The 71501-nt window shown below is 46.3% G+C and overlaps 4 protein-coding genes and 2 non-coding genes across 7 annotated transcripts; 3 read left to right on the forward strand and 3 right to left on the reverse strand.

The window, feature by feature from the left end:
* Positions 1–21327: 21327 nt before the first annotated feature.
* LOC123141558 (transcription factor TCP7-like) lies at positions 21328–22184 on the forward strand. Its single transcript, XM_044560666.1, has one exon. The coding sequence runs from the start codon at positions 21420–21422 to the stop codon at positions 22038–22040; it is 621 nt and encodes a 206-aa protein (XP_044416601.1). The 5' UTR covers positions 21328–21419; the 3' UTR covers positions 22041–22184.
* Positions 22185–27137: 4953 nt separating this feature from the next.
* TRNAF-GAA (transfer RNA phenylalanine (anticodon GAA)) lies at positions 27138–27210 on the forward strand. Its single transcript has one exon. It is a non-coding gene; the product is annotated as a tRNA-Phe (tRNA).
* Positions 27211–27319: 109 nt separating this feature from the next.
* Positions 27320–28647, forward strand: LOC123141559 (protein BOLA1, chloroplastic). The gene is made up of 2 exons (XM_044560668.1): positions 27320–27362; positions 28162–28647. The coding sequence occupies exon 2, from the start codon at positions 28189–28191 to the stop codon at positions 28495–28497; it is 309 nt and encodes a 102-aa protein (XP_044416603.1). The 5' UTR covers positions 27320–27362; positions 28162–28188; the 3' UTR covers positions 28498–28647.
* Positions 28648–29604: 957 nt separating this feature from the next.
* TRNAT-UGU (transfer RNA threonine (anticodon UGU)) lies at positions 29605–29676 on the reverse strand. Its single transcript has one exon. It is a non-coding gene; the product is annotated as a tRNA-Thr (tRNA).
* A 214-nt stretch (positions 29677–29890) lies between these two features.
* LOC123144914 (DEAD-box ATP-dependent RNA helicase 47A) lies at positions 29891–32450 on the reverse strand. Of its 2 annotated transcripts, none has more exons than XM_044564174.1 (2): positions 32176–32450; positions 29891–32034 (listed from the first exon to the last, which is right to left on the reverse strand). In XM_044564174.1, exon 2 carries the CDS (start codon positions 31925–31927, stop codon positions 30122–30124), a length of 1806 nt encoding a protein of 601 aa, XP_044420109.1. In that variant the 5' UTR covers positions 31928–32034; positions 32176–32450; the 3' UTR covers positions 29891–30121. The 2 variants fall into 2 exon arrangements, with proteins under 2 accessions (XP_044420109.1, XP_044420110.1); XM_044564175.1 differs by having other exon boundaries at positions 29891–32089.
* Positions 32451–35809: 3359 nt separating this feature from the next.
* LOC123144915 (F-box/LRR-repeat protein 2) lies at positions 35810–38351 on the reverse strand. The gene is made up of 2 exons (XM_044564176.1): positions 37937–38351; positions 35810–36906 (listed from the first exon to the last, which is right to left on the reverse strand). Exons 1-2 carry the CDS (start codon positions 38283–38285, stop codon positions 36002–36004), a joined length of 1254 nt encoding a protein of 417 aa, XP_044420111.1. The 5' UTR covers positions 38286–38351; the 3' UTR covers positions 35810–36001.
* Positions 38352–71501: the final 33150 nt, after the last annotated feature.

The following is a 71501-nucleotide window of genomic DNA, read 5'->3' on the forward strand; positions in this document are numbered from 1 at the left end:
ATTGATGGAAATGTGGATCTAGATCTCCTCTCTCCTTTCACCCCAAAACTAGGAAGAATCCATGGAGGGATTGAGAGATAGCAAGCTCGAAGAAGGTCAACAATGGGGGAAGAACACGAGCTGAAAGGATTAGGTTCATTGGGGAAGAAGACCCCCTTTTATAGGTGGGAAAAAATCCAACCGTTATGCTCACAGCCCGCACAGAGCGGTACTACCGCTAGGGCGGTGGACTCCCTTTGAAAAACAGCAACGAGGAGGCAAAAGGCCGGTAGAACCGTTGGAGCGGTACTACCGCTCGTCCTCACGGTACTACCTCTAGGGGTAGCAGTACTACCGCTAAGGGTAGCGGTACTACTGCTTGCGAGCGGTACTAAGAAAATACATCCGTGGCTACTTCTGCTGAGTTTCAGTCAATGCAAAATACCGGCACGGTACTACAGCTCACAGGGAGCGGTACTAAAAAATTACATCCCCTCCAAGCGGTAGTACCGCTGCAGCTTTTTTGAAGGACACCAAAACTGACACAGCTTCTGCAAACGGACTCCGAATTCAACGAAACCAAGTTTGTTGGAAAGCTAGAGAAAAGGGCTAACACAATCTTGATAGAAATAACAATAAGAAGGAGATTATAAAAGGCCCATAAGAAAATGGTGAGAACCCTTCCTCGAATAAGACCGGTAAAACCTCCAACACTCAAAACGCAATAGAAGAAGCATGTGAACTCCGTTTTCGATGAACTCAAGCTTGTCAAGAAGATGACCATAAGCTCCAAATCTCACAAGGAGAAAACCAAACAAGAACCAAGAAATATGATGCAAGGATGCAATGGTTTGAGCTCTCTATGAATGATACGATCAAGCTACGCGTCGAGAGCCCCCCTTGATAGTACGGCAATCGATCCTATAATTCGGTCTCCCAACTACCACCATGAGACCGGCAAAATAGAAAACCTATCAAGGGCAAACCTTCTTGCACATGGTCCACTTGAGCTAGATGATGACGATCTTGACTCCCTCAAGTTGGACCACCTTTCTTGATTGCGTTGGCATGATGAAGACTAGTTGATTACTCCCCCATACTCCACTATGGGTGGGCCATCTTTCCGCACATCTTCACAAGTCCATTGTCACCACCATGGACAGCAAGCTTCAAGCACTTGATCTCTTTGTGATGCTCCACTTGAACCTGCACACGGCAATCTTGATGACGATCACCACTTGATGTCATCCTCTCCATGGGTTGTATGATGTCTTCCTCTTGACGCAAGCCCACGGACACATACCTAACCCTACATAGAACTCTCACATAGATCATGCGTTAGTACACAAAGCGTAATGGACAATGCTTACCATACCATGGGATCACTTGATCCCTCTCGGTACATCTTCTATGCTTTGTGAGTTGATCAACTTGATTCACTCTTGACTTAGTCTTGATCAACCTTGAATCTTTCCAGCTCTCCTTCATTTGGAGGATGTGTTGAAGATAAAAATGAACGGTCACACAATCTTCTTCTTCAGGACATGCTTGCAATAAGCTCAACACTCACATGACCAATCTTTGGATAATTCCTTAATAGCACCTTGGTCAACTCATAAACTCCTTGAAACCAACACATGGACTTCAATAAATACCTATGGACAAATCCTTCAAATATAACTCAATGCAACCATTAGTCCATAGAGAATGTCATCAATTACCAAAACCCCACATGAGGGCACCGCATGTCCTTTCACTAGCGTCCTCCGCATTGGCGGCGATCTTCACCTTCTTTTCCCCGAGCACGACATTCCTCTCTTCGATCATGGTTCTCCTCTCTTCGAGTTTGAGCTTCTTGTCCATCGACTCCATCAATAATTTGAACCTCTCCACCTTCTTCTCCTCCTTGATCTTCGACCGCTTAACGCATGCCTCCTCCTTCTTCGCCAAGATATTCTCGAACCTCTCCGTCAGCTTGGCCGCTGCACCTTCTTGCTTCGCCCTTTCCTCCTCCCACTTCTTCCCCCATAAATTTCTTCTAACCTTCTTCGACGGTTCTTGGGTTGGGCCGATAGGGTCATCGGTTTCTTCCTCGTTGGCTTGGCGGCGGTTTTGGCTATGAAAAGGTTCCACTTCGGTTGCCCATTATTTCAACCAACAATGCATGACTGTGAAGTTTTTCTTCTCCAACTTATGTACACGAAACAAGCACGAGAACGCTACAAAACAATGCATATCCGGTTAGTGAGTAACAAAACAAATGCATGTCCGGCTGGTGATCAACAAAACTATGCATATCCAGCAAGTGAGCAGCAAAAGAAGGCATGTCCGGCTAGTGATCAACTTACTTGCTCGGTGATTTGTGCACCGCTAGGCCATTTGCGATGAGATGCTTCAAGTGCCCGCAATACTTGGACACGGCCACTTGGATAGTGTATCATAGATGGTAGAGGGACTTTCATTCACGGTTGCGGATGACCGCGTCGGAGTAGGACGCGAAATGTTTGTGTTCATGAAACCATATATGAATGTTGTTCCAAGAGGTTGTGCCCTTTTGCTCCGTGCCATGGAGAGGATCAAGGCTAGTGGCCAATCATGCATCGCACAACAACTCGTCCTCCCGCATGTCGAAGCTTTCTCCTCTACCCTTCTTCTTCGGATCGCCGACTGTATCAGCCGGATCATCGTCCTCGCTGTCCTTCCCCTCCTCCTCATTCTCCTTCCCCTCCGGCTACTGCTCTTCGGAGACCCGGTGCTGTTGTTGATGTGTGTCCACGCCCGTCTGATTGTAGGACTGTCGCGTGGCTGTCTGGGTATAGTACTGCTGCTGATGGTAGTTGCTAGGTGGGATCCGAGCCTTCCACTGTCCCGTCCTCATAGCCCTCTCCTCCTTCTTCGCCTCTGTCGTGGATGATGTCGAGCATCTCCCTGTCCCGGTCGTCATACGCCGGCTCCCCCGCTCTAGGCATTGCAACGAACATCATGCGGGCACCCATCTGCTCCCCGCCCGCCGCCCGCGCCCGGGCGAGCTGTGGCGAAGAAAGCTCAGAGAAGAGCGGCGTCGCGTTAACATTGATGATATAAGGCACCCTACCGGCAGGGGTTTCGAGCTGCTTGGCGGCGTAGTAGTACGGAGGCTTGTAATCCTCCGGCCACGACACCGTCTGTACTGTGGGCGCGCCCGTCTGGCGACGTCCGCCACGTCTGTCGCGACCACCGCGATCGCCACACCCAACACCACCACTAGGCCCACTGGCGGCCAACGGCTTCTTGAGCCTCTCCTCCTTTGCGGCCTTCGTTTTGATGCGGCGAGTTTGCCGCGTAGCCAAGCTGATCTTCCGAGCTAGCGTGATGCTCTGATCCTTTGGCACCGCCGCCGCCTCCATCTCCGACAGGTTCTCTGACGGTTCCATGCGTCACTGGCGGAAGGAATAAGAGGGTGGGAGAAAAGAGCGGGAATTGGGCGGAGAGCGGCAAGGGATGGAAGAAAAGAGTGGGGGATTTTGACGCGGAAACAGTGCAGGATGTTACAAAAGTGTGGGTTCCGTCTTTTTTTGGTGGGCCAGAGGCAGAGAGCAACGTTTCACGTGTTCGGACTCCCGCAAAACCCCATGCTCTGTTACAGTTTGTTCGGATCGTTCAGCGGACCCATACAGACTTAAGTTAGATGGCTTTCATGGTCCGGACGAATGCGAGCGGCCTACGGGTCACAGTTGAAGATGCCCTGAGGTGCTTAATTGGTTTGTCATTCTTCGCCGTCACCTTTTGTTGGCGAGCGTGAGTGATTGAGAGGGGAAAGACAGCGAAATCCAGGATCTTGGGGGCAGTACGTTCACTGTGCCTCCACAGTTACCCCGCCAAGATAAGATATTTAAGCTCCTGGCAAATCGATCGGTCTCGTCTGCGATGTGATGTGTTACTCATACTCTACCTCTACCAAGGTAGGCTCGTGCTGCTAATTGTAAAAGACCCGCAGATTCCAAGCAAAGTGATGAGACTAGAGCTACACGACCCAGATTCCCATGTGCGGTGCTCCCCTTGTAGGTGCATGTGCTTCTGCGTCCTTTGCTCCCCCCGCGCTCTAGCGTAGCTCTAGCTCGATTCGGTTTCTACCACCTCTCTTCCTCGTGCTCGCAAGTCTCGCCATGTGTTTTACATGAGCAAGTTCTGTCATGAAACTTACAGAGCGCGGTACATGAAAGTGTGCGAGACTACAGATCAATAACCGGTAGACCATAGTCGGTTGCTTGTGTAGCATCAAATTCGAACCACGCGTAACGATCAAACGTCTCTTAACTGAAACAATAATTGGTTCCATCGGCATGCAGGTGCAGCTCATGGGCAGGTTTCATATCGTGTTAGAACATCTACGGTCGGGCGCCTCAAACTCGCTTCATACGCCCGGGCGAACCGTCCGGTTATAATTTTTTGTTCCAGACAATCTCCTCAAATAGCCCTCAAACGTCCAGGTTGGCAGGCACCCCTCATATCCGGCCCAAATATGAGACGAATATGTGAGCGTTCGGGCGCATCCGGGCACGCCCGCATGCTGGGCCCAACCCACGCTGGCCTATCCGAGCCCACATAAATTCCTCCCCGTCCGCTCGCCAGATCAAATCCTGGCCACTTCACTCCCCTCCCCTACGCCACCCAAACTTGTCTCCGGCTCCCTCCGGCCATCTCCGGCATGACGGGCAACGGATCCGAATCCTTCACCTCCAGACCTGTCGATCCCGAACTCATCCCACGCGGCCCCGAGGGGGGATGGCCGTCCGGCTTGCGCTCCGCCGCGTCCGGGAGGAGCGCCGTGCATGGTTGTGTTCGGACTCCTTCCGTCGGGAATCCATTACGTCTGCCCAAATGGCGCACGGATCCGGCTCTAGGCCAGCCGTAGCTGCCTCGCCGGAGGCCGTGCGGTCCGCCCGGCGTTCAAACGCGCTGGCGGACGCGCAACCCCTCCGTTGGCGCGCCGAGCATCGGGACGCCCCATGGGCGCGCGGATCCGGAGCATCTGAAAAAGTAAGGACCACACACTGATGTACACAACCATACTTATTAATACATAAGTATCAACATTCGTTACACGTGTGGATCGCTTTTACTCTCTCGTAGTCTAGGTTTTTAGGTTGTTCGTCGTCTTTGCTTCGGCGGCGACGATGACAATGTTGGATAAAGATTTTTCGGATCCTTCCCTGATGAGGCCATCGGTCCTATGGTTGGGGATGGATTTGGAAACCAGTCTGTTCAAGCAAGGATGGCGTGGCGGCGACGGCATCCTCATGGTGGACCTGTGTCCTCGGGCTCCGCCGTTGCAACGGCGTTTGCTCCAGCGTCGGCGCGGAGCTTGGGAGGTAGTCCAGGAGCGGATGCAGATTGTGTTCTGCATCGATGACATCTGGAAGACGGAGCATGTGCTGGGCTCATGGTTCGTGGATGGCAGATATGGTGTCCTCCTTCGGCGTTTTAGTCGTGGTGGGGTGCCAGACCTGGAGTTCGATGGCGTGTCCAGGGTGTTGCCCCAGTCTGATTCGTTCAACGATAAGGGCTTCACTTTTGGTGAGCCACCTTGGAGGTCCGCAAAGCTGCATATCAGCGATGGAGTCGCGTCGAGCTCGGGTGAGGAGGTGGTTCGTCATTCTTTTCTTCGGTGGTTGTTGTGGTGGTGCCGGAGGCAGGTGACGGACGTTGGCATTAAGCTCAAAGATGTTCTACTATCTTTTCAGTTTTGTCATGTCAGTCTTTACGTGACTTGTACTTTGTTATTTATGATATGAATGAGACACGTATTATACCATGCAAAAAATGCAAAAAAAATATAAAAAGTCACAACTAGCAAAAAAATATTATCTGCAAGCTGCAGCTATTGGTGTATGATCCATCTTGATCGATTACTGGCTTTGTTGAATACCTATGTTGATGATGAGTGCTTTTCGTCTGCAAGAGAAGTTTACTTCATTCGAATTTGATAGAAATGGACGCATAGTGATATACTTGTTGTGTTGAGGGCATGTAGGCATTGGTCGACAATATATCTGTAAAATGAAAAAAAGTAGCTCATTATTTCAACGTTATAGCTTGCCATAGCATATTTGGGAGGGTCACGTTACGTTTTACCTAATTTGCTTGCTATGATGCTATTCGCGCTATAGCACGTTGTTTTGACGTTAAAGGAAATAAAGTTGTAGTGTTTTAGCGTGTACTTCCTTCGTCTAGAAAAACTTGTCCAAAGCTTGTTTCTTAGTGCTAGATACATTTATTTAAAAGACAAATTTTTTCGAACGAAGGAAGTACCACACAACAACCCATCAGGCATCGCCGCATCGCATCGGTCCAACTCACACTCAGTCTCTCTTAGACGCAAACCCAACGCATACACCCTAACCTAGCCAACTCGTCACAAATTTCCCATCAGCTCGCGACCGAGGGCAGAGATGATGGGGTCGTTCGTGACTAGTGAGCCAAGGCAGTGGCGGCAGTTCGTGAGCTGCAACAGCTTCTTTACATCCCCCTCCAAGTAGCTGTGTCGGTCACGCCTCCAACTCCAGCAAGACAGCGCTGAAGTCAACCACACCACCGGCGCCGGTAAGTCAGGCACTGAATTTTCTCTGTTTAATTAGGGGTATTCTCTTTTCTTGCAAATTATGAGTGTACTTGCCCTGAACCTAGCTCTCGTATGCTTCTCTGTTTAATTTGGAGTGCCCCCTCTCCTTGCAAAATATGGAAGGCCTTAACTTTTTTTATTTGATATTTTTATGCCTCAATTTTCAAATATAGTACGCTATAACTTGTATAGCATTTGGTGGAGGGCGGCACTAAATCTTGTAGCACACTTTTTTTGCCGATGGAGCTGGCCTTTGCTGCAGCATGATACACATTATGTGTTCCGTTATGCATTTCTTCCTCCGTTATTTTCATGTTTTTGCTCTTCACAATTGTTCTTATTGTTTATCGGTCTACCAAAAGAATTTGGGCTTGTGAAGATCTAGTCTTATCCACACCCTTTCGGTCCATCAAAGAACAAAAGCATGAACATATATAGACTCGTGAGCAACAAATTAACAAGTACCAACCGTCCACTATAATACATTAGTTTACATTTCCAACAACTGAGCTTCTTTGCAAACATGTGCTTTATACCCTTCCACTTTATTTGTAGGTTTACGATAGTGAATTGGTATCCCGGAATAGGTGAACGGGAACTTATTACCAATCTCACAACCGAACACTTGTTTATACTGATTTTCTTCCTCTTTGGCGCACCAAAGGTAGAATATTCGGCTTTTGTGGAAGTTTATTTTAAGCCCGAACAATTACTCGTAAAGGCGTAGGACAGTTTTCATATTAACTGTCTTACTCATGTCCAATCCTTTCATGGTCTGGAACTAGTGCCTCGTATAATCATTCACTCGTCCCCACAACGTCAGCCTGAACAAAGGAACGAACATGTTGTCGCCAAGCAGGGTCAAAACCATTCATTTTTAGAACTTATTGTAAGAAAGGCCACTTAAGTTTACCATAGCCTTTTTCAAAGTTCACTTTAAAGATAACTCCACCGAGTTTCATCAAGTGAAGCTCATGGACCGTTGCATCCAGGACAACCACCTCCTCCAGGATATGACGTCCATGCATGAAAGCAGACCGAGTAGGATGAACAATGGCCATTGGTCTATTTGTACCCAGTTTGGTAGTTTTTTTTGAAAGATTACAATGAGTAAACACATAGGACGGAATTATTCAATCTGCACAACCTCTTCCTTCTTAGAAAGTAGAGTAGAGTGGTCATCTTGAAGTTGAGCTTAAACAACTGGAGTTCAGCAATGCATAAGTCCCAAAATATTGGCATCAAATCTCCCTTATGTTGGAAACGTAGCATGCAATTTAAAAAAAAAAATCTTACGCTCACGCAAGATCTATCTAGGAGATGCATAGCAACGAGGGGGAGAGTGTGTCTACGTACCTTCGTAGACCGAAAGCGAAAGCGTTTTCACAACGCGGTTGATGTAGTCGAACTTCTTCTAGATCCGACCGATCAAGCACCGAATGTACGGCACCTCCGAGTTCTGCACACGTTCAGCTCGATAACGTCCCTCATCCTCTTGATCCAGCAAGGTGTCGAGGAAGTAGATGAGTTCCCTCAGCACGACGGCGTGGTGACGGTGATGGTGAAGTGATCCGCGCAGGGCTTCGTCTAAGCACCGCGAGAATATGACTGGGGCTGTAAACTGTGGAGAGGGGGCGTCGCACATGGCTAACAATTGATGTTGTGTGTTCTAGGCGCCCCCCTCTCCACATATATGTTGGGGAACGTAGTATTTCAAAAAATGTCCTACAATCACGCAAGATCTATCTGGGAGAAGCATAGCAACGAGCGGGGAGAGTGTGTCCACGTACCCTCGTAGACCGAAAGCGGAAGCGTTAAGTAACGCGGTTGATGTAGTCGAACGTCTTCGCGATCCAACCGATCAAGTACCGAATGCACGGCACCTCCGCGATCTGCACACATTCAGCTCGGTGACTTCCCTCGAACTCTAGATCCAGCTGAGGCTGAGGGAGAGTTTCGTCAGCACGACGGCGTGGTGACGGTGATGATGAAGTTACCGACGCAGGGCTTCGCCTAAGCACTACGACAATATGACTGGGGTGGAAATCTGTGGAGGGGGCACCGCACACAGCTAAGAAATCAACTTGTGTGTCTTTGGGGTGCCTCTTGCCCATGTATATAAAGGAGGGGGAAGAGGAGGCCGGCCTAGGAGGAGCGCGCCTATAGGGGGAGTCCAACTAGGATTCCCAATCCTAGTTGGAGTCCCCTTCTTTTTCCAAGAGGGGGGAGAGGAAAGGAGTAGGAGAGGGAGAAGGAAAGAGAGGGGGTGCCGCCCCCTCCCTAGTCCAGTTCGACTTGCCATGGGGGGGGGGGGCGCAGCCACCCCTTGAGGCCCCTTTCTCCTTTCCTGTCTGGCCCATTAAGGCCCACTACTTCCCCCGGCGAATTCCCGTAACTCTCCGGTACTCCAAAAATACCCGAACCACTCAGAACCTTTCCGATGTCCGAATATAGCCTTCCAATATATCGATCTTTACGTCTCGATCATTTCGAGACTTCTCGTCACGTCCGTGATCTCATCCGGGACTCCGAACAACCTTCGGTACATCAAATCACATAAACTCATAATACCAATCGTCATCGAACGTTAAGCGTGCAGACCCTACGGGTTCGAGAACTATGTAGACATGACCGAGACACATCTCCGGTCAATAACCAATAGCGGAACCTGGATGCTCATATTGGATCCTACATATTCTACGAAGATCTTTATCGGTCAAACCGCATAACAACATACGTCGTTCCCTTTGTCATCGGTATGTTACTTGCCCGAGATTCGATCGTCGGTATCATCATACATAGTTCAATCTCGTTACCGGCAAGTCTCTTTACTCGTTCCGTAATGCATCATCTCACCACTAACTCATTAGTCACATTGCTTGCAAGTCTTATAGTGATGAGCATTACCGAGAGGACCCAGAGTTACCTCTCCGATACACGGAGTGACAAATCCTAATCTCGATCTATGCCAACTCAACAAACACCATCGGAGACACCTGTAGAGCATCTTTATAATCACCCAGTTATGTTGTGACGTTTGATAGCACACTAAGTGCTCCTCCAGTATTCGGGAGTTGCATAATCTCATAGTCATAGGAACATGTATAAGTCATGAAGAAAGCAATAGCAATGAAACTAAACGATCATTTATGCTAAGCTAACGGATGGGTCTTGTCCATCACATCATTCTCTAATGATGTGATCCCATTCATCAAATGATAACACATGTCTATGGTTACGAAACCTAACCATCTTTGATTAATGAGCTAGTCAAGTAGAGGCATACTAGGGACACTCTGTTTTGTCTATGTATTCACACATGTACTAAGTTTTCGGTTAATACAATTCTAGCATGAATAATAAACATTTATCATGATATAAGGAAATATAAATAAGAACTTTATTATTGCCTCTAGGGCACATTTTCTTCAGTCTCCCACTTGCACTAGAGTCAATAATCTAGTTCACATCATCATATGATTTAACACCAATAGTTCACATCTTTATGTGATTAGTTCACATCTCCATGTGGCTAATACCCAAAGGGTTTACTAGAGTCAATAATCTAGTTCACATTGCCATGTGATTAACTCCCAAAGTGTGATCATGTTTTGCTTGTGAGAGAAGTTTAGTCAACGGGTCTGCCACAATCAGAGCCGTATGTATTTTGTAAATTCTCTATGTCTACAATGCTCTGTACAGGGCTACTCTAGCTAATCGCTCCCACTTTCAATATGTATCTAGATCGAGACTTAGAGTCATCCAGATCGGTGCCAAAGCTTGCATCGACGTAACTCTTTACGAAGAACTCTTTGTCACCTCCATAACCGAGAAAGATTTCCTTATTCCACTAAGGATAAGTTTGACCGCTATTCAGTGATCCACTCCTGGATCACTACTGTACCCTCTTGCCAAACTCACGGTGAGGTACACAATAGGTCTGGTACACAACATAGCATACTTTATAGAACCTATGACTGAGGCATAGGGAATGACTTTCATTCTCTTTCTATTTTCTGCCGTGGTCGTTTTTTGAGTCTTACTCAACTTTACACCTTGCAATACAGGCAAGAACTCCTTCTTTGACTGTTCCATTTTGAACTACTTCAAAAAAATTGTCAAGGTATGTACTCATTGAAAAATCTTATCAAGCGTCTTGGTCTATCTCTATAGATCTTGATGCCCAATATGTAAGCAGCTTCACCGAGGTCTTTCTTTGAAAAATTCCTTTCAAACACTCCTTTATTCTTTCCATAAAATTCTACATCATTTCCAATCAACAATATGTCATTCATATATACTTATCAGAAAGACTGTAGTGCTCCCACTCACTTTCTTATAAATACAGGCTTCACCGCAAGTCTGTATAAAACTATATGCTTTGATCAACTTATCAAAGCGTATATTCCAACTCCGAGATGCTTGCACCAGTTCATAGATGGATCGCTGGAGCTTGCACTTTTTGTTAGCACCTTTAGGATTGACAAAACCTTCTGTTTGTATCATATACAACTCTTCTTTAAGAAATCCATTAAGGAATGTAGTTTTAACATCCATTTGTCAGATGTCATAAAACGTGGCAATTGCTAACATGATTCGGACAGACTTAAGCATCGCTACGAGTGAGAAAATCTTATCGTAGTCAACACGTTGAACTTGTCGAAAACTTTTTGCGACAATTCGAGCTTTGTAGATAGTAACACTACTATCAGCGTCCGTCTTCCTCTTGAAGATCCATTTATTCTCAATGGCTAGCCGATCATCGGGCAAGTCAATCAAAGTCCATACTTTGTTCTCATACATGGATCCCATCTCAGATTTCATGGCCTCAAGCCATTTCGCGGAATCTGGGCTCATCTTCGCTTCCTCATAGTTCGTAGGTTTGTCATGGTCAAGTAACATGACCTCCAGAACAGGATTACCGTACCACTCTGGTGTGGATCTTACTTTGGTTGACATACGAGGTTCAGTAGTAACTTGATCAGAAGTTTCATGATCATCATCATTAGCTTCCTCACTAATTGGTGTAGGAATCACTCGAACTGATTTCTGTGATGAACTACTTTCCAATAAGGGAGAAGGTACAACTACCTCATCAAGTTCTACTTTCCTCCCACTCACTTCTTTCAAGAGAGACACCTTCTCTAGAAAGGATCCAGTCTTAGCAACAAAGATCTTGCCTTCGGATCTGTGATAGAAGGTGTACCCAACAGTTTCTTTTCGGTATCCTATGAAGACATATTTCTCTGATTTGGGTTCGAGCTTATCAGGTTGAAGCTTTTTCACATAAGCATCGCATCCCCAAATTCTAAGAAACGACAACTTGGGTTTCTTGCCAAACCACAGTTCATATGGTGTCGTCTCGACGGGTTTAGATGGTGCCCTATTTAACGTGAATGCAGATGTCTCTAATGCATAACCCCAAAACGATAGTGATAAATCGGTAAGAGACATCATAGATTGCACCATATCTAATAAAGTACGGTATGATGTTCGGACACACCATTAAGTTGTGGTGTTCCAGGTGGCGTGAGTTGCGAAAATATTCCACATTGTTTCAAATGAAGACCAAACTCGTAACTCAAATATTCGTCTCCGCGATCAGATCGTAGAAACTTTATTTTCTTGTTACGATGATTTTCCACTTCACTCCGAAATTCTTTGAACTTTTTAAATGTTTCAGACTTATGTTTCATCAAGTAGATATACCCATGTCTACTCAAATTATCTGTGAAGGTCAGAAAAATAACGATACCCGCCGCGAGCCTCAACACTCATCGGATCGCATACATCAGTATGTATTATTTCCGATAAGTCAGTTGCTCGCTCCATTGTTTCGGAGAACGGAGTTTTAATCATCTTGCCCATGAGGCATGGTTCGCAAGCATCAAGTGATTCCAAAAGCCCATCAGCATGGAGTTTCTTCATGCGCTTTACACCAATATGACCTAAACGGTAGTGCCACAAATATGTTGCACTATCATTATCAACTTTGCAGCTTTTGGCATCAATATTATGAATATGTGTATTAGTACGATCGAGATTCAATAAACCATTCACCTTGGGTGTATGACCACAGAAGGTTTTATTCATGTAAACAGAATAACAATTATTCTTTGACTTAAATGAATAACCGTATTGCAATAAACATGATCCAATCATATTATGCTCAACGCAAACACCAAATAACATTTATTTTAGGTTCAACACTAATCTCGAAGGTAAAGGGAGTGTGCGATGGTGATCTTATCAACCTTGGAATCATTTCCAACACACATCGTCACCTTGCCCTCAACTAGTCTTTGTTCATTTTGTAACTCCTGTTTCGAGTTACTAATCATAGCAACTGAACCAGTATCAAATACCTAGGGGCTACTATGAACACTTGTAAAGTACACATCAATAACATGTATATCATATATACTTTTGTTCACTTTGTCATCCTTCTTATCCGCCGAGTATTTGGGGCAGTTTCGCTTCCAGTGACCATTTCCTTCGCAGTAGAAGCACTCAGTTTCAGTCTTGGGTCTAGCTTTGGGCTTCTTCATGGGAGTGGCAACTTGCTTTCCATTCTTCTTGAAGTTCCCTTTCTTTCCCTTGCCTTTTTTACTTGAAACTAGTGGTCTTGTCAACCATCAATATTTGATTCTTTTCTTGATTTCTACGTTCGTCAATTTCAGCATCAGGAAGAGCTCGGGAACCGTTTTCGTCATCCCTTGCATATTATAGTTCATTATGAAGTTCCAGTAACTTGGTGATAGTGACTAGAGAACTCTGTCAATCACTGTTTTATCTGGAAGATTAACTCCCAGTTGATTCAAGCGGCTGTAGTACTCAGACAATCTGAGCACATCTCACTGGTTGAGTTATTCTCCTCCATTTTGTAGGCAAAGTACTTGTCAGAGGTCTCATACCTCTCGACTCGGGCATGAGTTTGAAATACCAATTTTAGTTTTTGGAACATCTTATATGCTCTGTGGCGTTCAAAACGTTTTTGAAGTCCCGATTCTAAGCCGTAAAACATGGCGCACTAAACTATCAAGTAGTTATCATACTGAGCTTGTCAAACGTTCATAACGTCTGTATCTGCTCCTGCAATATGTCCGTCGCCTAGCGGTGCATCAAGGACATAATTCTTCTGTGCAGCAATGAGGATAATCCTCAGATCACGTACCTAGTCCGCATCATTGCTACTATCAACTTTCAACTTAGTTTTCTCTAGGAACATATCATAAATAAAACGGGGAAGCTATACGCGAGCAATTGATCTACAACATATATATGCAAATACTATCAGGACAAATTCATGATAAATTTAAGTTCAATTAATCATATTACTTAAGAACTCGCACTTAGATAGACATCCCTCTAATCATCTAAGTGATCACGTGATCCATATCAACTAAACCATGTCTGATCATCACGTGAGATAGAGTAGTTTTCAATGGTGAACATCACTATGTTGATCATATCTACTATATGATTCACGCTCGACCTTTCGGTCTCAGTGTTCCGAGGCCATATCTGCATATGCTAGGCTCGTCAAGTTTAACCCGTGTATTATGCGTGTGCAAAACTGGCTTGCACACGTTGTATGTGAACATAGAGCTTATCACACCCGATCATCACGTGGTGTCTTCGCACGACGAACTTTCGCAACGGTGCATACTCAGGGAGAACACTTATACCTTGAAATTTAGTGAGAGATCCTCTTATAATGCTACCGCCGTACTAAGCAAAATAAGATGCATAAAAGATAAACATCACATGCAATCAAAATAAGTGATATGATATGGCCATCATCATCTTGTGCCTTTGATCTCCATCTCCAAAGCACCGTCATGATCACCATCGTCACCGGCTTGACACCTTGATCTTCATCGAAGCATCGTTGTCGTCTCGCCAACTGTTTCTTCTGCGACTATCGCTGCCGCTTAGTGATAAAGTAAAGCAATTACATAGCAATTACATTTCATACAATAAAGCGACAACCATAAGGTTCCTGCCAGTTGCCGATAACTGTTACAAAACATGATCATCTCATACAACAATTTATATATCATCACGTCTTGACCATATCACATCACAACAAGCCCTGCAAAAACAAGTTAGACGTCCTCTACTTTGTTGTTGCAAGTTTTACATGGCTACTACGGGCTTCTAGCAAGAACCGTTCTTACCTACGCATCAAAACCACAACGATTTTTCGTCAAGTGTGATGTTTTAACCTTCAACAAGGACCGGGTGTAGTCACACTCGATTCAACTAAAGTTGGAGAAACAGACACCCACTAGCCACCTGTGTGCGAAGCACGGCGGTAGAACCAGTCTCATGAACGCGGTCATGTAATGTCGATCTGGGCCGCTTCATCCAACAATACCGCCGAATCAAAGTATGACATGCTGGTAAGCAGTATGACTATTATCGCCCACAACTCTTTGTGTTCTTCTCGTGCATATAACATCTAGCATAGACCTGGCTCGGATGCCACTTTTGGGGAACGTAGTATTTCAAAAAAATTCCTACGATCACGCAAGATTTAGCTAGGAGAAGCATAGCAACGAGCGGGGAGAGTGTGTCCACATACCCTCGTAGACCGAAAGCGGAAGCATTAAGTAACGCGGTTGATGTAGTCGAACGTCTTCGCGATCCAACCGATCAAGTACCGAACGCACTGCACCTCCGCGATCTGCACACGTTCAGCTCGGTGACGTCCCTCGAACTCTAGATCCAACTGAGGCCGAGGGAGAGTTTCCTCAGCACGACGTCGTGGTGACGGTGATGATGAAGTTACCGACGCAGGGCTTCGCCTAAGCACTACGACAATATGACCGAGGTGGAAATCTGTGGAGGGGGCACCGCACACGGCTAAGAAATCAACTTGTGTGTCTTTGGGGTACCCCTTGCCCACGTATATAAAGGAGGGGGGAAGAGGAGGTCGGCCTAGGAGGGCGCTCCTATAGGGGAGTCCAACTAAGATTCCCAATTCTAGTTGGAGTCCCCTTCCTTTTCCAAGAGGGGAGAAGGAAAGAGAGCGGGGCGCCGCCCCCTCCCTAGTCCAATTCGGACTTGCCATAGGGGGGCGCGCGGCCACCCCTTGAGGCCCCTTTCTCCTTTCCTGTATGGCCCATTAAGGCCCACTACTTCCCCCGGCGAATTCCCGTAACTCTTCGGTACTCCGAAAAATACCCGAACCACTCAGAACCTTTCCGATGTCCAAATATAGCCTTCCAATATATCGATCTTTACGTCTCGACCATTTCGAGACTCCTCGTCACGTCCATGATCTCATCCGGGACTCCGAACAACCTTCGGTACATCAAATCACATAAACTCATAATACCAATCGTCATTGAACGTTAAGCGTGCGAACTCTACGGGTTCGAGAACTATGTAGACATGACCGAGACACATCTCCGGTCAATAACCAATAGCGGAACCTGGATGCTCATATTGGCTCCTACATATTCTACGAAGATCTTTATCGGTCAAACAGCATAACAACGTCCTTTGTTATCGGTATGTTACTTGCCCGAAATTCGGTCGTCAGTGTCATCATACCTAGTTCAATATCGTTACCGGCAAGTCTCTTTACTCGTTCCATAATGCATCATCTCGCAACTAACTCATTAGTCACATTGCTTGCAAGGCTTATAGTGATGAGCATTACCGAGAGAGCCCAGAGATACCTCTCCGATACACGGAGTGAAAAATCCTAATCTCGATCTATGCCAACTCAACAAACACCATCGGAGACACCTGTAGAGCATCTTTATAATCACCCAGTTACGTTGTGACGTTTGATAGCACACTAAGTGTTCCTGCGGTATTCGGGAGTTGCATAATCTCATAGTCATAGGAACATGTATAAGTCATGATGAAAGCAATAGCAATAAAACTAAACGATCATTTATGCTAAGCTAACGGGTGGGTCTTGTCCATCACATCATTCTCTAATGATGTGATCCCGTTCATCAAATGACAACACATGTCTATGTTTAGGAAACTTAACCATCTTTGATTAACGAGCTAGTCAAGTAGAGACATACTAGGGACACTCTGTTTTGTCTATGTATTCACACATGTACTAAGTTTCCGGTTAATACAATTCTAGCATGAATAATAAACATTTATCATGATATAAGGAAATATAAATAACAACTTTATTATTGCCTCTAGGGCATATTTCCTTCAATATATATAGGTGGGAGGGGAGGAGAGGCAGCCAAGGGGCGCCCCCCCCCCTCTTTTCTTTTCCCGCCGGAGAAGAAAGGAAGGGGGAAGGAGAGAAGGAAGGGGGGCTGAACCCCCTCTCCTACTTCTCCAATTCGGCCACATGCCTAAGGGGGGTGCGCCACCCCTTGTGGGCTGGTGTGCTCCCCTCTTATGGCCCATATCTTCCCCCCGGGGGTTCCGGTAACCCCCCTCCCCCCCCCCCCCGGCACTCCGATAATTACCCGATACAGTCTGGAACACTTCTGGTGTCCGAATACTATCGTCCTATATATTAATCTTTACCTCTCGACCATTTCGAGACTCCTCGTCATGTTCGTGATTTCATTCGGGACTCCGGCACCAAATCACATAACTCATATAATACAAAATTGTCATCGAACTTTAAGCGTGCGGACCCTATGGGTTCGAGAACTATGTAGACATGACCGAGACAACTCTCCGGTCAATAACCAATAGCGGAACCTGGATGCTCATATTGGCTCCTACATATTCTACGAAGATCCTTATCGGTCAAATCGTTATGACAACAAACTTTATTCCCTTTGTCCATCGGTATGTTACTTGCCCGAGATTCGATCGTCGGTATCCACATACCTAGTTCAATCTCGTTACCGGCAAGTCTCTTTACTCATTCTGTAATGCATCATCTTGTAACTAACTCATTAGTCACTTTGCTTGCAAGGCTTCTTATGATGTGCATTACCGAGAGGGCCTAGAGATACCTCTTCGATACTCGGAGTGACAAATCCTAATCTCGATCTATGCCAACCCAACAAACACCTTCGAAGATACCTGTAGAGCATCTTTATAATCACCCGGTTATGTTGTGACGTTTATTAGCACACAAGGTATTCATCCGGTATCCGGGAGTTGCATAATCTCATAGTCGAAGGAATATGTATTTGATATTTTGATATGAAGAAAGCAATTGCAATAAAACTGAACGATCAATATGCTAAGGTAACGGATGGGTCTTGTCCATCACATCATTCTCCTAATGATGTGACCCCGTTCATCAAATGACAACGCATGTCTATGGTTAGAAAACTTAACCATCTTTGATTAACGAGCTAGTCTAGTAGAGGCTTACAAGGGACACGGTGTTTTGTCTATGTATCCACACATGTATCAAGTTTCCGGTTAATACAATTCTAGCATGAATAATAAACATTTATCATGATATAAGGAAATATAAAATAACAAGTTTATTATTGCCTCTAGGGCATATTTCTTTCACCTTAAACCCCCCCCCCCTCCAACATATTCAATAAAACTCCATCGAGAACCCATATGGTACCATGTGTATTATTTATTTTTATCTATAAGATGGCACCATATACCGCCTTCTCCATGAAAGGTGTCGTCACGGATAGAGTTGTGGTATATCCTTTGAGGTGTTTTCTTTCATCGGCACAAACTTAGACACCAGAGACCCAAACAACTTCCTTGAAAATAGAGATACACGACTTAAGCTTTTCCTGGCCAACGGTGGCTCTCTCATCCTATTCAAGATGAAAAATCTTTGTTTTTGGTTTTTTCGTTGGGGGTCAAGTGGAAAAACTTGTATTATTATCACCCAATCAAACATATTTCACTTTAGCATGTTGGGCCCATTTGATCTCTTCCTCTCTCTCAAAAGTTCAGCCAAGCTCGCTTCAGCCTCCCCTTTAGCAACGCATTCTACTAATCTTAGGAGCCTCTCATTTTTCCACTTTATATATTCTGCTCGCATTCTTAGCCCAACCTCGTAAGAATTGTATTAAGTCGTACATTGTATTGTGCATAGGGAGTTGTTATTTTTGCCTCATATTTTTCATTTGTTACAAAAATAATTTATTAAGCTCTTCCGCAAATTCACTATGTATTTATATTTATTTGCTCTACCTTTTTTACTTTTCTAAATCTTTCAAATGATCTTCTGTTGTTTACAAAACAAATATGAGGTGTGAGTTGCTTAAATAGGGAAAAATGTCAACAATATCTAAATTCTAGAGTGCATGGTAGGCAAGGGGTACACCTACTCTACAACTGTCTATTTTTTCTAGGAGGTTGTCGCATTTGTGAGGCTTGAATCATGCTGATGTTTTTTTTGGGTAAATATGTTGATGTTTTTTAACCAAGAAGCACAAATGTTATTAGAATGATACAAGAACGGCTAGAAAAAGTTAAATGTAAGAAAATACAAGATGAACAATGAACCTCACAAGATTTATACTCTACATAAATTTCTTTTGGAGGCCGAGCTCCATGGAGGCCTCCAAATGTAAAATTCAAAATTTACGAAAATTCATATTTTTACATCTTAAAGAATTCTGAAAAATATACAGATATACATGAAGGCATAATGCACAAGTGTGTAAATTTTCAGAAAGAAATGCGTTGAAATGAGGGCTGCGCAAAAGAAGAGGCTTTTTACACGTGATGATACTATTCACTCCCAAACCATGACTTGTCTTTTTTGTACATGTCACATTTTAACATATTTCATCCTGAAATTTTACACACACACCTCATATCCTTGTCAAAATTTTTGAATTTTTTTAAAAAATCGACCTTAATGGAGGCCGAGATCCAAAACGCCCTTTACCCACTTTTTTGATAATACTCCACCACCCTTTCGAATGTCCATCTGTATATCAATTCTTTGTTTTCTCTCTGGCTCGACAAGAATCGAAGCCAATCAATGGTTCGTTTTAGATGATAGTGATGTAAAACATCTTATATTAGTTTATCGAGGGAGTGCATACAGAGGGAGTACATTATTAGGGTATGTCTAACTTTGACTCGTAAACCAGACATCGCATTTGTCCGCTGACACCGTTGCGAGAGCCGGCCGTCCAAAGCTAGCCGCATACATTCGTCCTCAATTTTTGAAATAAAAACTGCATACATTTGCACGCTCAAAATAGCCGCATATCTAGTTTCAGTTTAGCTAAAAATATATTCAAATGCAGCAGTAGTTGTAATTTAAATATTACACTCCAACAATGTTGTCCCTTTTAACCGCCCACATATGCTAAATCAGATCTCCATTCAATTGCTCGTGAGTTTGTTGATGCGTTTGAACAAACTCATCAAATGTGGCCAGTTTCTGGTCAGGAAGTACGATAGAATCACCTATGTTCTCAAATTCAAGACCTACGGCAGCATCCTCTCCCTATGGCAGCATCTTTGACGATCATCGGGGGCTGCGGTTGAGCACTCGACGGCCCTTGAAACTGAGAACATGCTCTTTCACATGCTTCGCTTCTGCAAGGACCGCCTGCATCATCGGTGTCTCATCCGTGCAGTCATCCTCATCGGACGAGTTGTCGGACAAATCAACAAAGTGCTCATATATGTACTCCATATCCAAATCCATTGCTTCAAAGAATAAGGGACAAAAAATGAGCAAGTGCATTTCACCGAACAATTATCGGGCCTGGTGAGTACCGTAGGGGCGGATGGTACTTGTGCGGTGGGCGGAGGAGAGGCATGGAACGACAGTGGAGGAGAAGCGCCTGGAGCCCGGGTGTAGCGTCGGAGGAGTTAGAGTCGTGGAGTTCCGACAAGGGTGTGGCGGGGTGGCCGGGGTGGTGGAGCGGCGGCAAGAGGCATAAGAGAAGAACGGATTCAGAGAAAGATGGGAGGATGGACACACGAGGCCCGGTAGGGGTTTTGGGTGGGCCGGGAGTATCGGAGTCTTACGTGGCTTCTGTCTGGACTCCCATAAAGCCCCCCAAATTTGTTCGACTTTGCAGGAAAAAGTGTGTTCGGACAAGTCGGTGGATCGATACAGCGCGTGTTGGACGGCTAAATACGTTGGGACCGTGCCATCCGAACAGTTACGGACGGTTTGAGGGTCTGCTTTGAAGATGCCCTTCCATATTTTACTACTCCCTTCATTTCAAAATGTAGTGCGTTCGCGTTTCTCAAAATTCAATTTGACCGTAAATTTAACCAATGAGACTCATTGCGGCGGGAATAAAAATTATATCACTGAATTCCTATTTTTGATATGAATTCGGTGATATAATTGTTGCTCCCATCGTAGTCGGTCTCGTTGGTTAAATTTACGGTTAAACTTGGATTCCAGAAAACGCGGGCGCACTACATTATGGTATGGAGGGAGTATAAAATTGCTTAGTAGTGTCTTTATATTTTTATAGATGAAGTGCATGATTACACACATTCTACTACAATTGCACATAAACAAACATATATGAAAACTTATTTGGAAAAAAAATATATGAAAACTCGAAAAATCTAGCGCGGTTTAACCGGAAGTTCCGCAAATAGCAAACGGACGCATTATATAAAGGGTCTGTCTAGAACACATCTAGATGTGACATATGTCACATCTAAGCTGATGTTCACTCTGTTTGTGATCTATTTTTTTTCTAGTTTTTTTATTTCTTGTTGCTGCATTATATATGTGTGGGAGCTTAGATGTGACATCCTTAAAAAACATCTAGACGTGAATTAGAAAAATTGTTATATAAACCTATCCGCCGTGTCCCCGCTCCACCCCGTCACCTCAAAGCCTCACAAAGCCCACCGGATCACCGCCCCCACGCTCCCTACTCCCTCCAACGTACAGCGAGCGAAGCAGTCAGCAGACGCCATGACCTCCCACGACATCGCCGCCGCCTCCAGCCCTTTCCACGTCTACCAGCAGCACCTACCGATGACGGTGGCGCCCGCCGCCGCCTCCGCCGACGCTGGCTTGGCTCCGGCGGCGAGCAAGAAGGCTGGTGGCAGCGTGAAGGACCGGCACAGCAAGGTGAACGGGCGCGGTCGGCGCGTGCGCATGCCGATCGTGTGCGCCGCGCGCGTGTTCCAGCTCACGCGCGAGCTGGGGCTCAAGTCCGACGGCCAGACCATCGAGTGGCTGCTCCGGCAGGCGGAGCCCTCGATCCTCGCCGCCACGGGGACCGGCACCACCCCCGCCGCCTTCGTCTCCTCCTCCGCGCCATCCACCTCCTCCTCCTCCTCCTTCTCGTACCCACACACCCTCCTCGGCAAGCGCCCGCGCGAGGAGGAGAACGAAGCCTTCGGCGCGGGGGCTACAACGTCGGCCTTCTGGGCGGCGCTGCAGGCGCCGCCGCGGCAGGACACGTGGGGGTTCTCGCCGCTGGAGGCGCAGGCCGCGTACATGCCGATGGCGCAGGTCCACCACCACCACCTCAACCTTGTCGCCGCGCTCTCCGGCGCCGCTCGGCGCACCGAGGAGGAGACCCGGTGAATCAACGGTGCTGACGAATGTTCTTGGTTGTCTTTCTGTTTTGGGAGTCTATTAGGATCCTGGGTGTACTTCCCTACCTGTCAAGCTCGAATTCTCGATCGTCCTGTGTTCTTTCTTTCTGCAGTTTAATCGGTTAAGATTTTCTATGGCAGTAAGCGCTTACTTAGGAGTACTACTACATCCCAGCTGCATGTGTTAGAAAATCATTAGTATCTGTCGTTGGCTTTAAGTGGATCGTGTAATGCGAGTTCTTATGGAACCCGTTTCCCTTAGTATGCTCGTCAATATGAGGCCAAGTCATTCAACAGCTAAAACCCAGTGTAGCATTAAGCCATTAACCAGCTGCGCCGTGATTATTTTCGTTTGTCTCGATCATACATCAATTTCCCATTCGGGAGCATGAAACTGTGTCCAATGAGCCATTTTTCGATTGTGCGTTGATTGTAAGGTAGGAGTAGGAGGAAGAAGCACTCGGTCGGCTCTGAAAAATCTCGGTTATCCATGCACACATGGCCGCGGATTGCAGAATGATAACGTTGGGAGTGCGAAACCGCCCTGGATTACGTCGTTTCCCCATGGATTCTCGCTTGAACTGGCTTCGCGTTCCCGGCCTCTCCATGCTCCGAGGGCAGGGCGAGGGGGGCAAAGGGAGGGAGGAAAGGCTGCGGCGCTGCAGGTGCACAGTTGCGCTCTGAGAAAGGCTGCCGCCGTCGTGCATGTAGACCGGATTCGTGTCAAAGCTGCTGGAAAGATGCCCTGCCTTTGGTACCACCATACGTGCTCCTACGGACTTGCAGCGGCCTGCAGCAGGCAAGGTTGACCTGGTTCTTCTTGTGCATGGCAGGGCATCACTGCCACTGTTGACTGTTTACTAGTAACACGTTGCATGTATTGGTAATTTAACTGCGCGTTAGTAAACCGAGAGTACGATATGATGGTGATATTCAGCATAAATTCGTGTAGCGGAGGACTGGAAAAGGAGTGAAATGTCAGAAGGTCCCGGTAAGAAGAAGTATAATAGAGCTGAATCGGCGGGCTGTAAGAAATAAACTAGTATATTTCTGCTTAGTTGGAGGAAAGCAAATAGAAGAGAGAAGGTAAGCGGGCTCTTCGTGAAGAGCCAGCTCTAGCACGTGCTCCTAGGTACTTTGTGATAATGAAAGGTGGGTCACATAATAACAAAATAGTACACTCATTTGATTTATTATTGTACATGTTGACTATAAGATGAACATATATATGACATGACACTGGCTTGTAGCAGCTGGCTATACTATTAATCATGCGGCAAGGAAAAACGCGCGTACATGTCGGTTGGTGGTCACGACTCGCAGCGTACATCGTGTGTCAGAGGCAAGCAAGCTAGCTAGAGTACCATGTACAACGGTTCGTACGCGCCCTACTATTCCCAACCTCGCCCTAATGATATACTCCTACTACCTCTGTTTATTTTTATAAAACGCTTTAAACATTCAAACACTATTCAAAACAATACTACTACAAAGCATGCGGCCTGAAACTTCTTATAAAAACAAACAGAGGGAGTATTATTTGTGCTACATATAATCCTTCGTCAAACTTAATGCGTTCACGGGACCCAGAGAACTTATTTTCAAATCTGGCCCCAGGTATCACCTCACGTTTTTCCCAGAGGCGCGTAACCCTAGCTTTCCCCTACCGCCGGCCCTCCTCGTCTGGTGGTGCTCCTGACGGCGTGGCAAGGTTTCGGCGACGGTGTCCTAGGGCCCTGGATCCTTCTGATCTGGATCTAGGTGGCCTGTGGGGTCTGGTTTGTTGGTTGCGGATAGGCGAGGTGTCGGCGGGTCCCGGAGGCCGTTGGACACCATGGAGGTACTGGCGGCGAGGTGGGTGCTCGGCTTGGTAGGGCCGACTGTTTTTACGGTGGTGCTACTATTCATAGGCAGCTTCTATGGCAAGGTGTTGTGGCAGCGGCAATGTGAACCAATAAGGACGATGTTACCCTATTTCGATGGGTTTCGAATGTCGGTGCGCAGTGATACAGATGAAAATCTTATTCAGCTCTGATCGGTGCCAACGGTAATGACACTCGTGGTTTTGTTCCCTTGCTTGGAGGCATTGTTGTGGTGTGTCGGCACCTCACTCCCTCTTCTTTGGTTTGTTGCCTCCAGGCGAAACTCTAGGTTTGGATCCGAATCGACGATGGCGGCATCCCCATCATCATTTTTCTGTTGGGAGCATTGTTTTTTGAGGCATTGCTTGGAAGTTCTTTGTTGCTTGCTGTTGTTCCGGATTGTTCTTCAGGGGTGTTATACACGCCGTCTTAGTTGAGACCAAGACGATGGCCTTCTCAGGGCTATCGGAGTCCTGTCATTCACCTGCCAACTATTTTAGACACTCAGAGATGACATGTATTTGAAATCCTATGAATAGGAATAAAAAAGAAGATGCCCTTAGGATTTTTTTCATTGAGTCTATACTAATATTTATTTGCCTATGAAATGTGGAGGATAGAAAGAAATCCTCCATATGAATAAGATTCTATTCCTACAAACCAAAAAGCTCTAATAGATTTTTTTCTATACAAATTCAATCCTATGGGATTCCTATAAAATTCCTACAAACCAAAGAAGGCCCAGGGGTTTGATGCGTGGCAAGGAGAGCTCAATTTAGAACAAGTACTTTTTTATTGTGTTCATTCCAATTGAAGTGGTATTTACTTCTCATCGGGTTATGATGGAAGCTTGTCTTGTATAGTACGCCATGCCTACTATAAAGATAGGACATGCAATTTGTGTGCGCTCTAGAAAAGAAGTTTGAAAGGGGTCATTCAGTGGGAAAAAAAACAGTCTTGTTACATATCAGTCAACTGCTATATCCATGGGATCTTATATCGAGATTGATGCATTTTTTTCTTCCGAGTCAAACTGAGACTTAATTAAGTTTCGGCTGATACTATATCCATGGGATCTTATATTGAGATCAATTTAATTTTTTTTCTTCAGATTTTTTTACATATTACGTCATTTGACGGAGACTTGGTTAAGTCTCAATCGACTGAGATCAAAGTACACCCATAAAAAACACCAACTGATAAGTGTCACACGTATGGCACAAAGCATTCTGACCCTGACGTTTTTTAAAACCCCCCAAAAAACTGAAACTTGGCATTGGAAAAGTTATCTTCCTCGCGTCATTAAACTTGTCATAAAAAATGTTCGGAGTTGCCATGTGTTCATGTCATATGCGTGACACTTATCAAGGTAAAAATAATAATGATCCCCGGCTAGCTTCAATTCGCAGTTTAGTTCTTTCACAAGCTATAAAATACTGGACAACTTTGGATGTTTTACAGCGTGATCCGTACTTCTGTAATAACAAGTGGAGATGCATGTACGCGGAACAATGGTCGTGCCTGCCCGACTTAATCTTGCGTGAACCTGCAACTGCAAGCAAGTGCAGTACGTACGCGAACGCACAAGCCTGTGACACGTCAGGTCCTCCGCTGGGCGACGCAGAAACATGCGTAATAGCACTCCAAGTACCCTAACTTGCATATAATATGATGATTCAGTCTTAAACTTGTAAAACTTGACTCTATCATACCTCAACTTGCACCTCATATGATGATTTAGTCTCAGGCTAATCACAGCTCAACAATTGGCAGCCAGGTGGCTGGACCGGTCAGCGCATGCACTTTTGCACAAAACCCCCTACTGTTTCCTTTAATCAACCCGCACTCACCTCCACATGCACTTTTGTACCCTAACTTGCACACATAGACGTAGCTAGCCTGCCGCGACAGATTTAATTCAGGTGGAGGTGAGTGCCGGTTGATTAAAGGAAACGACAGGGAGTTTTGTGCAAAAGTGCGTGCGCTGACCGGTCCAGCCACGTGGCTGCCAATTATCGAGTTGTGATTGGCCTGGGACTAAATCATCACATGAGGTGCAAGTTGGGGTATGGTGGAGTCAAGTTTTACAAGTTTGATTCAGGAACTTTTTAGTCCCAGAGACTAGAAAAGTCTCTAAAAAGTCCCTAGGAACCAAACGGGAGGGACTTTTTCTACAGGGACTAGAAAAAGACTCTACTAAAGAGTTTTTATTAGTCCCTGAAACTAGAAAAAGTCCTAGAACTTCTGAACCAAACACCCCTTAAATCATCACATTCTATGCAAGTTAGGGTACCTGGTTGCTATTACCTTAACATGCATCTGCATGCAAGCAAAGCCTCCCGCAAGCTACAGTAAAAAGCGACACAGGCGCAGACCGACCGGGGTGACCGAGACCCGTCAGAGCGCCAGGCAAACCGCTGTTGGCAGGCACACATCTCAGAGCACACGCAACGCTCGCAGCTCGCTGATTGGATGCAGATGCCGCATACTGGCGTGCAATGCATGCCCGTCCGTCCTCTCGCCGTGTCACAGGAGCTGGTTGGTGGCCGCCAGCTGCCCCCGCCCTCTCTGCATATTCCTCCTTTGCCATTGGAGACGGTACGTACTAGCACGCGCATGTGCCGACCTGCGCGCGCTGTCGTCTCTGCGCGTCAGTGCATGGTTCGCCGCTCGCCCGCCCGCCGTGTGGTCAAAACATGGCCAGTTCTCCGGTATGCTTCCGTCGGTGGTGCACGGCTGCACGTAGCGCGCGGGTCGCCGGGAAGCCTCGTGGCTAGCGGTCTCGGTCGGCCCGTACTTTTTGGTGTGCCGTGCTGCGCGTCGCCTGCGCCTGCGCCAGTGGATAAGCTGCATTGCTGGCTGGGGAGATAGATAGGCCGTCAGCTCGGTCACGGTCGACTAGCCCTGCCGTGCGCCACACGTGAAACCGGGCGGACGGGACTAGGCTCTTTTCTTCTCCCCTGAAAAGCCGTGTCCAAACATCGTTGACGGTTTTCGTGCTGTGTGAATTCACCCTCTGCGTCAAATTTCTGAGACCCAGCAGAAGGATGCATGTTGGATTTGCTCGAATGACAATGTTTTATCTGCCTAGGTATAATCAACATGACGAGCATTTGCAGCAAAGTGAAGCATGATGCAGATTTTTACCATGATGAGGTTCCCAACTGGAACTAAATAAACGCTAAGCAAGGACATATAGGAGAAGATTTTACGAACAACGCATAGCGGGGATAGCTCAGTTGGGAGAGCGTCAGACTGAAGATCTGAAGGTCGCGTGTTCGATCCACGCTCACCGCATACGTTTTTTTTTCTTCTCCCATCCGAAAATTCCAGGTATATACTTGAGCTTTTTTTTTGTTCCTCTGCTTTCCCCTTCCCCACCCCTAAGCCGCCGTCTTCCTTCTCCACCTCCTACCGCAACACAGGACGCCACAACTTCCAGCAACGGCGTAAGTTCTACCTTTTCTTTTCTTTTCTTTGTTTACTGCGTATTGCTCCAGCGCGCTCCAGCGAAAATTTTGTACTCCATTACCAATAAAAGGGCTCAGGCCATAGCAACCCTAGAACCTTTTCGTTTCCGCTGTAAGCTTCCCGTCAGATCCGCTTCGAAAATACTCCACATGCCTACTAATTTCACTAACAGGAGTGAGATATTTGACTCCGTAGTAGTCTTTTTCCGCCTCGTGTGATCCATCCATGTAAGGACGGTCCAATTTCACCATCTAGGTTTTGATTTTAATTCTCAATTTTTTTCAAAAAATCTAGGTTTTGGTCTTGTCTTCGATTTCACCATCTAGGTTTTGATTATGTACCTGGGGCTTACAAGTCACGATATAGAAGGAAACTCAGTTCGGGATTCTAAAAGTTAGCATCAGTGGTGTTGTTAGGCTGTTTTCGATCCGTTCCAGTTGGATGGTTATTTTGTCAATCAAGGGAAGATACACTATTTTCTGTCTCTTGAATTCATATTAGTTGTTCAGAAATTAGAATCCACAAATGGACAATGGGACCAGCCGGTTACAAGAACAGATATGTGCTACATGATAGTATTTTTTTATGACTTTGGGGAATGAGCATTTGAGATTAGTTTAGGCCAAGGCATTTTGCTTGTTTGCTTTATACAACTCTGGCCTTGGAGTGGGGACTGTTGGTTCATGTCAACCCATTGCTTATGTATATGAATCATGTAACATGATATTACCCTTGCAATGGTGATTACTTTGCATAACCAATATATTCTTCTTTTAGGCGGTTGCTCTTGAATCAGGCTGAAAAATGATGGGTTCACGAGGTACCAGTGTTGTGCTCTCAAGAGCTGCTCGGATGAGGCAAAAGCTGCAGTCTGCTTTGGAGGCCAGTGCACTAGATATTGAAGATGTTTCTTACCAACATGCTGGGCATGCAGCTGTGAAGGACAATGCAAATGAGACGCATTTTAACATCAAGGTAATTTCACCCAAGTTTGAAGGGCAGAACCTTGTGAAGCGTCATAGGATGGTGTACGATCTCTTGACCGATGAGTTGAACTCGGGTCTTCATGCTATCTCCATTGTTGCGAAAACTCCAACAGAGTCGGGATCATGAATGTAATTTTTTTTGACTTGATTAATGTTTGTTCCAGAATAAGTTGATTGCAGCAATAGCATGTAGCCCCGAATCGGTTGGTAAAACAATGTTATGGCATGCATATTTCTTCATGATAAAGACATATTGTTGCCTTGGTTGAAGCGTGAATTTCTCTATGTGCATGATTGCCTGCGGCCATTAACTTACGGAAACTTATCAAGTAGGGCCAAAGAGTGAGTGCCAACTAGGATTTTCAAAGTTTGAGAGTTTGAGTTCATCCAGATCTTAGATTATGCTTAATTAAGCATTTAAGCCATCGAGCACAGAAAATGCGGCTGGACGACAGACAATTCATGGCTGAATAGGCTCAGCTTTGCTAATTGTGCTTCGACTATATTAGCTTTGCGGTCGAAATACACTTTCGGAAATAGAACAATTACCTTAGTCTCACTTTCATGATTGATGACACATATTACATCTTACATTCATAAGCTTAGACTTCAGCTTGTGAATTCCTCCTATTTCTTTGACCGCAAAGCTAATATAGTCGAAGCACAATTAGCAAAGCTGAGCCTATTCAGCCATGAATTGTCTGTCGTCCAGCCGCATTTTCTGTGCTCGATGGCTTAAATGCTTAATTAAGCATAATCTAAGATCTGGATGAACTCAAACTCTCAAACTTTGAAAATCCTAGTTGGCACTCACTCTTTGGCCCCCACTCTCTGCCACAACGGTTGAGGAGGGCATGTCCCCAGACTTTAACAAGGCTGCAACACCAACACACAGTGCTTTTGGTTGCCAAGTGCTGGAGAAACAAACCACGAGCAGCGATGCAGATTGCTGGCAAATTTGCCGCGTCTGCTCTTCAAAAGCCCTTTTTTCTTCTATCTTTTCCTGAATGTCCAAAGGAGGACATATGTAAAACTGGATTTTGCCACACAAAAGGGAAAAGAAAATTGCAACTGACTGCTGAGCTAGTTGCACTGCATATGTAAAAAGAAACTGGATTTGTGTCGCATTTGGGTTGGGCGTGCAAAAGCCCTACGGCATTTGGCACGCATCAGGGCGAAATGGATGGAAGGATTGTGTCGCTGACAAGATTAAAAACATGTGCACGGAAAAAATTGCCCTCACGCAGGATCGAACTACGGACCTTCAGTTTACAAGACTGACGCTCTACCACTGAGCTATAAGGGCTATTTGTGAAATGGATAGCATCCAGCTTTACTTATCTGCAAACGAACAAAAATGGACAGGAGTTTGCAAGCCTTTTCACATATCTCGCACGTGCAATTTCAAATATACACAGCATTAAGTCATTCTAGGAGTCATCTCACAAATCGCAGTACCGCTCCATAAGAGGGGCACCAAAACATATAATCCAGCTGAACATCAACCATGCATTGAAAAATAAACAGCTAAACGTCACCAGAAAAGACTGGTAATTTTCAGATTTCAATGCCCTGCACTCCTGCTGAATGCTACCAGCAAAAAAGGACCATGTATTTTCCAATGTATCTAGTCTCCGCTGAGCAAAAGTATTAAGTGGCAACATTTTAAGAAAATACAGTCGGACTAAATGCCAACGAAAAAACAGTAGCACTTAAGACAAACTAAAACGATGGTTGAGCAATGCAGAGTTCTATTCCACGTCTTCCTCCTTATGAACGGTAATCTGGCCTTCGGTGAATTCACATGGCTTGATGGCCACACCTAACTGCTTGCGCATTTTCCTCATGATAAATGCCTCACTTTCTTCACATATTGAGACCACGGTCCCTTTCCGCCCAAGACGTCCAGTCCGGCCAGCTCTGTGGGCGTAGTGCGTAGAGTCTGTGGGAAGATCCAGGTTGATCACAAGGTCGCATTCTGGTATGTCCAGTCCTCTGGCGGACAGCTCGTTTGTGACCAGAACCCTGAATTCACCTGCCTTGAACTTTTTAAGAACTGTTGACCTTGCAAGCTTCCCAAGATCTCCATGTAGCTCGATAGCTTTCATCCCACGGGCCTCCAACTTAAACACAACATCCTTCAGTGGCTTGGTGTTGTTCATAAATGCAATCACCGTCTCTGCTTCCAGGGCATGGATGCATCTCCTTAAAGTGTCAACTTTGTGGTGAGCCTTGGTTGTACAGTAGTAATGCTCCAACGATGGCGGTAAGCTGTCAACTGCAGCTTGATTCACTGACATTGTTGGGGAATCAGAGTTAGGGTCACCCTGGGACAGCATGGGCCTTGGAACAGTGATCGAGTCAAGCGGGACTACACTCTTAGCCCTAACAAGAACTGGATCATGGCCCCAACTCCTGGCTGCACGTATAACTGAAAACGGCACTGTTGCTGAAACCAAGATTGTCTGGCGGTCAGACCGCCTAGCAAGTGGGCCAAGGATGTGACTAGAAGATGAAGTGCTAGGTTTCCTTCCAACGTGCTCCAGTATCCTATGCATATCCTCGCGGTAATTAAATGATAAGAGCTGGTCAACTTCATCCAGTACAAGAAAACGGCAGTTATGAGTTTGTAGCTTGCCCGCCGCTGAAATTTCCGAAATACGGCCAGGTGTTCCAACAACTATAATAGGCTTGTTCTTCTTCAGTGCTTCCTCTTGCCTCGAACGGTTAGCACCGCCAACAAGCTGCTGGACAAGTCTCTTATCATCAGGACCCAGAATCTTCTCCACTTCTCGCACTATCTGCATTCCTAGTTCTCTTGAAGGAGCAACGACAACAGCTTCTATACCTGATCTCTTTTCAGAATTACCCTGTTCTCTAGCCCTCTTCAGGGGGCCTATTTCAGAAAGAATAGGGAGAAGGTACGCAAGTGTTTTCCCCGACCCAGTATATGATTGGATAACCGCATCATGCCTTTGTGATATGACAGGAATAGAAGCGGACTGGACCTCAGTTGGAGAGGTCAGGCCTTCCTTGTTCAGCCGGTCAATGAGCAAAGGCGGCAAACCGAGTTCTTCAAATGAACTTGCAGAAAATAAAGCCTCGTCGATCTTCAGTTTCTTCTTCACCACTGGTGGCTTTGGTAAGGCACTCTTCGCTGGCTTCAGACTAAGCGTAGAACCCTTCTTTGGTTTCACACTGAAAGCAGAATCTCTTGAGCTTGCCTTCGGCCCTCCAGTTCGTTGCACCCTTTCCTTCTTCACATAATCAGCTTTGCTTTGTGGCACCCTTTCCTTCTTCACGTAATCAGCTTTGCTTTGTGGCACCCTTTCCTTCTTCACATAATCAGCTTTGCTTTGGACTTCCAGGCTAGCCAGAGTTAGTGTGCTGCCGCTGTCCTCGACAGTTTGACTACCCCGCCAAGCAGTCTGATGGAACCCTGATGCCCGTGGCAACGACAGCATTCTGAACGGGAGATGGTCACCGATGACAAAGCATGACCGAGATGACGCCAGCGCAAGAACATTCCGATGAACTTGCCCCATAATTAGCCTCATTTATGCTATTACTGAGCAATGTCAAACACAGCACCTCAGCTCGATAACTGCAGTTATGTCTCAAACACTTTATATCTCAGCAAGTTCAGGGCAGGGTGCGCTTGTGGCTGTGCGAAATAATCAGGCAACCGGGTCAGGTGAGTCACAAAACCAGGGGCGGATCTAGATGACGTGCCGGTGTGCACACAAGAAAATTGGGGGAAATTAGTTTGAGAACAAGTAATCAACGGATGACCAAAAGCTCATACCTTGGAAACAAATGTGCGGGATTGAGAACGGGGTGGGGGCAGAAAGGGGACGGCGATGGCGGCCACGCGGGAGGGTTCTGGGGGTGTTGGGGGGAGGGATTGAGGCGTCGGTGGCGAAGCAGAGCTACGGGACGGCGGCAGCTCCAGGTCACGGCGATGCTGCTGGACTGTGGGTGAGATTTTGGAGCCGGACTGGTTGGGGTTTGGGTAGGTCAGAGCAGGAGAGCAGGGTGGCTGCGCGGGCGAGGAAGGGATAGGGGAGGCGGAGAGGAAAATCTCGCTGTGGAGGGGATGGATATTTGACGGTTCAGATCGTTTGCTGGCAGTGGTGATCTTTTTTCCTTTTTGGATCAACATGTAAAATTTTACAATGTTTTTCTACTCAAGAAAAGATATTATAGACGTAGATGATGGCTCAAAGTCCATATTTAAGAAAAAAACTCTTTCAAATGTATCTTTCTAGATTTTTGACTTGCCATTGATGGCCCGCTGCTTGTCGACGTCTGCCTAAGCAGATGTGGAAGGGCTTAAACAACCTTGTATTGATCATGGTGTGAATGCTCTCGCTTGAACACATCGCTAAGGTAACATATTCGACGATAATATAAAACACAGAAACCTTGGTCTGCGAGAAGGGGCGAGGCGGTCGACCGAACCCTAGCCATCACCCGTCGCCAACCCGTCTTACCGCCGCCAGTGTGCGTCGTCGGCAAAGCCCGCGCGACACCGATGGTGGCAGGAAGGTACCTATTGGGGGTGGCCTTCTGAGGAGGTGTTGGAGGGCTGCCATGGATGGCGAAGGAGATGATAGCTCGAGTAGCGGTCATCGTCAAGCAGGCTCGGCGAAGGCGCTAGAGGGGTACATCGTTGCGATCTTCAATAACGGCCTGGCCTGTATAGGTCACCAGAGAAGAGAGGTGTCGGTGTATGGTCCAGACGGCGGTGTGCTTGACATCATATATGTATCTGGTTGCAGCGGCGCAGGTCTTTCGAGATCCGGTTAATTTAGGTTTTCGATGGACACTTCTATATTCGATTGGCTTTATTGGGCTTCAGAGTTTGTACATGACCTTATAAGGTTTTCTTCCTCAGGGTAGCAATTTGCTTCGTAGATCACATTCATCGGCGTCTCTTGGTCTACATCAATAACTTTTCGATCGCTGCTTCAAGCTTATTTTTTTCTTTAAAAAGGAGGTTGGAACCCTTGGTCTCTGCATCATTATGATGCACACATCCATCTTTATTAAAATTGATGCAAAACAACAACTCCAAAGTCATCAACAAGTGAAGTACATAACAAAAACAACTATGGCCGAAACATTACAAGATATGAATGTAACACCTACGCCTATCTTGACTTCTTTTGCAGCAACACCTTCAAGAAGGGATAAATGCCCTAACGTCGTGGTCATCATGCAAACAACGTCTTGAACAAGATAACAACGCAAGCTCGCCATTGTTGTGCCCGACTAGCAAGGGTAGAACAAAGTGTGTTCCAAGCACCATCTTTTTTTAACAGAGAGACTGTAAGGCAGGCCCCTACAGTATAATTGATCCAACAAATCAAATTACAAGTACCGTGCCTTGAACCTGGGTGGGTGAAAAGGCATTAGCCCCTTTCCACCACTAGGCTATGCCTTAGTCCGCCTATCTCCCGACAGTCAAGTTTGACAGTTCTCCATGCTAGACCAAGGTGGCTCTAGCAAATGGGTGGGATTGAACACCATAGACCATCACGATGGCCCTCAGGAGGCCGGCCATGCCATGGTTCGTATCTAGCCGACGAAGCCGCGCCACCGCCAAACGCCAGCTTTGTCGGGCGCAGGACCTCTGCTGCCACAACAGTCGTCGTCGTCCAACCAGCCACCGAACGCCACGTGTCGCCATCCTTCCGCCCAAGGCAGCCACCTCGTGCAAAGGTGGTCTCGCCACCGTACACCACGAGAGCTCGACACCACCATGTCATTGGTCCTTCAGCCCAGGGCCCTTGCCCTGGCGCAAAGGAACCCTTGACACGGTACGCCTTGCTCCACCTCAGCATGGGCCTTGTGCTATGCTACCGCTGCACCTCCGTGTGATAGGCGACGCCTCACCAGCACAGGCCACCAGGCGTTGCGACTTGCAACACGAACACGGAAGCCGGCCCTCCAGAACCCGCCGGCCTCCATGTGCGCAGGGAGGGCTGCGAGGTAGGAGGAAGGTGCTCGAGGACGATAAGGGCGACACCTCTGTGTGGAATGAGAAGGCCCACTTATGACACATCCCCGCGACTTGGCAGCCGTCGTCACAACCGCCAACGCCACGTAGATGCATCCCACTCCTGCAGCAACTCCCTCTCTATTCGTGCGCTCCTTGTTGTGGTAGCCAACATCGTCGTCATCTCCTTCGTGAGGAAGGTCGCCACCTTTCCGCCACCGCCGGGCACAGAAACTCGGGTCGGCCCGCTCCGTCGCTGCCACCCGCATCAACGTCTGATCTTCCCGCTTCACCTTCCTAGCCCCCGCTCTCCAATCAGCCCCAACCATCAAAGGGGTAGGCGTCTAGGGGAAGGGAGAAGCCAACCCATCAGCCGATGCGGCTGCAGATCCCATCGAGGATGGGGGGAGGGGGTCTCTGCGCAATATTCGGATCCAGTGATCTTTTTATCCGAGCAACTTCTACAAGCTCATGGGTTCAGAAAAGTCTGAGCCACCGAGACAAATGTCAAAGCCATCAATAACAACGATAGATGCGGATAGATGCAGGCATGTCAACGTTTTAGCAACCATCCAAAAAAATTAATCATCACAAAACATTATTACTCCCTCCGTCCGACAGTGAGGAGGGATGTTGGCTTGAAAACCGATCTTATATTATGAGACGGAGAGAGTAATATTTAGTACTAGACTGATTTTGGCAACGATTCAAACATATCGTGATTCCTGAATCATCAATGCCTAGGAAATGCCACGGTGCCAATCTTGTGCAAATTCACATTACCCCTACCATCTGCTTGAAGTTTGAGCAAGTGTCACCTGTAACGATCATCATAATATTGTGAACCCACATATTTTTGTGGGTAGTCCAAACTCCAAAGGTGCCCTTTTTGTAAAAACAAAAGCATGTTCTCTCAGGTGGAAAATAATTTTTCTTTTTTCTTCTGAGGGAGGAATTTTTGTCAAACATTGAAATATAGGAAAAATTATACATGTACATGTCTGTTTTTGTGAGATCCTGGATTTTTTTATATAGAAAAAACACATGTATTTAACCTTTTTTTAGAGCATTGAAGCTGCCAAGAGCGCAAAGATGTTTCTTTTTGCATGAAAATGGCACGATCATGCACAAAATAATGCCATTTCTTTATAGTACAGATTTTTAACTAGTTTATGTTTTACTGTTCATTCTGGGAGACATTTCTCTGCTCCTGTGAATTTTGAGTTTATCTTAATAATCATCTTTACAATCACCTATTTGTAGTGCTTTTAAGCCACCGTTTTGTAAGTAAACAAATTCAATTTTGGATGCGTTTTTGGTTGTAAATGAACAGCTTTAGCTATGCTCATTTAGTCTATTCATTTTATACCACATTTACAACATTTAGCAACACAACAGCGCCATTATACCCAGAAAGCATTGAGATGTACTCCCTCTGTAAACTAATATAAGATGTTTTAGATCACTGAAGGTAGTACATGCAATTCGATCGAACAATTATTCCAATTAATACAACACATACTTTTTCTTATTCATTGCATGTGCCCTGGTGCTACTTTCTACAGTAGTAGTACATGCCATGCGAGTTGGGCAGTGCCACAACAGCTCTAATCGGAGTTCATAGCTGACCCTAGAAGAACCTATCAACAGATGGATCAGACTCCGACAAGCTACCTTCAAAGTTCACCTTGCAGCCAGCAGGTAGCTGCAACCCAGCTTCCTCGCAGCTCTGCCTTGTAACCTGAGGACATGATCGGACGTCGAGGTACTCGAGTGCCTTGCATGACTCTATCACGCTGCTCACTCCCACAACTGTGAGGTCAACACAATTGTTGATCTTCAGAACTCTCAATTCCGACTGAAACAAGTTAGCTTCCATGCCCTGAAATGCCGCATCAGTTATTTGGTCGCAGCACCCGACATCAATAGCGGCAAGAAGTCTACAGTTGCACAACAGACTTCTCAACGAGGCGTCTGTTATTTTCAAGCACCAGTCCATTCTTAAAATCCGGAGGCTGCTACAACAGGCAAGAGCTAGTGCTTCTATGGACTCATCGCTAATATCCCGACATCCACCGATGATGAGAGTCTCTAGGTTGCAGCAGAACTTAGCTAGTGAATAGATGGACTTATTGCCCACTTTGCTGCAATCCAACAGTTTCAATGACACCAGAGATGACGAAGAGACCTCAGCAATTTTGCAAATTCCAGGATCACCAACTTTATTGCATTTGCTTATGTCTAGTGACTTCACTTTATGACAACCATCGGCTAGAGCTGAGATTCCAGCATCTGTTATGCTGTTACATCCTGCAGCCCCAAGCTCTTCCAAGTTCAAACAGTTTTTTGATACAGCATGCAACAAATTATCAGTTATTAATCTGCAACCTGCGATGTGCAACTGTCTCAACTTCTGGCACCCTGACGCAACCACCTTTAATCCTTTATCACTAAGTTTTTTGCAGTGAGAGACATCTAGGGTTTGCAGACATTGCAGCCCTTCTCCTAATTTGACCATTCCAACATCAGTGATACCTAAGACAGACATGAACAGTAGAATATGTAAATACATTAGATTAAGGAAATACCAACAATTCACAATCAAATCAGATAACTGGTGCCCGCTATTATATTTAGTCTCCACAAACTCTAAGTGCCATTTAGGTTCAAGAAAAATAAATAAAGAACATAAGTATCAGTCCGTGCTAAAAACTGCGCGCTTGAAGCCAAAATGGCAATGAAAGATGCCGGTTCCAGTTCTGAACTGCGTGAATGCATCAATACCGAAAACTCGTAACTTCTAGCAATGCTAGTAACTTCACAGTGCTGAAGATTACCAATATTAATCACTGTGTCAGAGAAATGCTACAAAGACCACAAGTTGTATGAATACATATTTTGTTGGAAGTACATTTGCCCAGCTAAAAATTCTCTAGTCAGACTACCCAAATTGAACTGATGGGTTATTACCACAACAAAGTACCAAGCAGAACTTTTTCTCGGAGCTGTAAAAGAAGTACAAATGGGATTCCACATCACAGAAATCAGCATGTTCTATAAACACAATTGAGGACAACTGAACATCTGCATCTGACCAGCATATAGAACCAAACATTTAACCAGGGCTACAAATATCTCTACTAGAGTCGAGTTCTCTGGTCTAAGACAGTAGCCAGCGTAATATAACCTGCGCCGAAAACGACCTTCCAGAAATTGGGAAATTTCTCATGTATGTACTTCTCACTTCGAATTAGAGCAGTAGTTGTAGCTGTCTGGGCTATTTGGTAGGCATCGAACATGTATATTGTGTGGCTTACCAGTTCGTATTTCATTAAATTTCGTTGTTCACGTGTTTGTGATTGAACGATTAAAATTTGACAGAGTTAAAATGATGCCACAACAAAGTTCTTCAGACGCCCCAGTTTGCTTATTCTCTCCCATCTTTGTAGGGCAAGAAACCCAATAAATCACAAATCCTACTATTTGATAAGAAGGAAAGCTTTCTGCATTTGCGCATTCACGCACACAAACAGCGCGAATGGATCAGACCGAAAAGAGGTCTCACCTTTGCAGTTCTGCAGGGCGAGAACTCGTAGATTGCAGAACCCCCCTGCAATGACGTGCAGATCGTCGTCGATAACACCGGGGTAGAACGAGCGGGACGGCGACTGGGAGAGATCGAGCTCGAGAATGCCCGGGAAGCGTGCTGCCAGGCGGCGCAACATGGACGGACCGGCGCGCGCGCGCAGGCGGCGGCGCTCGGAGCTCTGGATCCGGAGCCAGCGCCTGCACACGAGCCCGAACGCGTCGCGCTCCGACTCGGGCCCCAGGCGGGTGAGCACCGCACGGAGCTCATCGTCGGTGAGCACCTCGTTGACGAGGGCCTCATCGCCTTCCGACCGTGATGCAGACATGACCGTAGTTAGAGTTAGGAGTAATTTTTTCGGCGAAGGGATTAGTTTTCAGTCCATTTGCAATGGAGACTTCTTTTCTTCGGGGACATTTGCAATGTACTCCCTCCGATCTATTTTGGTACGGAGGGAGCAGATGGATGGACTGCGAAAATTCAATTCGACGCCCCAGCCCATCAACACCCGGTGAACAGAAAAAAAAAGACCCTGAATTTTTTATGCAAGTTGCTCAAATGTGTGATATTCGTGCTATTTTTTTTGGTTGTTTGGACATTTGATAAGCTCATGAGAAATAAAACAAAATCGAGCATGAACAATGTTGTTTTCAAAAAAAAAACCAGACACCTAAAATTTATCTTTTTTGCGATGAACTCCTTGAATGTCCAGACTTTACCAAATTTTGTACGGGCATCAAGCAATCACGCAGATGAGCATCTTGCACCACAAAAAATCCAGAGTTTTTTATTTACTTTTTTCTATTTAAAATAATTTTACTGTTCACACCCGGGCTCGTCTGAGCCGCCCGGGTGTAGAATAGCAGCATCCGATGTAATGGGCTTTTACATCCGCTGCACCGTAATTGGGTCTGGCCGTCTTGGGCCTCTTGGCATGTGAGAATTGACAATAGACCGCGCAAGGGATGTCAGACCAAGAGCTTGATCATCTTGAGCAGCTCTGGCTCGCCATCCGAGGGTACCCTCGACTCCATGGTGATGTCCAGACGAAGAATCACCTCGTTAGCTACCATGATTTGGAATTTGACGTTTCCAATGAAGTGGTCGCTTCACCTAGCCAATCGTGCGAGCGGTGATTTTTACCTCAGCTGCTAGACGCTTGAAGGGATTGGCAGTTGGCTGCTGCTCATTCCACATTTCCTGCACCACATTCTAGAAGCCTCTGCCTTTGTCTAGAAGGTTTGGAAGTGAAATCGGTTTCCTCACCGCATGCAAGGGTCAAGAACCAAAAGAACTGGACAATGATTTGACACAGACATGCTCAACACCGAGAGGAAAGAGAAAAGGTGCATGGCTTCCCAATCAACTATTGTGACGACACGATCCAACTTATCCAACGTGGGCTGTCGACGCTTAGTAGACCATGTGTACCTCCTGCCATTGAGGTAGATATCCTTAAGCTCTAGCTCCGTAAGCATCCTTTAGACCTTGCCCGTCATACGACGATTTATCCACTCATGGTTCTTATAGGATAGATCATCGATGAGGTTGAAATCTCCAGCTACTACCCAAGGGTCAGCATGCATGTCCATAATATCCTTCAGTCGCAACAACTTGACAAGGCTGAGATTTCATGGGTCAAATTTATATAGGACACATATTATGGTAATAGTCACCCAAGGGACAAAATGATTGGATCTTTCCGGTGGAGAGCTGTGCTCAAATTGCTACCCATTTACAAGCAATATTCTATTTGTAAAGCTGGTAAGGGGGACATCTTCATAGATGAGTACTGACTCGTGCTCAAATTGCTACCCATAATACACTTTTTGGCATGATACTTGGATGAGCCCCTGTCTGAAAATGGCATACCTTGGATTTTCCTTTTACCAACAACAAAGAAATAACTCTACACCAAGTAAGGGAACTCTAAGAGCCCGACGATATTTTTCATGGACCACTGTCTACACGGGCACATCAATAATTCACCCTTCTTTAAGCAAACATCCAAAACAAACATCAACAAAATCTCAAGGATATTTGGACTTATAAACGGAACACCAGTCAGTACTCATCTATGAAGATGTACAAAACCATCCTTGGTCCCAGCAGGAGTCATCACATCTTCAAATATCTAGAAATGCTATGCCATGCTCAGACAAAAAAATATTTTTCTGGCTCCTATTCTATGATAGAGTTAATACCAAAAATTTATTAAAGACGAAATTCATGCATCTGGACTCATACACCTGTGTTCTATGTTCTGACAATGTGGAAGAAACACTAGAAATCTTTTCTGAGATTGTTCATTTGCTCCAAACTACTAGAATTATATTATGCCTTCAAGGAATAGAGACATCTCTAGGTACGATGAGATATGCATGTTTATGCAGTCTCTACCCGGGGACATTGTGCTGGATATATAGTGAAAGCACATGTTTACTCCCAGAGGGGGGTGAATGGGAAATTTTTAGAAATTCGTTAAACTCTGATTAATTTGACGAAGATCATAGTGAAGAAATAGAAACAGGGATGACATTAAATCATCACAGAAAAATAAAACATGCATACAAGATAGATGCACGTGAAGAGCATGCAATCATACAAGCATTGAGGCATATGCAAGATGAACTGAAGGAACGAAAGGCAACATGATGAAAGACTTCAGTTCAAATTCTTCAGAATGTAGATCACAAATTCTTCAGCACCGGAAATACTGAAAGTAAAGGGTTGAGGAATTTGAAACCTGGTAGGCTCGATGACGACACATCGATTTGGTAGACATGTTCCACTTGCTGTATCAACCGTACGTCTGGTTGAGGCGGCTTGAGATTTAACTCCGAAGACACTTAGTCTTTACCGTATTCCTCTTGAGCTAAGGTCACAACAGAGCTCGCCCAATCACTGGTGTTAAGTCTTCAAGGCAGACTTCATGGCATGCCACAATTACTCTTGGGTGCTTAGAACATGACGCCTAACCGTTTGGAAAAATGATAGTCTTCAAAGGTAACAGGCAACAGATCACACAGATCAATCTCTACAATGATGCTCAATCACTTTGTCTCTTGTAATTTTTCCTCACATGGGTTTTCACAAAGTCGTCAGAGGACGGGTTGCTCTCAAATGACAAGTGTCAATTTCTCTCTAGAGCAACCAACCAATAAGTGGTTGTAGGGGCGGCTATTTATAGACAGGGGCAACCCCAACATAAATTGTCATAAATGCCCCTTTGGACATGACCATTATCAGGATAAGGATCCATATGACAGCTGGCACTAAGCTCGACAACGCTCGAAAACCTGAACTCTCAAATTCGTCGGGGCACTCAATTTCCTCACGATAGGCAGATCGCACAGGCGAAATCCTAACTCCTCAATCAGACCAATTTCGTCAATGACCAAAAGAACTTCATCTCTGTCACTATGAACTCTGTTAAAGATATATTATGGCGGCTGTTATGGTGCATGGCTTGGGTTACACGCCCTGGTAGATATAGGATCCTTTATTGTTATGTTGTTACTATGTCTTTATCTCCCTCCTGTAACATCTCTCTCTCTCTCTCTCTCTCTCTCTCTCTCAGTTAGGAGTCCTACTAAATGCACCTTGTAAGTCTCATGATCAGATCAATATAAACTCATGCGGGCTCCCCTGTTGGGAGTTGAGACACTTTATCCATCTTGACATGGTATACAGAGCCTCCTTCTTCCATCACATCTAGCAAACCCCTCACCACGGCAGCGTTCATCTTCCACCTTGAGCCACCATGTCCGCCTCCACCCAAGTCTCTTCCCTTGGCCTCAATTATACCACATCCGAGCCTCTCAATCGAACCAACTATGTCCTCTGGAAAGCCCAAGCTCACTCCCAAATCATGGGAGCTGGGCTATATGGGTACATCAATCAATCCACACCCGAACCCACCAAGACCATCGTGACCAAGAACTCCGATGGGAAAGAAGAGACCGTTCCTAACCCTGCCTACAACCCCTAGCTCGTCCAGGACCAGCAGATCATGGCATATCTCCTCCGGAACCTCTCCAAGGAAGTTCTTGTTCAGGTTGCATCCCTAGAAAAATCACACGCGATCTGGTCAGCACTCGCTAACATGTTCGCCGCCCAATCCCGCTCCCGCGCCAACAATTGCCGCATCGCCCTCTCAAACGCCCAAAAAGGCTCACAGAGTGCAACTACTTACTTCGGTCAGATGCGAGCCCTCTTTGATGAGCTCGCTGCAGCTGGCAAACCCATCAAGGACGAGGAGCTTCTCTCCTTCATCACCGGGGGCCTTGATATGGACTATCAGCCCCTCATCTCGGCGCTGGATGTCCGCGTGGATCCCCTGACCGTGGATGATCTCTTCAGCATGGTCTCGGATTTCGACCAACGAGTCGAGATGTTCCAAGGAACAGGGGCAGGTGCCTTCAAATCCTCTGCCAATATCGCTGCCAGAGGCCGTGGCGGGTCTCCCAAGGGATACCGCAAGGTTGGTGGTCGTGGCGGCGGCTATGGTGGTAACAACACCGGCGGCGGCAGCAACTACAACAACAGCACCACCGGCGGCGGCGGCGGCCACTATCACCACAACAACAACTACTCTAGCAATAACCGGCGCCCCTCCTACAACAATAATAGGGCCCGTCCGTTTCAAGGTTATGATGAGTATGAAAATAAATTTCAAATTTGCAAAAAAAAAACCACATTGCAAAGGATTGTGATTGGCGCTATGCCAAGAACAATTCCCAATGCAAGAAAGTTGCAGCAGCTGCAGATACATCTTATGGAGTTGATACAAATTGGTAGTTGACTCTGGAGCCACAGATCACATCACCAATGAGCTTGAAAAGGTGACCATGCACAAGAAGTACCGTGGCCATGATCAAGTCCACAACGCAAACGGTGAAGGTATGAAGATAGATCATGTTGGTCATGCAATTGTCAATACCCCTAACCGGAATATTCATTTTAGAAATATCTTACATGTCCCACAAACTGAGAAAAATCTTCTTTTTTGTTCATCGTATTGCCATAGATAACAAAGTTTTTCCGGACTTTCACCCCTACTTCTTTTTGATTCGTGATCAGGCCACGAGGAAAATTCTCTACCGCGGTAGATGTGTGCATGGGCTCTATGAAGGAAATATGCCCTAGAGGCAATAATAAAGTTGTTATTTATATTTCCTTATATCATGATAAATGTTTATTATTCATGCTAGAATTGTATTAACCGGAAACTTAGTACATGTGTGAATACATAGACAAACAGAGTGTCACTAGTATGCCTCTATTTGACTAGCTCGTTGATCAAAGATGGTTAAGTTTCCTAGCCATAGACATGAGTTTTCATTTGATGAACGGGATCACATCATTAGAGAATGATGTGATTGACATGACCCATCCATTAGCTTAGCACTATGATCGTTTAGTTTATTGCTATTGCTTTCTTCATGACTTATACATGTTCCTATGACTATGAGATTATGCAACTCCCGAATACTGGAGGAACACTTAGTGTGCTATCAAATGTCACAACGTAACTGGGTGATTATAAAGATGCTCTACAGGTGTCTCCGATGGTGTTTGTTGAGTTGGCATAGATCAAGATTAGGATTTGTCACTCCGATTGTCGGAGAGGTATCTCTGGGCCCTCTCAGTAATGCACATCACTATAAGCCTTGCAAGCAATGTGACTAATGAGTTAGTTGTGGGATGATGCATTACAGAACGAGTAAAGAGACTTGCCGGTAATGAGATTGAACTAGGTATGATGATACCGACGATCGAATCTCGGGCAAGTAACATACCGATGACAAAGGAACAACGTATGTTGTTATGCGGTTTGACCGATAAAGATCTTCGTAGAATATGTGGGAGCCAATATGAGCATCCAGGTTCCGCTATTGGTTATTGACCGGAGATGAGTCTCAGTCATGTCTACATAAGTTCTCGAACCCGTAGGGTTCGCACGCTTAACGTTCGATGACGATCGGTATTATGAGTTTATGTGTTTTGATGTACCAAAGGTTGTTCAGAGTCTCGGATGTGATCACAGACATGACGAGGAGTCTCGAAATGGTCGAGACATAAAGATTGATATATTGGAAGGTTATGTTTGGACACCGGAAAGGTTTCGGATAGGTTCGGGCATTTTCCGTAGTACCGGGGCGTTACCGGAACCCCCCGGGGGGTTAATGGGCCTTCATGGGCCTTAGTGGAAGAGAGGAAGAGGCGGCCAGGTGGAGGCGCACCCCCCAAGCCCAATTCGAATTGGGGAGGGGGGACGGCTCCACTTTCCTTCCCTCCCTCTTCCTCTTTCCTTCCCCTCCTAGTTGGACTAGTAAAGGGGGGAACCTACTCCTAGTAGGAGTAGGATTCCCCCCCTTGGGGCACGCCCCATGAGGCCGGCCGGCCCCCTCCTCCACTCCTTTATATACGAGGGAGGGGGGCACCCCATAGACACACAAGTTGATTTCTTAGCCGTGTGCGGTGCCCCCCTCCACAGATTTCCACCTCGGTCATATTGTCGTAGTGCTTAGGCGAAGCCCTGCGTCGGTAACTTCATCATCACCGTCACCATGCCGTCGTGCTGATGAAACTCTCCCTCGGCCTCAGCTGGATCAAGAGTTCGAGGGACGGCACCGAGCTTGGACGTGTGCAGATCGCGGAGGTGCCATGTGTTCGGTACTTGATCGGTTGGATCGCGAAGACGTTCGACTACATCAACCGCGTTGCTAAATGCTTCTGCTTTCGGTCTACGAGGGTACGTGGACACACTCTCCCCGCTCGTCGCTATGCTTCTCCTAGATAGATCTTGCGTGACCGTAGGAAAATTTTGAAATACTACGTTCCCCAACACTCTACCCTTCAATTCCTCAGTTTCGAAGCTTCAATAAACAAGTGTTTGGTGTCATCAAAATTTCATCAGAACGGTGGCATGCACGATTAGGCCATCCTTCTTTTGTTATTGTTCAGCAAGTGCTTAAAAATAATCAGCTCCCATGTGTTGGTGAGCGTAGTCTTGAAACTATTTGTGATTCTTGTCAAAAAGCGAAAGCTCGTCAATTACCATATCCTGTTTCCACTAGTATTTCTACCAAGCCATTGCAACTTGTTTTTTCTGATGTATGGGGTTCAGCTCCCTCTTCCGTTGGTAGGTGATACGTCTCCAACGTATCTATAATTTTTGATTGTTCCATGCTATATTATATTCTGTTTTGGATGTTTAATGGGCTTTATTATACAATTTTATATTATTTTCGGGACTAACCTATTAACCGGAGGCCCAGCCCGAATTGCTGTTTTTTGCCTATTTCAGTGTTTCGCAGAAAAAGAATATCAAACGGAGTCCAAACGGAATGAAACCTTCGGGAACGTGATTTTCGAAACGAACGTGATCCAGAGGACTTGGAGTCTACGCAAAGTAATCAACGAGGAGAGCACGAGGCAGGGGGGCGCGCCTACCCCCCCAAGCGCGCCCTCCACCCTCATGGGGCCCATGTTGCTCCACCGACATACTTCTTCCTCTTATATATACCTACGTACCCCCAAACTATCAGAGACAGAGCCAAAAACCTATTTCCACCGCCTCAACCTTCTGTACCCGTGAGATCCCATCTTGGGGCTTTTTCCGGCGCTCCGTCGGAGGGGCATTGATCACGGAGGGCTTCTACATCAACACCATAGCCTCTCCGATGATATGTGAGTAGTTTACCTCAGACCTTCGGGTCCATAGTTATTAGCTAGATGGATTCCTCTCTCTCTTTGGATCTCAATACAAATTTCTCCTCGATCTTCTTGGAGATCTATTCGATGTAATCTTCTTTTGCGGTGTGTTTGTCGAGATCCGATGAATTGTGGGTTTATGATCAAGTTTATCTATGAACAATATTTGAATCTCCTCTGAATTCTTTTATGTATGATTGGTTATCTTTGCAAGTCTCTTCGAACTATCAGTTTGGTTTGGCCTACTAGATTGATCTTTCTTGCAATGGGAGAAGTGCTTAGCTTTGGGTTCAATCTTGCGGTGCTCGATCCCAGTGACAGAAAGGGAAACGACACGTATTGTATTGTTGCCATCGAGGATAAAAAGATGGGGTTTATATCATATTGCATGAGTTTATCCCTCTACATCATGTCATCTTACTTAAAGCATTACTCTGTTCTTATGAACTTAATACTCTAGATGCATGCTGGATAGCGGTCGATGTGTGGAGTAATAGTAGTAGATGCAGAATCGTTTCGGTCTACTTGTCGCGGACGTGATGCCTATATACATGATCATACCTAGATATTCTCATAACTATGCTCAATTCTATCAATTGCTCGACAGTAATTCGTCTATCCACCGTAATACTTATGCTATCTTGAGAGAAGCCACTAGTGAAACATATGGCCCCCGGGTCTATTTTCCATCATATTAATCTTCCAACACTTAGTTATTTCTATTGCCTTTTATTTTACTTTGCATCTTTATTTCTGTTTATCATAAAAATACCAAAAATATTATCTTATCATATATCAGATCTCACTCTCATAAGTGATCGTTGAGGGATTGACAACCCCTTATTCGCGTTGGTTGCGAGGTTCTTATTTGTTTGTGTAGGTGCGTGGGACTTGATCGTGATCTCCTACTGGATTGATACCTTGGTTCTCAAAAACTGAGGGAAATACTTACGCTACTTTACTGCATGACCCTTTCCTCTTCAAGGGAAAACCAATGCAGTGCTCAAGAGGTAGCAAGAAGGATTTCTGGCGCCGTTGCCGGGGAGATTCGTGCCAAGTCAAGTCAAGTCAAGACATACCAAGTACCCATCACAAACTCTTATCCCTCACATTACATTATTTGCCATTTGCCTCTCGTTTTCCTCTCCCCCACTTCACCTTTGCCTTTTCTTCGCCCTCCTTCCGTTCGATCTTGTGTTACCATGTGCCTTCTTTTTGCTTGCATCTTCGCTTGCTAAAAGTTTATGGATCCTCATCCCCTTGCTAATCTTTTTAAGAGATCCAATTATGATGAACCAATTTCTAGTGATTTGAGTGCACTAGATTATCTTTATAAGGTTTTGCTCGAAATTCGTGAATCTGAAAATTGTGATGAAGAAATTTATGAAGAGATTCACGATAGCTCCTTTAATAAAAAGCATGATTGCAATGATTTTACTATAAATTCTCTTGATGTCAATTGTGCTAATAATATGCAAAACCCTAAGCTTGGGGATACACTACCAAAAAAAGACACATCCGTGACATTTTGGGCCGAACAAAAAAAATCTGTCATACATATGACACTTCTATGACGATAATTGTGACAAAACCCGGTATCATCATAGATGTGGTGGGCTCCTACTTCTATGACAAAAAATCATGACAAAAAATGGGCTTTTCGTCCTAGGCGGGCCGGAGACGCAGCTGCGTGACATTCTTTGGGCCATCCATGACGGAAAAAACCGTGGTAGAAGCGAGGGGGAGGAAAATTTCGGGGAGTTCCCGGTTATGGTGGGAGGTCGGGGGCCGAGCGATGCGCGTTTCTCTCGTACACGTACGCGCGTGTGTGCGAGGCATTGGCTCTAACTGAACCCGAGCGATTGCACTACAGGCTACGCGTTACTGAACCCGAGCGATCGATCGATGGCTGTTAACTGAACCCGATCGAGCGATTCATTCGCTACTGCTGCTAACTAAAGCCGATCGATTGGATGAACAGTGAGCGTTGCGGGGGGGGGGGGGTTGGATGAACAGTGAGCGGTGGCGTTGCCTCTGGATGAACATGACCCTGTGGTGTGGAGGGCTGGATGAACAGTAGACGGTGGAGGGGTGCCCGTGGAGGGGTGGTTGAACAGTAGCCGGTGGAGTAGCACGCGGTGGAGGCTGGATGAACAGGAGCCCGTGGAGGCTGGAGGAGGTCGACGGTGGAGATGAACAGTATCCCGTGGAGTCCCGTTTTGCGGTACGCCACACCCCTCCCGATGAACAGGACCCCCGTTTCGACCGTAGGAGGTCCGTTTCGTCCGTTTTGCGGTACGCCACACCCCTCCCGATCAACAGGACCGCCGTTTCGACCGTAGGAGGTCCGTTTCGTCCGTTTTGCGGTACGCCACACCCCTCCCGATCAACAGGACCCCCGTTTCGACTGTAGGAGGTCCGTTTCCTTCGTTTTGCGGTACGCCACACCCCTCCCGATCAACAGGACCCCCGTTTCGACCGTAGGAGGTCCGTTTCCTCCGTTTTGAGGTACGCCACACTCCTCCCGATCAACATGACCCCCGTTTCGACCGTAGGAGGTCCGTTTCCTCCGTTTTGCGGTACGCCACACCCCTCCCCATGAACACGACGCATTCCGTTGCCTCCCCATGAACACGACGCATTCCGTTGCCTCCCCATGAACACGACGACGACGCTGTTTCTCCGTTCCGACCCAGCCATGTACACGAGCCCTCGCCGTACGTATGCGCGAGTAGGCGTTCGAGACCCTACCCATATGTACATACGTGGCCATATTTTCTTTCTTGCACCCTTGCCGCTGTACGTACGTGTACGTGCTACGTGCGTGCCTCTACTACGACACGTACGCGCCTCTACTACGACACGTGCACGCCTCTACATCGACCAGTATATATGTATGTACACGTTCGCGACCAGAATGACAACGCTACGTACGCTTCTACCAGGTGGGTCCGGACTGTCAGGCACTTCCTTGCCTGCGAAGATGTAGCTGGTGGGTCCCAGCAGTCAGGGGGGCGAATCGTTTTGGTTTTTTTTCCCGGACGCACTTCCTTTCATGCGAAGATGTAGCTGGTGGGTCCCAGCAGTCAGGGGGCGAATCGTTTTTTTTGCCTGGACGCACTTCCTTGCGTGCGAAGGTGTAGCTGGTGGGTCCCAGCAGTCAGGGGGAAACATTTTTTTCGCGAAATACGGTGGCCCGTCCGGTGGGTCCCTGCTGTCAGGTGGAGGAATCATTATTTTCCGCGTAATAAGGAGGCACTTCCTTGCTGCCGCCGTGGACCCAGCTATCAGCCTCTCCACGTACAGTCCACGTCCGATGGAAGTCGTTCCTTGACCACGTTGACCACGCCGCGCCGAGAGCACCAGGGCGGTGGACGACGGCGAGGCCTAGGAAGGGGACGACGCGGAGCCGGTGAAGACGCGACAATGGATGCCCACGCGGAGAGGAGTATGAGGGTTCACTCGTTCGGCTGCGGTGTGAGGCTGCCGTCGCCGCAGGGCCTGGCCAGCGGTGGGAATAGTAGGGGGCGGTGAGGCCTCCGCGGCAGCACAGCCGGCCACGGGAGGCAGGAGCAGGCGGCACGACCGGCGCTGCTTTGGGCGGCTGGAGCAAGAAGACCAGAGGTTGAAGAAGCACTACGGCCGTTGGATGGACATCGTACGGTCACTGGAGCTAGAATCGTTCATATTGACTAAGTTGACAAAGCCCTCCGTCCCCGTCAACTTAGTAGGCCCACAAGTCAGCCTCCCACCAAGGTGGGTCCCAGCTAGCAGGGGGAGTATTCATTTTTTTGTGCGTAATAAGGAGGCACTTCCGGTGGGTCCGAGCTGACAGCGGGGGGAACGTTTTTTTCGCGAAATACGGTGGCCCGTCCGGTGGGTCCCAGCAGTCAGGGGGGAAACGTTTTTTTCGCGAAATAAGGTGGCCCGTCCGGTGGGTCCCCGCTGTCAGGTGGAGGAATAATTATTTTGCGCGTAATAAGGAGGCACTTCCTTGCGGCCGCCGTGGACCCAGCTGTCAGCCTCTCCACGTACAGTACTCTTCCGATGGAAGTCGGTCGTTGACCACGTTGACCACGCCGCGCCGAGAGCACCAGGGCGGTGGACGACGGCGAGGCCTAGGAAGGGGACGACGCGGAGCCGGGGAAGACGCAGCAGTGGAAGCCCGCGCGGAGAGGAGTACGAGGGTTCACTGGTTCGGCTGCGGTGTGAGGCTGCCGTCGCCGCAGAATAACAGGGGGTGTGGGTGAGTGGAGGGATGGCCTGGCCAGCGGTGGGAGTAGTATGGGGGCGGTGAGGCCTCCGCGGCAGCACAGCCGGCCACGGGAGGCAGGAGCAGGCGGCACGACCGGCGCTGCTTTGGGCGGCTGGACCAAGAAGACCAGAGGTTGAAGAAGCACTACGGCCGTTGGATGGACATCGTACGGTCACTGAAGCTAGAATCGTTTATATTGACTAAGTTGACAAAGCCCTTGGTACGCTCCAACTTAGTAGGCCCACAGGTCAGCCTCCGAAACGGTGCGCCCCAGATGTCAGGGGGAGGAATCATTTTTTGGGCGGCCGAAGCTAAGAATATCCGAGATTGAAGAAGAAGCACGACATCCGTTGGATAGACATCCAACGGCCACTGCTGCTAGAACCGTGTGTTGACTATAATAAGTTGACAAAGCCTTGCATACGCGTCAACTTATTTTTTTAGGGGACGCGTCACTTAGTAGGCCCACAAGTGTGTGGCAGAGAACTTATAGCCCATTTGCGTTTTGTAAGAATGTACAGCCCATTTTTGAATTCTAATGGAATTTACAACAGCCCATTTACAGTTTGTTAAAAGTACAGCCCATTTTCTAGCTAGGACAACGATTAATAATTTCAACCAACCGTTGAAGACAGAATTCAATAAAATTTCCCACATTTTGATGGGATCCGAAATATTTTTATCCCGAAATTTCTAGTCAGATTAAATATAAATTTGTATTACGTAAAAATCCAACGAAACATTGCGCGCGCAACAATGAAAATTTAAGATTTTCAAAATCCATAAATAATATTTTATAAACTAATTTCGTGTTTGGTGCATTTTTTTATAGTTACTGCCCAGTTTTTATAATTACATCCCATTTATTATTTTTAAAGCCCATTTTCCTGTTAAGCCTAATGCATCCCTCCTAGGAAAGATTTGCAGCCCAGCGGGGCGGAGAATAACAAGTTGACCTTGCCTGGGTATTCCTCAAAAAGACGTATAGCTGGGCTAGCCATTTTCATCTTGAAAAAATTAGTATCTGGGCTGGATATCTGGCCTGGGCTAGACGGGCCACAGCCCGCCCAGTTAATACCCTGCTCTCCTCTGAACAACAACGAAATCATCGCCAAGAAAAACTCTGCAGTGCTCACGCCTCAAAAACACAAATACTGCTCGAGCTGCTTGGTCCCAGCTGTCGGCCGCACCTTGTGCAATTCTCTCGTTTATATTGACTACATAGGTTGACAATGGTGTGGGACCGTGATGTCAGGAAACCAGGAGAAAGCAAAAAAATATAGTTGTACATAATAAGGAGGCACTTGCGTACGTACGGCTATGGCCCTAGTGGGTCCCTAGTGTCATCCAGTCAAAATAAAGTCATCTCCTGAATCCTCATGTTCGTTGACGATGTTAACAATGCTCGGCGCCACGGCGAGCGCAACAACTCGAAGGACAACGGAGAGGGCCTCGCGGGCCCTACGGATGGTCTGATACAGCGCCCGCTGCTCATTCAGGAAGCCAGGATCATCGGACACCTATGAGCACCTTCGAGAAACTGAGACGGCATGAAACGGTAAGGCCGCGCTTGGGAGCTCTGGTTTATTTCAAACCTGTATTAACATACAAGTGTAATTTACTCGTCATCGGAAACAACGCGTAAAATACAGGCGTAATGAAACCGAGGGCCCGAGGTCTGTAAGTAAAACCGGCGGGTTACGCGTGTAATTTGAGAGACCAGTGTATATTTTACGAGCACTGCTATATGGACGACATTACCAGACGATACATGCACGACGTGCGTATCATGCCATCCATGGGCAAGGCTGAAACAGCAGCTAACGGCTGGATTAGCAATCGTCCGAGTGTCGTTCAGCGTTTTTATCGTGTGTGAAGTACTTCCGATATTTTACTAGTCGAAATCGACCAACCAAGCGCCTTCGCCCGAGACCATCTGCTTTAATTTACAAGCGTCAGTTTTACAAGCGGTTTTGGTTGGAAAACGACGATCCAATCACGGCCTAATATCATGAGTTGGTCGGAAGATCATATGGTTTCACGTCTAACCTACCCGACTTGTCGTATAGGCTATGAATGAAACATCAGACGATGAACTTCTTAAGCACGGAAACAACAGAAGAGGATGATCTTCTTAACAAGCAAATCACTGGCATTAGATCGACATGCAAAACAATACGAAGCATTATTCTCAGGAGGCACGGTGAACAGCTCGTGATGCCGCATGCCACAACATTCCAAGCTCAACTTTGCAATCAAACACAAGGCCTGGCATTACATAGACAATATTCAGAACAAACTCTTAACACAGGAATATCTCAGCAGAGTAACTATTTACTTCTAAACTGAACACAGGAATAGGAAAAAACACTCGACGCTGCTCACAGCAAGGGCGTCCCACTCAAAAATATCAAATGCATGTCTTCTGGCTAACATCAATGAGCAAATTTTGACAAGGTTTTCCAATTCCAATATATTAAACTAACGTCTTCTTGCTAACATCAATGATTAAACTTTGACAAGCTTTTCCCATTCAAAATATGTAATGCCTATGATCGTGGAGTCCTGTCGTAGCTTCTTGTACTTGTTTGGGCACTTTTTGCCCAGGGCACTCCACGTGTTGTTAAATTGCCAATGGTCTCTGCAGACTAGTCATGTCACCGGTGTCTAATAATACTCTGTAAAGCTTCTCGGTCATTCCTTCTGTAATGTAGCGCAAACAGTGACTGCTTCTTTCTGCAAAGTGGAACGACCAACTGGACCCAGTAATGCAGCAGTTTGCCTTGGACACATTGGCTCCTTTTGTGCAGTTCAACTAAAATCGAAGTCGGAATAAAACCGAGCTTTAATTTTGATATCCCTGTAAGCAACAATAGGTATAAGGGAAACAATTACTGAGAAATAACGGTTGATGACTTGTACTCCCAGAAGAAAAGCATCTACTGATCTACTTTATCTTAATGGGAAACAAAGCAGGAGAGTAGCAATTCTCCATCAGTGTGATTCATTCATATTGACTGAGACATTATCTTAACAATGCCTTGTTTCAACATGTATAAAGAACGACAAAGCAGAAAAGTACCATTCCTAAAACAATGCAACTGATTCATTTTAACAGAGACATTATCTTAACAATACCTTGGTTAAACATGTAGAAAGAACTACAAAGCAGGATAGTACCATTCCTAACAAGTGTTGCAGTTTTGAACTAAGATTCAGTAGTTAATTAATTCTGAGAGTGGCATTGCTTAATTTTACCAGCGGCATTAGATTAACGAAAAGCATAAACAGTTCCAGGGGAGAGTGGGCGCAACAACAGTATGTGCTTCCATCTACTTATAAAGGGGGTGATGCAGAGTTTGTTGTAACAAAGCAACAAGCATCATGTCTGGGTTGGTCCCATTTTTGTTCACTACTTAATGGGAAAAGACAGCAATACAATAGCTTCAATTCAACATTTATTTAAAACAGTACCAATACAAGTAGCACAACATCTCAAAGCACACTGCACAATCATGTGGATGAAGGCCTGTACTGACCTTTCATGAGACGGACAAGATAAAATACGAATCTGCCAACACGAATAGGAAATCCAATCTCGTTTTGTGCAGTTGCACTGAAATCAAGCAAAGTGTTTCGCGTAGCGAAGCAAAATGTCGCAATAGCAACAAGTTGAATAGATATCCCTGTTTAAACAGAGGCAAAAAAGGAATCAATTACTGGCTAATAAAGGAGGATGAAACATGCGGCCACAAAAATGGTAATCCCGCCAATCCCTAACAAGTGTTGCAGTTTTGAAATAAGATTCAGTAGTTAATTCTGAGAGTGGCATCAATTACTGGCTTATAAAGGGGGTGATGCTGAATTTGTTGTAACAAAGCAACAAGCATCATGTCTGGGTTGGTCCCATTTTTGTTCACTACTTAATGGGAAAAGACAGCAATACAATAGCTTCAATTCAACATTTATTTAAAACAGTACCAAAACAAGTAGCACAACATCTCAAAGCACACTGCACATCATGTGGTTGAGACCAAGATTTGAAACAACTCGCCACGAAGACTGGAAACAAATCTCGATCTCCTTTTGTGCAGTTCCACCAAAATTAAGCAAAGTCACCGGTGTGACATTCAAGTTGAACTGCACAAAACACTCTTAAAACATAAGTGTTTCGAGTAGCGAAGCAAAATGTCGCAATAGCAACAAGTTGAATCGATACCCCTGTTTTAACAGAGGCAAAAAAGGAAACAATTACTTGCCGATAAAGGAGGATGAAACAAACGGTGACAGAAAGAAGCATCTAACTTATCTTGGATGGAAAACAAAGTAGGACAGTAGCATTTCTAAAACGGTTGCATTGATTCATATTAACAGAGACATTCTCTTGAAACAACATTCGTTAAAAAATGTAATTTACTTTTAACAGTGGCATTGCTTCAATTTTCCGGCGGCATTCTTAGATTAACAACAGCAAAATAGCTGTATGGGACATGCCAGCACCATGTGCGTCCACACGTATAAATGGGTGATGCAGAGTATGTAGCCAAGCAGCATATATGCGCTGGTCCCATATTTGTTCTCTTTGAACCTTCTTCCTATGTGAGGGCAGCAAATCTAGTCCTGCACAAACTACCCGACCCCCCAGTTTCTTTCCCTTTTCAACAAAGAGATCGGTTCCTTACAGATGTGTGTACTGGGTTACCCCCTTTTTCCCTTTTCGACCTACAAAGCGGCTGGATAGCCAGTCTATACTACTTTCCGCCCCTCCTTTCCTCATTGAACCACGTCCTAGATTCTTGCTCCAGCCCACCGCACCCTTCTTTCCTCTTTGAACCAAGACCTAGATTCGACTACAGATCGAAAAAGATCCACATGCAGCTAGAGCAACGACGGTTTCAAAGAAACTTATACCTTAGGGTCGTCGGGATGTGGCAAGGCGTGCGGCGGGAGGCCGGATCTGCCCACACTACGTACGGCAGCGAGGAAGAAGGGGTCGGTGGCCCTCCCGCACAGGCGCTGGGTGAAAGAGAACAGCGCAGCCGGCAGTGGATTGCCTCCCTCGCCGAAGGCGATAGAGTGAACGCTGCACCTCCTCCCCTTCCCGGTGCGACGGGATACGGACGCCTCCTTCACCAGCTGTGAGGGGGGAGAGAGAGACAAGAGGCCAACGCAGTCTTGTTTAGATCTGGTGAAGAGAGGGTGAGAGACTGTGAATATAGCAAACCCTAGCAAATGAACGCTGAGCCTCCAGCGTGTAACATATATGTAGTGCGGCGAGCGTGTGGAGAGTGCAAACCCTAGCGAACAAGCGCTGAGGCTCCCGCTTATATATATACTACTGTAGTACGGACTGAGCTCCGGTGCCTTCACTGCACCTGCTTTTGGCTGTATGACAGGTGAGCCAGCCACATTTTGGGCCCACCTGTCATAAATCCAAAGGCAGGTGCACTAAGTCAATGAAGCTGCGTCCATATAGTACTCTCGTGTATACGACTAATATATAGTGGAGTGGTTTTCTTATTCTCTCCATAACAATCGTTTTAAATTGTGTAAGTACGAAACGAAACTCTTTATTTAATGTACAGTGAAGAAAACTAGTACTACTTCCGATGAACTAACGATCCACGCCCACGCGTCCTGGTCGCACTTCCTGTCCTTCACGTGTGGTACACTACCCTCCCTTAAGTGAACAACCACACATGCGCCAAATTATCGGAAACGTGTGAGAGTGTGTACAAATAAAGAATTTTAATTTCAATTATCGGAAAGGTTTGAGAGTATTACAAAGTTTGACTTCAGTCAAATCTAATATGCGGAGTAAATAAAAATGGAGGGCTACTACGTCCATCCGGGTTTTTAGTCCACACCATTTTTTAAATCAAAGTTAATAGCTGGACAAATAAAATTACAGGGGAGCTGGAGACAAAGTTGTGAGAAGGCTTAGAAATCAATACAAAACTTATGCTCTTAGTACCAACGTCGATCCTTCTTCGAGGAAACATTTGGTTCATAGCCAATTGTGTGATAAAATTGCACCAACGTGAAAGACGACTGCGTCTCCAACGCAACCAAGGTGAACTGACGAAGGATATCATCTTTGTGCGTAACAAGCAAAGAGCACTGATGGAAGACATCTTGTTTTTCATTGAAAATCGATCAGCTTCACCAGCCGACGCAACCATGAGGCGCAACCATGAGCATCGATAGGTCATCGTGGTGATGCATCATCCATTTGGCATCAAGTTTGGGTGAGGCACCTATGAAGTTCGACAAATCCTCACTGTGGTCTGTTTCTTCTCAGTAATCAAGCTCGAGGAAGGAAGAACCACGTGGCAGAGGACAGTGAGGCGGAACAACAATGGCCATCCAATTTTGTGCAGTTCCACTAAAATTGAGGAAGACATGCCCGGGTATGGAGACACGCATCGCTGTTTCCAAAAATATAAAAAAGGGTTAGCAACGACATCTCAATTGTCAATAAGAATTAATGAAAAGTACACCAACAAACAAAGCATCATAATTATCTTGATGGGAACTAAACCAGGATACCCGAGAAAAAAGCATTTCTTCATTTAACCAGTGATAGTACTACCACCATATGGACAATGACCGCACAACCACCATGTACTTTTTGTCGAAACAACATGTATACCTCCACCGAGGCATAAATCAGGACAACTTTTCGAGTGGCATTTCCTCTATAATAGTACTAGTAGGTGATGTTGGACCAGCCGACGAACCCTAGCTACTATGCATGGGGAGCTGGGGAGTAGTCGCATAGAAGAAAACCCGCACGCAGCGACCTGGGGAGCTGGACCAGTACAAGAAGTTATACCTCAGGTGGGCGAGATGTCGTTTAGGCGGGCGGGCGGGATCTGCCCACACGACGGCAGCGAACAAGGGCGCGGAGGATCTTCGTCCGCGCCAGCGCCGGCTCCGAGAGGACGGTGTGCATCGGCTTCCTCCGTCGCCGACGGCGACAACGTCAACGCTGCACCTCCTCACCTCCCGCAGCGGACGGGATTCGGCCGGATCTGTGACCACCGGTGAGGAGAGAGATAGAGTGGACACTATCATCTTGTTTTGATATGAAGAGGGTGAGAGAGCGAGACGCGAGAAACTCTATCAAACAAGAGGCTATAATGGAGTAAAAAAATCTCTCTATAGCAGTGGTTTTAAATAGAATACGCGCGTTCCCGGAAAAAAGAAACGAAAACTGGCGGACAATTTTTTAAGGGTCTGTCTAGGACACATCTAGATGTGACATAGTTATGTCACATCTAAGTTGATGTCCACTCTATTTGTGGTCTATTTTTCCTAGTTTTTTTGTTTCTTGTTGCTACATTATATACTTGTGGGAGCTTAGATGTGATATCCTTAAATAACATCTAGATGTGAATTAGACAAACTGATTTTCTAATGTACCAAGAAAGAAAACTCGATCAAAAACATGCCCCCGCTTCCAGGTCGCGAGAGTCGTCGCGCACACACACATAGACATAGACATGCATATCCATGTTTACGTAAAATTCCATTTCCATCTCCATCTCCAATCATATTTGTCCAACTGGCACATTATTTACGTTGTTAATATATACGCAGCAATATTAACGTACAACATCTCTTGTTTGCGCACGTCCGGACCGCTGCCACGGCCGGTCCTGACCAACTCGAACCCTCTTCATCACCCGCGTGTGCTTCCCGCCCGAAACGGTCAGTGCCACATTCATGCCCGAAACGGTTTGCGCACGTTGGTTTTGCTCGATGGCGTGATCCAACGAAACGAAACGTTGGTTTCTCTCCGTTTCCATTTTTTCTCCGGAAAAACGGAAACGTTCCACTCCATTTTGATTCCTATTCCAAGGTTGCCCCGTTACAACATTCCATCAAATACAAAGGAAAACTAACACGCATGCTGATGCATCTCAATGGTTCACAGATCATAGCCAATATTTACTTCACAACTAAAGAAAAAAGTTGTGAGAGCATGTACGAAAGAAAAACTACTGATGGGGTCACTACGACTTAAACCCTAAACCCTAAACCCTAAACATGATTTAATTTCCTGGCCAGGTAGAACCTGTCGAAGGAAAGACGGCTGGCACCCTCGGATCATATGATGCTTTTGTGCAGTTCCACTAAAATCGACCTGAGCATCCCTGATGGCAAAGATATTGAAGAAGTGTGATTAGAATAATAGTACTGGCACTAGTTCAAGAGACATAAACTCATCACAAGTAGAAGCCGGTAGAAGTAGAGAAAGATCGACATGGAGATGGAGCTACGACAGTGGAGCAAGCCAGCTCCAAAAGGAAGATGGACTACTTGGGACGTCGGGCTGTAGCTAGAAGGGCGGTTGGGACGCGGCATCGGCCCATACCGCGATGACCCTCGATTGGGACGCACCGGCTGTGGGTTTTCTCCCTCGCTGATGTCGACCGCGTCTATGCAGAACATTGTTCCCTTCCCCCAGCTGCGGGATCAGGCCCGTCGTTCTATGCTTGTGAAGAGAGCAACCTAAGCAAGCAGGCTTGTAGCTTAGGCTCCTGCTAGTGTATATATAGTGGTTTTCTTTTTCTCTCCATATCAACCATTTTATATTGCGTACGTGTCATTCAAGAGTGAAATGATGGTTGCTTCTTCCGACTAACTTACTGTGTGATTTGACTGTTCCTTAGTGGCCCCTACACGTACTCCCCCTACGTGTATGCAACAGTCACACGTACACATGGACGCAAAAACGCGCGCGGCGCCCTAATGCATGCATGTTCGAGCACACGATGGAACACACACGGTCACGCTCAAGTGCTCAACCTACACGTGCATGCACACACATACTCAGTCAGGGTGAGCTAGTGACCGTATAAACACCAGAAAATATATATATTGAGTGCAATGAGCGTATTATGAAGTCCACTGACCATATTTTTACAAATATACAGTGACTTTATCTCGTTTGAAATTAAGCCATATTAACCGGAGAGGAGGCAATATGGACTAGCATTACTTTGCTTGTCCCGTCAACTTGCCGAACAAGGAGAAGGTTGCAGGATGGGAGAAGCTTGCGCGCGGTGGCTCGCAGGACAAGGAGAAACTTTTGACTAATGCAAGCTCTCCCTCGCTCAGGCGGTGGACATGCAACAGTTAATTCGGTGTCAGATTGCCAGAAGCATACACTATACTACTAGTGCTATTATTGTTCGACTTCCCGAATAGGCGAACAGCCAAGCGCAAAGTTTACTAGTACTACTACTATAGTCTATAAAGGTACGTACTATACAAGTACTAGGAACCGGATGGAGGAGCGTCTGCACTCTTATTATAATTTTAAAATGTGATAAAGCAATCTTCAACACATTTGGTTCTCTTCGAGGGTTCTCGCATGTGATAATGGAAGTTGATTGCATGGAACACTTGCCACAATTCTCGCTTAATTCTGGCTCATATCCTGTTACAAATAGTAGCGCTCGGTAATATTTCCTCTTTTTTTGTTATTCAGCATGTAAACAGGTCAGCAAACCTTGCGGCGCATCTTCGTGTGAACCGTGCTTGCTGCACTTTGAATGTGGCCGAGAGCTGGCTTGATGAAACACCTCGCTTCCTACTTTTTTTGCGGGGTACCTTGCTTCCTAGTGACCAGTGTCTTGGCTGATCGTCCTAAGAATGCTTATATATGAATAAAGCTCTCTCATTTACCTGCAAAAAAGATTAAGCCATATTAACTGGAAAGGAGGGAGTATGGACTAGCACTACTTTTTGGTGTGTCCCGTCAACTCGCAGAACGAGGAGAAACTTGCAGGACAAGGTGAAGCTCGCTTACGCCTTTTGACTAATGCAACCTACCCTCGGTGGACATGCATCAGTCCATTCGGTGTCAGATTGTCAGAGGTGTTGGGGATCGTAGCAGAATTTTAAAATTTTCCTACGCTCACCAAGATCCATCTATGGAGTATACTAGCAACGAGGGGAAAGGAGTGCATCTACATACCCTTGTAGATCGCGAGCGGAAGCGTTCCAATGAACGAGGTTGATGGAGTCGTACTCGCCGTGATCCAAATCACCGATGACCGAGTGCCGAACGGACGGCACCTCCGCATTCAACACACGTATGGAGCAGCGACGACTCCTCCTTCTTGATCCAGCAAGGGGGAAGGAGAGGTTGATGGAGATCCAGCAGCACGACGGCGTGGTGGTGGATGTAGCGGGATCTCGGCAGGGCTTCGCCGAGCTTCTGCGAGAGGGAGAGGTGTTGCAGGGGAGGAGGGAGGCGCCCAAAGGCTGTTGTGTTGCTGCCCTCCCTCCCCCCTTTATATAGGCCCCCTGGGAGGGGGGGCGCCGGCCAAGACCCATCTAGATGGGGGGGGGCGGCGGCCAGGGGGGAGACTTGCCCCCCAAGGCAAGTGGGGCGCCCCCCCACCCTAGGGTTTCCAACCCTAGGCGCAGGGGGGAGGCCCATGGGGGCGCCCCAGCCCACTAAGGGCTGGTTCCCTTCCCACTTCAGCCCATGGGGCCCTCCGGGATAGGTGGCCCCACCCGGTGGACCCCCGGGACCCTTCCGGTGGTCCCGGTACAATACCGATAACCCCCGAAACTTTCCCGGTGGCCGAAACTTGACTTCCTATATATAATTCTTCACCTTCCGGACCATTCCGGAACTCCTCGTGACGTCCGGGATCTCATCCGGGACTCCGAACAACTTTCGGGTTTCCGCATACTCATATCTCTACAACCCTAGCGTCACCGAACCTTAAGTGTGTAGACCCTACGGGTTCGGGAGACATGCAGACATGACCGAGACGCCTCTCCGGTCAATAACCAACAGCGGGATCTGGATACCCATGTTGGCTCCCACATGTTCCACGATGATCTCATCGGATGAACCACGATGTCGAGGATTCAATCAATCCCGTATACAATTCCCTTTGTCAATCGGTATGTTACTTGCCCGAGATTCGATCGTCGGTATCCCAATACCTTGTTCAATCTCGTTACCGGCAAGTCTCTTTACTCGTACCATAATGCATGATCCCGTGGCTAACTCCTTAGTCACATTGAGCTCATTATGATGATGCATTACCGAGTGGGCCCAGAGATACCTCTCCGTCATACGAAGTGACAAATCCCAGTCTCGATCCGTGCCAACCCAACAGACACTTTCGGAGATACCCATAGTGTACCTTTATAGTCACCCAGTTACGTTGTGACGTTTGGCACACCCAAAGTACTCCTACGGTATCCGGGAGTTGCACGATCTCATGGTCTAAGGAGAAGATACTTGACATTGGAAAAGCTCTAGCAAATGAACTACACGATCTTTGAGCTATGCTTAGGATTGGGTCTTGTCCATCACATCATTCTCCTAATGATGTGATCCCGTTATCAATGACATCCAATGTCCATAGTCAGGAAACCATGACTATCTGTTGATCAACGAGCTAGTCAACTAGAGGATTACTAGGGACACGTTGTGGTCTATGTATTCACACATGCATTACGATTTCCGGATAACACAATTATAGCATGAACAGTAGACAATTACCATGAACAAAGAAATATAATAATAACCATTTATTATTGCCTCTAGGGCATATTTCCAACAGTCTCCCACTTGCACTAGAGTCAATAATCTAGTTACATTGTGATGAATCGAACACCCATTGCGTCCTGGTGTTGATTATGTTTTGCTCTAGGGAGAGGTTTAGTCAACGGATCTGCTACATTCAGGTCCGTATGTACTTTACAAATATCTATGTCTCCATTTTGAACACTTTCACGAATGGAGTTGAAGCGACGCTTGATATGCCTGGTCTTCCTGTGAAACCTGGGCTCCTTGGCAAGGGCAATAGCTCCAGTGTTGTCACAGAAGAGAGTCATCGGGCCCGACGCATTGGGAATCACCCCTAGGTCGGTAATGAACTCCTTCATCCGGACTGCTTCTTGCGCTGCCTCCGAGGCTGCCATGTACTCCGCTTCACATGTAGATCCCGCCACGACGCTTTGCTTGCAACCGCACCAGCTTACTGCTCCTCCATTCAAAATATACACGTATCCGGTTTGTGACTTCGAGTCATCCAGATCTGTGTCGAAGCTAGCATCGACGTAACCCTTTACGACGAGCTCTTCGTCACCTCCATAAACAAGAAACATATCCTTAGTCCTCTTCAGGTACTTCAGGATATTCTTGACCGCTGTCCAGTGTTCCATGCCGGGATTACTTTGGTACCTTCCTACCAAACTTACGGCAAGGTTTACATCAGGTCTGGTACACAGCATGGCATACATAATAGACCCTATGGCCGAGGCATAGGGGATGACACTCATCTTTTCTCTATCTTCTGCCATGGTCGGGCATTGAGCCGTGCTCAATTGCACACCTTGCAATACAGGCAAGAACCCCTTCTTGGACTGATCCATATTGAACTTCTTCAATATCTTGTCAAGGTATGTACTCTGTGAAAGACCAATGAGGCATCTTGATCTATCTCTATAGATCTTGATGCCTAATATATAAGCAGCTTCTCCAAGGTCCTTCATTGAAAAACACTTATTCAAATAGGCCTTTATACTTTCCAAGAATTCTATATCATTTCCCATCAATAATATGTCATCCACATATAATAAGAGAAATGCTACAGAGCTCCCACTCACTTTCTTGTAAACACAGGCTTCTCCATAAGTCTGTGTAAACCCAAACGCTTTGATCATCTCATCAAAGCGAATGTTCCAACTCCGAGATGCTTGCACCAGCCCATAGATTGAGCGCTGGAGCTTGCATACTTTGTTAGCATTCTTAGGATCGACAAAACCTTCCGGCTGTATCATATACAATTCTTCCTTAAGGAAGCCATTAAGGAATGCCGTTTTGACGTCCATCTGCCATATCTCATAATCATAGTATGCGGCAATTGCTAACATGATTCGGACGGACTTCAGCTTCGCTACGGGTGAGAAAGTCTCATCGTAGTCAACCCCTTGAACTTGTCGATAACCCTTAGCGACAAGTCGAGCCTTATAGATGGTCACATTACCATCCGCGTCTGTCTTCTTCTTAAAGATCCATTTATTTTCTATGGCTCGCCGATCATCGGGCAAGTCAGTCAAAGTCCATACTTCGTTTTCATACATGGATCCTATCTCGGATTTCATGGCTTCTAGCCATTTGTCGAATCCGGGCCCGCCATCGCTTCTTCATAGTTCGAAGGTTCACCGTTGTCTAACAACATGATTTCCAGGACAGGGTTGCCGTACCACTCTGGTGCGGAACGTGTCCTTGTGGACCTACGAAGTTCAGTAGTAACTTGATCCGAAGCTTCATGATCATCATCATTAACTTCCTCCCCAGTCGGTGTAGGCACCACAGGAACATCTTCCCGCGCTGCGCTACTTTCCGGTTCGGAAGGGGTGACTATCACCTCATCAAGTTCCACTTTCCTCCCACTTAATTCTTTCGAGAGAAACTCTTTCTCCAGAAAGGACCCGTTCTTGGCAACAAAGATCTTGCCTTCGGATCTTAGGTAGAAGGTATACCCAATGGTTTCCTTACGGTATCCTATGAAGACGCATTTCTCCGACTTGGGTTCGAGCTTTTCAGGTTGAAGTTTCTTGACATAAGCATCGCATCCCCAAACTTTTAGAAACGACAGCTTAGGTTTTTTCCCAAACCATAATTCATACGGTGTTGTCTCAACGGATTTCGACGGAGCCCTATTTAAAGTGAATGCGGCAGTCTCTAAAGCATAGCCCCAAAATGAGAGCGGTAAATCGGTAAGAGACATCATAGATCGCACCATATCCAATAGAGTGCGATTACGACGTTCGGACACACCGTTTCGCTGAGGTCTTCCAGGCGGCGTGAGTTGTGAAACGATTCCACATTTCCTTAAGTGCGTACCAAATTCGTGACTTAAATATTCTCCACCACGATCTGATCGTAAGAATTTTATTTTCCTGTCACGTTGATTCTCAACCTCACTCTGAAATTCCTTGAACTTTTCAAAGGTTTCAGACTTGTGTTTCATTAAGTAGACATACCCATATCTACTTAAGTCATCAGTGAGAGTGAGAACATAACGATATCCTCCGCGAGCCTCAACACTCATTGGACCGCACACATTGGTATGTATGATTTCCAATAAGTTGGTTGCTCGCTCCATTGTTCCGGAGAACGGAGTCTTGGTCATCTTACCCATGAGGCATGGTTCGCACGTGTCAAATGATTCGTAATCAAGAGACTCCAAAAGTCCATCTGCATGGAGCTTCTTCATGCGCTTGACACCAATGTGACCAAGGCGGCAGTGCCACAAATATGTGGGACTATCGTTATCAACTTTACATCTTTTGGTATTCACACTATGCATATGTGTAACATCACGTTCGAGATTCATCAAGAATAAACCATTGACCAGCGGGGCATGACCATAAAACATATCTCTCAAATAAATAGAACAACCATTATTCTCGGATTTAAATGAGTAGCCATCTCGAATTAAACGAGATCCAGATACAATGTTCATGCTCAAAGCTGGCACTAAATAACAATTATTGATGTTTAAAACTAATCCCGTAGGTAGATGCAGAGGTAGCGTGCCGACGGCGATCACATCGACCTTGGAACCATTCCCGACGCACATCGTCACCTCGTCCTTTGCCAGTCTCCTTTTATTCCGCTTCCTGTTTTGAGTTACAAATATGAGCAACCTCACCGGTATCAAATACCTAGGAGCTACTACGAGTACTGGTACGGTACACATCAATTACATGTATATCACATATACCTTTGGTGTTGCCGGCCTTCTTGTCCGCTAAGTATTTGGGGCAGTTCCGCTTCCAGTGACCACTTCCCTTGCAATAAAAGCATTCAGTCTCAGGCTTGGGTCCATTCTTTGACTTCTTCCCGGCAACTGGCTTACCGGGCGCGGCAACTCCCTTGCCGTCCTTCTTGAAGTTCTTCTTACCCTTGCCCTTCTTGAACTTAGTGGTTTTATTCACCATCAACACTTGATGTTCTTTTCTGATCTCCACCTCCGCTGATTTCAGCATTGAATATACCTCAGGGATGGTCTTTTCCATCCCCTGCATATTGAAGTTCATCACAAAGCTCTTGTAGCTTGGTGGAAGCGACTGAAGGATTCTGTCAATGACCGCGTCATCCGGGAGATTAATTCCCAGCTGAGACAAGCGGTTGTGTAACCCAGACATTCTGAGTATGTGCTCACTAACAGAACTATTCTCCTCCATTTTACAGCTGAAGAACTTGTCGGAGACTTCATATATCTCGACCCGGGCATGAGCTTGGAAAACCATTTTCAGCTCTTCGAACATCTCATATGCTCCATGCTTCTCAAAACGCTTTTGGAGCCCCGGTTCTAAGCTATAAAGCATACCGCACTGAACGAGGGAGTAATCATCAGCACGTGATTGCCAAGCGTTCATAACGTCTTGGTTCTCTGGGATTGGTGCTTCACCTAGCGGTGCTTCTAGGACATAATCTTTCTTGGCTGCTATGAGGATGATCCTCAGGTTCCGGAACCCAGTCCGTATAGTTGCTGCCATCATCTTTCAGCTTGGTTTTCTCTAGGAACGCGTTGAAGTTGAGGACAACGTGGGCCATTTGATCTACAAGACATATTGTAAAGATTTTAGACTAAGTGCATGATAATTAAGTTCATATAATCAAATTATTCAATGAACTCCCACTCAGATAGACATCCCTCTAGTCATCTAAGTGAAACATGATCCGAGTTAACTAGGCCGTGTCCGATCATCACGTGAGACGGACTAGTCAAGATCGGTGAACATCTCCATGTTGATCGTATCTTCTATACGACTCATGCTCGACCTTTCGGTCCTCCGTGTTCCGAGGCCATGTCTGTACATGCTAGGCTCGTCAAGTCAACCTAAGTGTATTGCGTGTGTTCCGAGGCCATGTCTGTACATGCTAGGCTCGTCAACACCCGTTGTATGCGAATGTTAGAATCTATCACACCCGATCATCATGTGGTGCTTCGAAACAACGAACCTTCGCAACGGTGAACAGTTAGGGGGAACACTTTCTTGAAATTATTATAAGGGATCATCTTACTTACTACCGTCTTTCTAAGCAAATAAGATGCAAAACATGATAAACATCACATGCAATCAAATAGTGACATGATATGGCCAATATCATTTTGCTCTTTTGATCTCCATCTTCGGGGCACCATGATCATCTTCGTCACCGGCATGACACCATGATCTCCATCATCATGATCTCCATCATTGTGTCTTCATGAAGTCGTCACGCCAACGATTACTTCTACTTCTATGGCTAACGCGTTTAGCAACAAAGTAAAGTAATTTACATGGCGTTATTCAATGACACGCAGGTCATACAAAATAATAAAGACAACTCCTATGGCTCCTGCCGGTTGTCATACTCATCGACATGCAAGTCGTGATTCCTATTACAAGAATATGATCAATCTCATACATCACATATATCATTCATCACATCTTCTGGCCATATCACATCACATAGCACTTGCTGCAAAAACAAGTTAGACGTCCTCTAATTGTTGTTGCAAGTTTTTACGTGGCTTGTATAGGTTTCTAGCAAGAACGTTTCTTACCTACGTAAAACCACAACGTGATTTGCCAATTTCTATTTACCCTTCATAAGGACCCTTTTCATCGAATCCGTTCCGACTAAAGTAGGAGAGACAGACACCCGCTAGCCACCTTATGCAACTAGTGCATGTCAGTCGGTGGAACCTGTCTCACGTAAGCGTACGTGTAAGGTCGGTCCGGGCCGCTTCATCCCACAATACCTGCCGAAACAAGATAAGACTAGTAGCGGCAAGAAGAATTGGCAACATCTACGCCCACAACTGCTTTGTGTTCTACTCGTGCATAGTAACTACGCATAGGCCTGGCTCATGATGCCACTGTTGGGGATCGTAGCAGAATTTTAAAATTTTCCTACGCTCACCAAGATCCATCTATGGAGTATACTAGCAACGAGGGGAAAGGAGTGCATCTACATACCCTTGTAGATCGCGAGCGGAAGCGTTCCAATGAACGAGGTTGATGGAGTCGTACTCGCTGTGATCCAAATCACCGATGACCGAGTGCCGAACGGACGGCACCTCCGCGTTCAACACACGTACGGAGTAGCGACGTCTCCTCCTTCTTGATCCAGCAAGGGGGAAGGAGAGGTTGATGGAGATCCAGCAGCACGACGGCGTGGTGGTGGATGTAGCGGGATCTCGGCAGGGCTTCGCCGAGCTTCTGCGAGAGGGAGAGGTGTTGCAGGGGAGGAGGGAGGCGCCAAAGGCTGTTGTGTTGCTGCCCTCCCTCCCCCCCTTTATATAGGCCCCCTGGGAGGGGGGGGGGCACCGGCCAAGACCCATCTAGATGGGGGGGGCGGCGGCCAGGGGGAAACTTGCCCCCCCCCCCAGGCAAGTGGGGCGCCCCCCCACCCTAGGGTTTCCAACCCTAGGCGCAGGGGGGAGCCCCATGGGGGGCGCCCCAGCCCACTAAGGGCTGGTTCCCTTCCCACTTCAGCCCATGGGGCCCTCCGGGATAGGTGACCCCACCCGGTGGACCCCCGGGACCCTTCCGGTGGTCCCGGTACAATACCGATAACCCCCGAAACTTTCCCGGTGGCCGAAACTTGAATTCCTATATATAATTCTTCACTTCCGAACCATTCCGGAACTCCTCGTGACGTCCGGGATCTCATCCGGGACTCCAAACAACTTTCGGGTTTCCGCATACTTATATCTCTACACCCTAGCGTCACCGAACCTTAAGTGTGTAGACCCTACGGGTTCGGGAGACATGCAGACATGACCGAGACGCCTCTCTGGTCAATAACCAACAACGGGATCTGGATACCCATGTTGGCTCCCACATGTTCCACGATGATCTCATCGGATGAACCACGATGTCGAGGATTCAATCAATCCCGTATACAATTCCCTTTGTCAATCGGTATGGTACTTGCCCGAGATTCGATCGTCGGTATCCCAATACCTTGTTCTATCTCGTTACCGGCAAGTCTCTTTACTCGTACCGTAATGCATGATCCCGTGGCTAACTCCTTAGTCACATTGAGCTCATTATGATGATGCATTACCGAGTGGGCCCAGAGATACCTCTCCGTCATACGGAGTGACAAATCCCAGTCTCAATCCGTGCCAACCCAACAGACACTTTCAGAGATACCCGTAGTGTACCTTTATAGTCACCCAGTTACGTTGTGACGTTTGGCACACCCAAAGTACTCCTACGGTATCCGGGAGTTGCACGATCTCATGGTCTAAGGAGAAGATACTTGACATTGGAAAAGCTCTAGCAAACGAACTACACGATCTTTGAGCTATGCTTAGGATTGGGTCTTGTCCATCACATCATTCTCCTAATGATGTGATCCCGTTATCAATAACATCCAATGTCCATAGTCAGGAAACCATGACTATCTGTTGATCAACGAGCTAGTCAACTAGAGGCTTACTAGGGACACGTTGTGGTCTATGTATTCACACATGCATTACGATTTCCGGATAACACAATTATAGCATGAACAATAGACAATTATCATGAACAAAGAAATATAATAATAACCATTTATTATTGCCTCTAGGGCATATTTCCAACAAGAGGCATACACTGTAGTACCCAACATGCGGAGTACCATCATTGTTCGACTTCACGAAGAGGCGAAGAGCCAAGCGCAGTAGTACGAGTAGTACTACTACTAGAACCGCATGGTGGAGCGTCTGTACTCTTATTTTTTATCTCTAATAAAGTACATGTTTATTCCGGAGAAGGGCGGAAAATGGCAGCCCAACATGTAATGAATGATATCGATCAACCAACCATGCTCGAATATATCTTGGCCTCTGTGCGAGCCCGTCTGTGTGTTCTCGCTCCTCGTCTCTCTCAAGGAACGGCGGGTTGGCTCTTTGCCATCAATTGAGATCGGTTTGCTCACACTCCTGTCCCACATGTCAGTGATATGCCTAGAGGAGGTGCGTTGACCGACTGGCCATACGCGCACTTGGTTTTGCACTTTCATACTACTCCTCCCTCCGTCACAGTTTACAGGGCGCGCTTCATTATGATGCATTTCTCTCAATGCATTTCCACCACCAGAGAGACTTTAGACGTGTTTGGTTTAATGCTCAATTAATTAGGGCGTGGTAACCGCAATCAAGTCCACAATTTTCTCTCCATGTACTGTACTACTACGGAGTGGAGTAAGTGCATGCATGTGTGTACCCGGGGTGGAAGCACTGCATGCATGTGTGTACGCATTATTCCCTCTAGTAATAGACGCCGTGCTATAACTACCAATGCTATTTTTCAGGCCGATCGCTAGTCGCCTTGGTCCCACAGATTTTTTTTCTTTTTTCTGAAGCGCGTTGTATAAACAGTGACGGATGGAGTAGTATGAGCGGATTCAAAGAAGAGCGTATTGATGGTTGCTTCTTCAGAGCAACTTACAGTGGGAAAGGTGGGGCTTATGATTTGACTGCTCATTACTCACTATTAATGCGGCGCAACGACCGGGCTGAGTCTCCCATGCGGTTGTGCACTACCCCCTCGGTTTTTAAATATACTCCGGAGTATTTGTCTTTCTAGAGATTTCAACGAGTGACTACTCAAATATTTGTCTTTTTAGAGATTTCAAATGGACTGGCACATACGGATGTATATAGACATATTTTAGAGTGTAGATTCACTCATTTTGCTCCGTATGTAGTCACTTGTTGAAATCTCTAGAAAGACGAATAGAATATTTAGGAACGGAGGGAGTACACATACGAAGCAAAATGAGTGAATCTACACTCTAAAATATGCCAGTTTGAAATTTGTAAAAAGACAAATATTTAGGAACGAAGGAGTATAATTTTGTGCATGGCACATGGACCCGGATGATGAAGAGGCTTTTGGCAATGCTATCAAGCTTCCATCATTTGTTTACATAATTGACGTACTATACAAATAATTTTCCAGCGACATGAAATTGTACAATGGTGTGAGCTTTCAGCTTTTGTTTCGCGTGTCTTGCCATCGATGCTCTTTTGGAAACAATAAAAAACTAACTTCCTTGCTAATGCATGTCAATTATTAGCAGATCAGAGCTAATAATTACATCACAACTGAAGACAGAGTTGTGAGAAGGTGTTAAATTAAAATTGATTCATGCTTTCATTGGCAGCAACGTCCCCCCAGCTCTGTCTAAATCAACAAGGCATGTTGGGAAAAAAGTAGCTGTCTGGAGCATGCAACATTCCGATCATTTTGTGCAGTTCCACTAAAATAGAGCTTAGCGTCCCTGTTCCAAAGATATTAAGTGTGTTTACGATAATAGAGGACTGCTGATGAAACAATAAACACACAAATAGAAGTCGGTCACCTTTGCAGTCTCTCTTAAGACTAACTAGTTGGAGAAGATTAGGCTCGGAGTTGGATGATGAGGATAGAGCAAGACCAATCTCCCTTTGTGCAGTCACACTGAAATGTAGAGACGTTGCCCGTGTGACATTTTAGTACAACTGCACAAAACACTCTTAAGAAAAAAGTGATTTGTGCAGTTCACCAAAAGGTCGCAATAGCAACGAGTAGAAAGGAAACAATTACTGGCCAATAACAGTTGATGACACATGCAACGACAAAAGAGAAGCATATTCCTTGTCCTAAGGGAAGATAACAACACGGTTGTGTTTGTCTAAAACGGTGTGAGGACGAGAATGCAATATGGAAAGTACGCCGGACGAGCTACGTTTTGGGCAAAGAACTATGGAAGATCCACATGCAGCGACGTGGGAAGACGGGCAGTGGAGCAAGGCCGGAGGGGATACCTGGAGGTCGTCGAGATGTAACTAGGTGAGCGGCGGCGGGCGAAATCTGCGAGCAGGTGGCGTAGGCCCTGCCGCGCCGGAGCTTGGTCAGAGAGAACGGCGTGTACCGCAGATCGGGACGTGCTGCCTCGGCACCGTCAAACGGAGAAACGATGCACTTCCTCCCTTTCCCCCGGCAGACGGGATGCGGCCAGATCAGTGACCAACGGTGAGAGAGAGAGAGAGAGGCCACCGCACTCCCTTTCCCCTGGCGGACGGGATGCGGCCGGATCAGTGACCAATGGTGAGAGAGAGAGGCCACCACAGCCTTGTGTGAGATACTCTGAAGAGCGACAAACCAAGCAGGCAGGCTCCATTGTATATAGTGAGCGGACTACCTTTTTCTCCATAAAAATCGTTTTATATTTTGTGTACGTGCCATTGAGCGCTATAACTTTATTTAAAAATAACGCGGCAACGCGTCAAGTCGAACTTTGTTTCGTGCACGCGTGGTACACAACCTCCCTAGGTAAAAAACCGCTACATGCGTTCAAATTAGCACGTGGGCTGCCATTTCGTAAAGAAATGAGCTCCACCGTGTACCCGCGCGGGTGTGGCTGGGCACGAAGCGTGAGTACGTGCACGGTGCACCTATTCTCTTCTTGTATACGTACACCAGCTACGTGGGGTTGTGTGAGAGAGATACAAACCTAGAGAGATATAGTGTGTGGGTTCTTGAGAGTTT

Source organism: Triticum aestivum, chromosome 6D, assembly GCF_018294505.1.
Source record: "Triticum aestivum cultivar Chinese Spring chromosome 6D, IWGSC CS RefSeq v2.1, whole genome shotgun sequence".
NCBI lineage: Eukaryota > Viridiplantae > Streptophyta > Magnoliopsida > Poales > Poaceae > Triticum > Triticum aestivum.

Bases quoted from the DNA above. Each gene is read 5' to 3' on its own strand.
- LOC123144915 (XM_044564176.1), bottom strand. From the start codon at position 38,285: ATGTCTGCATCACGGTCGGAAGGCGATGAGGCCCTCGTCAACGAGGTG. The intron at 36,907-37,936 runs GTGAGACCTCTT...TGTCTGTCTTAG, and splicing joins CGCCCTGCAGAACTGCAAAG to GTATCACTGATGTTGGAATG.
- LOC123141558 (XM_044560666.1), top strand. From the start codon at position 21,420: ATGACCTCCCACGACATCGCCGCCGCCTCCAGCCCTTTCCACGTCTAC.
- LOC123141559 (XM_044560668.1), top strand. From the start codon at position 28,189: ATGATGGGTTCACGAGGTACCAGTGTTGTGCTCTCAAGAGCTGCTCGG.
- LOC123144914 (XM_044564174.1), bottom strand. From the start codon at position 31,927: ATGAGGCTAATTATGGGGCAAGTTCATCGGAATGTTCTTGCGCTGGCG.